The sequence below is a fragment of the Salvia miltiorrhiza genome, chromosome 3 (assembly GCF_028751815.1).
Source record: "Salvia miltiorrhiza cultivar Shanhuang (shh) chromosome 3, IMPLAD_Smil_shh, whole genome shotgun sequence".
NCBI lineage: Eukaryota > Viridiplantae > Streptophyta > Magnoliopsida > Lamiales > Lamiaceae > Salvia > Salvia miltiorrhiza.
In genome coordinates, this window is record NC_080389.1 from 7579788 (window position 1) to 7651876 (window position 72089).

The window sequence follows — 72089 nt, forward strand, 5'->3', positions numbered from 1 at the left end:
GGCTTCTTCTTCTTTGGCCGCCGTTGCTGTCATTCCGATGTAGGCAAGACCACGAGAGTTCGCCGCCTTTCTTCTTCGTTCCGGCAGTTGGGGTTCGACAGTTTCCTTGGGCAGCCGGCCCTTCCCTCCCTTAAAGCTAAGTTATACTCTCTCTCAATTCGATTCAAAGTTCTAGTTGGTAAGGATTGGGGAGGTTCTTATAACTTGCTATTCTAGAGTGCATCAGGTTGTGAAGCTCTTAATCTCCCTATAGTACGACATCTCTTGGTTATTCGATGTAGATGAACTGTGATTATGCTAAATATGGATGCGAACTGAATTGAATACTTGAGATAGCAAATTACCTTGAATGCTTTCAAACAATTGGGTTGTTGTTGGAATTGAACGTGTTGTGGAATATCTCTTGAAGTTTTTTTCTGGTAGTGAATGAGGGTTCCTTCACCCTTCTTCACTGTTGGATGTATCAACTGAACTGGAATGGCGGAAACGATTTAAAATTTGTTGTTCCTTCAATAATTGCAGGTGGAAGCATGGAGAAGATGGAGGATTTAGAGGCTGGATTTACCTTGAAGTCTTGGCAGAATATTCAAACTAAGTCCCCTTTGCTCTTTGCGTTCGCTGGTGCAAGATGGAGGAGAAGTGTGAAGCGTTGGGAGCAGAAATGTGAGACTAAAGGAGGGGGTTGTTGGCTGAGATGGAGGTGAATGGATAGGTGATCATTGAGCAGCCTAAGGGGAGGTACAACAGTAGAGTGGCTGATAGGAGCCCTTTGTGTACTAAGGCATGGCCTTGAAGGGATGGGGGTGTGGTTGTCGCTGCAGAGGTAGGGTGGCTGATTACTGTAGCAGAGATGGGGATGGGATGGCTGCTTTACATGGGAAGGAGGGGTGCAGCAGTGAGAGGAGTTGGGGCTGTTAGAGCATCCGCATTGGGACCTCCTTGATAGCCTCCTTGATAGCCTACTTGATAGTGTTTGTGTTATTGAGTAGGTAGTGCTGCATTGGGGTTCCTTGATAGCCTCCTTGATAATATTAGTTTTGATTTTATGTTTTTCATTTAAATTTTATTGCATAATTTAAATTGCATATTTAAATACTGGATTAAACATAAAATTTAAAAAACCTATTTAAAACATAAAAAAAAAATACATAAAAATTTAAAAAACCTATTTAAAACATAAAAAAAATACATAAAAATTTAAAAAACCTATTTAAAACATAAAAAAATACATAAAAATTTAAAAAACCTAAAACATCACATAATTAAAAGCCTAGGATAGACCACGACGCCTGAGCACGTCGGCGACCATGGACGCGTGCAATGCACGTTGTGCGTCCGTCATGTTTTTAAATTGGAATTCAAAAAATGTATATAAATTCGAATTTTCGAATTTTTCATAATATTTTTTTTTTTTTTAAATTGGGCGCGTGCATTGCACGCGCCATCACCATTTCCTATCGAGGATACTCGATAACTCGAGGAGGCCTCGAGGAGCTCCTCGCCGCATCGCCCTCCTCGAGTGGGATGGTCTCCTCGAGGACCTCCTCGAGTACCCGCGATGCGGGTGCTCTTACTGCAGCTGCTCCTTATCCCACGCCCCTTTCCCCCTTTTCCTTTTTTTTTATTACTGCAGTTTCTTTTCTTTGGTGTTGACTAGGTGGAAGGTAGAAGTAGGGATTTGATAACTATAGGTTGTGGAAGTAGAGCTTGTAATGTGATGATAGAAGAAATTAAATCTTGGTCTATGTAATTCTATATTCGTAATGAAAGATTCGAGTTTTGCTAATATACTGAATACACTAATAAATCTCGCATCTCGATATTAGTCTCCTTGCCTTACTAAAATCAACAAATTGTAACATACTAACTTAAATTAAATCCGTGGATTTAATCTGCTTCGCAGTCGGAAATAATTCCACGACTCTGGTTTCAACAAAGTATAACTATAGCTGCATCTTGATTAATAAATAACATGACTTCGCTAAGTCAGTTATAATCTTGAAATAAAGCAAAAGTAATAGCTCCGTCTCTTTTTTTTTTTTTTTTTTATCGGGCAAAGTCATGTTAGATGTTAGTAGTTAGTTCCCCATCCACTCCAAGAACCACCTTATCTCTCCATTCACCAAAGTCCACCTTATATCTCCAATCTCCAATTCGCTCCCAAGAGGGATCGAACCCAGGTCACTTCACTTAAGTGAGGACTCGGTGGCCAGTGGGCTAAGCCCCCTGGTTTAATAATAATTCAGGTTTATACGTTGAATTCATATAAAACTGACAACTGGGCTCCATTTATTGAAAGATGTGACATTAACTATCGCGCTACTGGATTTAAATAAAATAAAAGAGCGGGTCATTACAATTCTCGATTCTCGTGTTAGACATTGAAGTTTTTCCTTCCATTTTGCGAATAGAATTTATTCTACTTTGCTTATTGGAGATGAAAATATTTCACTTGAGAATGCTTTATATTTGCTCAATGTGAACAAAATATTCTCAATGTGTAAAATAAACTATCACAAGCAATGCGAATAGTCCGATTTAACTTTGGCATGTAGGCTTGGTCACTTAATGAGAAATGATTAGTAAGATCGAGAAAGTTAGACTATCTCACACTTTTGACGTAAAGTCTTAAAGTGCTTGTGAAATCACATCTTAAGGTTAAAATGACCAACGAGCCATTTTCTAGAAACGAAATACGAGCTAAAGAAGTACTTGAGTTGATTCACATAGTGGTGTGTGGATCGTTTCTAACTCAAGCACAAAGTGGATATTCGTACTTCACAACTTTCACAGATGTTTTCTTAAGGTATGGAAATGTGTATCTTATGAAACACAAATCAGAAACTTTGAAAAATCTATGGAGTTTAAGTTAGAAGTCAAGAAACAACTTGGAGAAGTATTTAATCTCTAAGATTATATGGAGAAAGGAGTACTTAAACCATGTGTCCGTCGATTGCTTGAAGTTATATGGAATCCATCCACAATGGACTCCTCTAGGGATACCTCATTTGAGTTTGACATCCAAAAGGAGAAATCGAACTTCATTAGATATGGTTCGATCCATAATGAGCTTCTCAAAATTTCTGGTGTATCTTTGGGACCATGCTTTGTTTATTATTGCTTATATTCTGAACTAAGTTCCACTTGAATTAGTTGAGTAAATATCATATGATTGTGGTATTGAAAGAAGCATAGTTTTACACATGTGTGAACCTTGGGTTACACTACATATGTAGAGAAAATGCTCACTGATTAGTTGGAATCAAAAGTGAGAAGTGTTACTTTGTGGGACATCCGAAGAAAACACGAGAATACTACTATTTTCTTGGAAAATATAGGTTCTCAGTTTAGGGTTGCAATGTTTCTTGAAAAGACTTGGTCTATAGAGAACAAGATCGTTATGACTTAGATCTTGATAAGATTTGAGAGCCACAAAGTCAACATGGAGGAAGAAAACTTGTTAGATGGTCTAAACAAGGATTTAGTGGGAGTTGTTCATGATCTCATTGGTATTGATGCACTACTTAGAGCGTCATCTACATCCAATAAGACCAGTATTGAGGATTTTGCAGAAATGCAAGATTCTTCAATACGGGGGGATATGACATTGGATGTCAAAGATTCTTCATCATGATATAGCGGATCAACTTCCTCAAGTTCAGAATAATGAAGAGCGTGCACAAATGCAAAACTCAGCGTCGTACATAAGTACTAGAGGATGTTAACCAGTCAAATGATTAATATATTGATCTAAGATCAATATAATAAAAGAATTTGAAATGGTTATGATCTTAGAACTTATGCGAAACTATGATAGTCATAGGTTCCATGATGATCATATATTCTTAGAAGTGACAAGAAGCCATAAAATTTGAAATGGATTGGTTAGACCTTAACTGAGTCAACATCTGGGGTAATATCCATTTGATGCTAATGACAATGTGCAAACCTGCAAGGCTAGGTTAGTGGCAAAAAATTATAGTCAGTGCGAGAGCATTGATTATGATATTTTCGTCAATTGCAAAAGTCAAGTTTATTGAGATTTTACTTGTTGTTATGAACTAAAACAAGCTTCTAGAATATGGAACACAAATGCTTTGACAAAGAAATCAAATCATTTGATTTTGGTCAAAAGCAAAGAAAGTATTGTGTTTATAGGAAACACAAGAATGAGAACACAATTTTCATCATCATTTATGTATGACATAGTGAAAATGAAAATTATTGTACTCATGATGCAATCCATGAAAGACTAGTTGTTAATTTCCTTCATGGTGAAGGATTTGAGTAAAGCCTATTATATCCTTGGGATCCAGATCCATTGAGTTTGAGCTAATAGATTGTTAGGCTATCAAAATCCACTCACATATGCAAGGTGTTAAGGCAATACTCCATGAATAAGTTCGAAAGGACATCTACCAATGGAATATGGCATCTATTTGTCAAGAAAGGATTGTCCTTCTAATGACAATGATATTTAACGCACAAAGGATTATCCTAACGCTAGGGCAATAGGATGGTCATGAATGTCATGATTTTCACTACACAAGGTGTAGTTTGTGTGCTTAGCATCATTGGCAGATTTTAAGAGATATTGGAAACAAGAGATTATGTTAGAGCAAGTTCCCACATAAGAGGACATAGCTAATCCTTTTACCCAGTTGTTATGCATTGTGAATCATAACAAGCACTTTGAGTGTTTGGGCATTGTGTATCTTCGAGACTGGCTTTAGTCAGTGGGAGTAAAAGTAATATGTCTAGAAATAATCTATAATGAGATGTATTACTTGATCACATTTATGACATTTGATGTCACTAATGGCATCATGCATTTATTTGGTTGAATACTTTGATTATTTATTTTCATTCAATTAAATGTTCCCATGAGTTAATATTGTTGCTAATTTAGTGGGAGGTTAACAATAGAGTATAACTCTTAAAGAGCCCCAACTAAGGATCATCAAGATTGGGATATTGATGATATGTTATAAGTTGGCATGTGATCTGTATCACATTCTTAGAGAATGTAGTTGTTCTCACGACTATGAGATATTAGATACTCGTGATAGATGCATGGATACTTTAGAGAGTATTGGCATACCCTACCAATATATCATTTATTTTGGTGTCTATGATTATTGGTGTGTGGAGATTGTGACAGTCATTTGACTTGAGGGCAATGCTTATCTTACTTATTGAATGGTATACTTTGACCAAGTACAATGCTTGCACTCCAACCAAAGGGGTAGATACGGCTTGTGTTGGGTATATCGGGATATAAGGGAAGGTGGTATTTGTGCCAAGATAGGATTCATTCCTCGATTAACATTTCGAGAAGAACACTCAGTTTCTCTATATTACTTGACCGTTAAGTCACCGGCCAGTGCAATTGATATGTTCGAACTTTAAAAGTTGGACATGATCGATGGAGGTCATTTAATAAAGACGAGATAAATTGATTGAGCTATTGGAAAGACACAATGGCAAATACTAGGCTCTATCGAGTGGTTCGTGAATGAAAGGATGTTACTATATCTTCGCATAAAGGTTTTGTTTACAGAATCCACGTAAACGTTCTTCATATGTCGAGTTCACTACACAACTCAGTAGTCTAGGAGTTTTGTGTAGACTTTAATTTGATTATCGACGATAATGGATGCCTATTGGGTCACACTTTATGTGTATTATTGATTCGCTCAAGGGTGCAAAGATAGTGCTTGATGTTTAATCTAATGCTAGTCCAAGTGGGAGATTGAAAGATATATGGACTAGATTAGGATATATATATATATATATATATATATATATATATATATATATTTGATATATTCTAATAAGCTTTAATTAATTAGTAAATAGTTTGACTATTGGATTAATTAATTGGAGACAAAAGAAAAGCCCGGCCTGTTTAACCTAGGGTTTACAGGTGTGTCTTATTCCTATAAGAATAGGAATATATTTCTTTTGTCTGAAAGATGAACACACGTGAGATACATGAAAACACAAGAGAGAAAACACTTAGAGCACTATAGAATTCAATCAGAGATTTCCTAGCTTTCGAAGATTGAATTGTGCATCGGGAATTGTTCCTGCATCGAATCTGCAATATACGTGGATACCATAGTAGTGAATTCAACTGCAAGAATTGCTAGAAGAATTGCTACAAGATTGTTTGCTACACAACAAGTAAGTTATTCTAATTGTTGTGTGTTTGTAATCTCTACACATGATTCAATTGTAAATCTAGATCTTTTTCTTGACTGTTATTTCCGTTGCGTATCATTAGATGATGTCAAGAATTCCAACAGATGGATGATAGCATGCATGGGAAAGTGTCGTTGATGTTGTTGTTCCCAACAATCATGAACTGCAACCCATCGCATCTTTCGATAGACTGGGATTTTCCCTTCTAAAGTATTACTGCTGAGATCCAAATATTCAAGGTTACAATCCATAGGATAATTATCTAGAATGCTAGCGCCATCTTCTTCCTTTAGAGAGAACAAAATAGACTCCAAAAATAACAGACGATCTGCTACTTAATTTCTTCCATGTGAAACAAAGTGCTGCTACCTTTTCCTTTTACACAACTAAAACACAACCTAGCTTTCTCTTCTCTCAATCAAGGCGTCTCCACTCCGTCTTCTGCGAGTGCACGCAATTCACGGATCGTTGTGTTAACCTTGGGAAGCGATCGACAACAAAACTTGACACCCGAGGGTCAGCCAAGATATCTTTTAAGGCAGCAGCGCGCCGTGGCACATTTTTCTCTTTTTCTTTTCGCTTTTCTACTCTGTTTTGTAGGTTCAGGGTTTTCATCGAGCAGTTGGCGTGCATCTCCAAATTCAGCCTACTGCTTCTTTTCTTTGCTGAGCATCTGACGTAGCTGTGTTCCAACAATTTAAAAGCTAATCTAATGGCTCTATCAAAACGTGTTCTGCCCGATTTGTCTTAAACAAGCTCCTATTCAGTGGTATGAAAAGTTTCATAAAACTATTTTTTCTAATGATTTTTCTGTTAATTGCTCTGAATCATGCTTATATTCTAAAACCCGTGGATCAGATTATGTGTTAATATGCTTATATGTGGATGACATGTTAATTTTTGGTACGTGTCTGGACATTGTGTTGGAGACAAAAGCTTATTTATCTTCTGTCTTTGATATGAAAGATATAGGTGAAGCTGATGTTATCCTCGGGATAAAATTGATTAAATCTGAGCATTGTTATTGAGTCAGTCTCATTATGTGGAACAAGTCTTCAAACGCTTTGATTGCAATGATTTAGTTCCTGTGAAAACTCCTTATGATTCTAGTTTACAATTGAAAAAGAATCTTGGTGAATCTGTTTCTCAAGAACGTTATGCTAGAATTTTAGAAAGTGTGATGTACTTGATGAATTGCACTAGGCCTGATATTGCATATGCTGTGAGCCGTTTGAGTCGATATACACATAATCCTAGTAACGATCATTGGTTTGCACTTTATCATTTTTTGAGATATCTTAAGGGAACTGTTGATTACTGTTAACATTACTCTAAATTTCCTAATGTGTTAGAAGGTTATTGTGATGCAAACTGGGTATCAGACAGTGATGATCCACAAGTGGATATGTATTCACTCTTGGAGGTGGTGCAATTTCTTGGAAATCTGGAAAACAAACTTGTATTGCAGGTTCTACGATGGAATATGAATTCATAGCATTGGAGCTGGGGAGTCATGAGGCGAAATGGTTGCGAGAACTGTTGGCAGATGTGTCGTTGGATAAGAGGTCTCAGACACCTATTTCTCTTCATTGTGACTCACAAGCTGCTATCTCTATTGCTAAAAATAGTGTCTACAATAGAAAGAGGAGACACATTCGGCTAAGACACACAATGGTGAGAATAATGGTTGGTGATGGAGTTATTTCTTTAGACTTTGTAAGGTCTGAGAAAAATCTGGTTGACTCGTTCACTAAAGCACTCATCAAGAGGCAAGTGCAAGAGCTTTCAGGCGGAATCGGGATGAAGTCATTGAATGGAGAAAGCTGACATGGTGGATACCTAAAGGTCAAACAAAACCAAGTGAGCTTTATATTATTTTATACTGCTTTTTATGTATTAAACTGTGTTCTACTGTGGAGAACATTGGCCATAGATGAATCATCACCTGTTGAAAGTAGTTCCACTGCGGTGGATTTTTTATTGTACTATGATTCTGAGGTTGAGCATTTGGCTCTTAATGATTCTTGCAGTCGTGTTTTGCGAAACACTTCTGATATATTATATGCGTATAATATATTTAGTGTTGTTGCGATTGCACTATCATATATTCACCTAAGTGTGTGTTAAGAGGTGGCTCTCTTCTACGGAATTATTTCCTGGAGCATACACGAGATCCAAGGTGTTGGTATAGCCAAATTTGTTTTATCGCGGAGACGTAATCTTTAAGGAATGATGTGTGTTGTGGGGAGCTAACATGTGATTTTATAGAGTTCAAGTAGAAATACACTTTATAAGATTCACATGTTTTCCTACTACACTAATATACAAATTCTAATCGCAAGATTGTTTGTATTTATGCATCAATATTCCTCTAGTTTCTTCTTTTATGTTGTATTCCATTTGTGGGGGTTTGTCGTAGGTATGAAATACAGCCCATTTTAACTGGAGTTGGGGCCTTATTTCTTGGCCCATTTCATAGCTCTTTTGTGCCCTTGACTTGGTCATTTGCTGTTGGAAAACAGAACCCACGTTTAGGGGAGTGGGGTGGTGGCTGAATCATATTTATTTTATCTTCTCCTCTCAATAAAATAGATGAACTGATACTGCTTTGGCACACAAAAACAGCAGCCATCTTCTTCCTTTAGAAAGAACAAAATAGACTCCAAAAATAACAGACGATATGCTACTTTCTTCCATGTGAAACAAAGTGCTGCTACCTTTTCCTTTTACACAACTAAAATACAACCTAGCTTTCTCTTCTCTCAATCAAGGCATCTCCACTCCGTCTTCTGCGAGTGTACGCAATTCACGGATCGCTGTGTTAACCTTGGGAAGCCATCGGCAACAAGACTTGACACCCGAGGGTCAGCCGAGATAGCTTTTAAGGCAGCGGCGCGCCGTGGCACAGTTCTCTCTTTTTCTTTTCGCTTTTCTACTCTGTTTTGTAGGTTCAGGGTTGTCATCGAGCAGTTGGCGTGCATCTCCAAATTCAGCCTGCTGCTTCTTTTCTTTGCTGAGCATCTGACGCAGCTTTGTTCCAACACAGATTACACACACCGAAGCAGACACACCCTCCACCGGCTCCCCTTTCTTCTCCGGCGGCCGCCCCTCACCACCACTGACACAACACAGACCGCACGCACACACACCAAAGGCAGATCTCTCTCTCTCTCTCTCAAGGCTCCGCCGCGCCGCCCCTCTTGTCTGCAAAATTCGCCACTGCGGCCGTCCCATCTCCCTCTACCTCTCGACCCGACTCTCACTCAACACAACCACAGCAGTAAACAACCAACACACCCAAGTACAGTTTGCTTGGTTAAATTCTAAATCAAAATTTCTTGTTTCATTTATATGCAGAGGTTGTATTTAGGTGTTGGTTTGTTTGTGTGAAATATCTAATCTTGTAGTGACTTATGTAACTGTGGAACAAAAAGAAACATGTAATAACAAGAGTTCAAAATGTAAAACCTATTATTCTGTTCAGTGATTTCTGTTTCTGCAACTGCAAGAAGATGGAGATGCTTGGTGATTTCTCTGCATATGAAAGAAATCTGTGATTTAAAAGTAAAGAATGTAAAGGCTGGAATTTGAATAGAGAAGAGAAGAGGGCTCTTTAGCGAAGGAGAAGAACATCTGCTGCTGGGGTAAAAGAAGATGAAGGCATGGGGTGAGCATGGAGAATAGGACTGAGTGAACAAGAGGCCATTTTGATTCACCCTTTTCATGTGGGCCAATTTTATTTATGTCGGCCAAGATACTAGATATTGCTGGGAAGCATAAATCAGTGGTAGCCGTTGTGGGAAAGTCCCATGTACCTGGAATTCGGAAGAACTGGAAACAACCTGTTGATGTAATAATTCTATGCCATTCATCGACTACTTTGTCCTTCAAAATTCTCTACTTGATGTCCACTTTCTACATAGATGAAATTAAGTTTTTTATAATAAATAGCAGTGTTCTAACTTGGTGTGTTAGATGGTTTAACGTCGTGATTCCAAATATATTTATCTGATAGAACTTTATGTTTTGTTGAATGTTTCACGTGGAGCAACTTCTTAGCATATATACCAACTAAAAAAAGAGACAGTATCAATGGGCAAGATACTTTCTATCGCAGGGGTTGCCATGGTTTATGGCATTTATCTCTCCATCAAACTGAGTTGAGTTGAGATGAACTGCATTCCAACAATATAATATTTGTAGGTTTTCTCATTGTTTATGTGCGTGGGGCAGTTTCTTGGAGATTCTGATATGGTTCCACAATATAAATTGTTCATCATCCAATCAAAGGCAATTGGACTATGATATCTCTCATATATAATTAACTGGCATTTGCACCTCGTGCAATACACGAAAACCTTTTCATATTTATATGTTTATATAAAATTCATATTAACTTAATTTATTATGATATTCATAAATATAATAAAAAAGTTATTTTAGACTGGAACGCCATCGCCTCCCTCTGGAATTTCCGGCAACCGCAACGGAAGCGCAACCGCCCTCCCTTCCCTCTCGACCTCTCAACTTTCTCTTCCCAAATTAGACCTTCGTCCCTCTCGACCGAGCGTGAATCATTAAAATTTCTAAGTTCAAAATTACTCTAAACATAACTTTGAGAAAACGGGGTATTACACCCCGGTAACTCTGTCTTTACCGAACACCTCTTTCCACTCATCAAGTAATGGCCAAGACTTGTGTCTCATAAGCCTTGCATTCGCATCGCACTACACAGGCCAAACAATAACAAAAAACAATTGTAAGTGCATATGATTTCACTATGTATCCACTGCCGAATTAAATCTGTTACCTTGACTATTTGTTCCCACTGCTCGTTCGTGCAGTCAATCATATGGTCGTCGTGCGTATTGAATCCCACCCTGCTCCGCGAAAGCGTCGCTGACAAGCTGTAATAATTCTTCTTCCAAGCACATATTTTGGAGTTGATGTGAGGTACACCCTTGAAATCCATTCCGGGGAAAGCTTTCTTCATCGCATCCTCAAGGTTGCTAAGATAACGGATTTCCACCCTTGCACAACTAGTGATTTCAGTGAGGACAGCAGCGTCGATTCTTCTTTGACTGTCCAGCTTCGACGCGATTTCTCAGCCTTGCTGGGGCGGAGGCGCCCCATTTCGTTATTTCCTGCTATAAACACCCACAAACGCTATAGCCAACTTAGCACGACAGAATTTCATTCAACGTCGCAGATTTCTTAGTACAAACTAAGAGCAGCGATACATATTCAAAAAATCCCCAACTTTTCAATAGCATAGTATAATCCATGGCCGAAACCAGAAACATATATGCAGGTGTACAAAGTGCCAAATAAAGTGTCAAAATAAACTCATAAAACATCTTATTGAATTGAGAATGTAAAGCATTCATCCAACCCTAGAAACAACGATATCAAGAATAACGATCGAGACATCATACCTTGTTGAGTAGAACTCATGGCTGCTACCTTGATTTTTTGAAGTCAATTTACAGGAAGAAGCCTACCGCTACATATCTCAAAGCTTGTGACGAAGAGCTCGATGATGGATTCTGCTCTGTCTTCCTCTAATACAAGGCGAAATATGCGTGGAAAATTATATATATCGGCTGATTAGGCGGGAATCGAAAAAAAAAAAAAAAGACAGGGCACCTTAAAATCGTTAAAACCTTATACCGAAGTTATATTTAAGCTGGGCTTCATAAAATCGTTAAAACCTGACCCAAAATTGAATAGAATTGAACGAGTCAAATTGAATAGGGAAAACCTTAGATCTAATCAAAGCAAGAATAGGAACACGTGTCTACACAACAAATTGAATAGAATGAGTCAAACCTTATATATTCTTTTTTTTTAATCGACAGAACTTATATATTCAGTATAAATAGCGACAAGTTTCTAACCTTCACTCCAAAATTTCGCCGACTTCTCGCTCTAAAATATCGCCAACGTCTCAGACCAAAATTTCGCCCAAATCGGAAGTAGCCAAAAGATGTACAGATTAAACCGTCTCAATTCCGCCAATCACCTCTCCGCCGCCGCCGCCGCCGTATATCCGAAACGGTTGCTCAGAACGAATATCAGTCACTTTTCTCCCGCAGCGACAGCCGGAATCAGTGATACCGGCAATACTTATGCGAGGAATAGGGGAAAAAAGCTGACGGAGCTCTCGAGGAGTGTGGTGATGCTCACTTGCGACTCATCTGCAGACGGCGGCATCTGCAATGTTTACTTGGTCGGAACCGGTCACGCTTTACCGGTAAATTACTGTTGTTTATTTGTTTAATATATATGCCAATTTTTAATGAATTACAATAGCTTAAGTTAATTGTTTATCATTTGCAGAAATCCTGGGAAGAAGTTAGGGCAGCAGTGCGATTCTTGAAACCAGAGGTGTTTTTCTTTTCAAATTAGAAGCCACATTGGCTACTACTCTTAATTTTATGTGATCATCATCATCATCATCTCTCTAATTAATATAGCAATTATATGCTTTCAGGTTGTTTTCCTAGAATTGTGCTCCAGTCGCGAACATTTACTTAGGCGTGAAAAAATCAAGGTTTGCTTGTATTTGTATTTGTTTTCAGTTTATGTAGAATTAAATCTGAAAGGGTGACATTATTTTGCAGGTTCCGACTATGGGAGAAATGGTGGAAATGTGGAAGAAAAATTATAAACTTTCTTGGATTCTTTACGATTGGTATACGACTAAGGTATGATTCTATTTATGCTAAGTTACCACATAATGAAGTTTGCAAAATGATACTCATCTGTCTTTTTCTAGCGTGGGAGTCGATTTGAAGTTGCAGATGATGGAGATTTTCTGGCAGCAAATGATGAAGCCAAGAAATATGGTGCCAAGGTTATACTTGGCGATCGACCCATTGATGTGAGCTACATTTCTTCTTGTGGTTTACTACTATAAATCCCTTTCCATATCAATCAATCACAAATAATATTTTAAGTTTCACAAATTCTCCTGTGCACCCTGGTCATTTAATGATAGTGTCATTTCGATAGAATGATAGTGTCATTTCAATATAGTGTTAGTGTCATTTCGCGACAGTGTTATTTATATAACATGATAGTGTAATTTGTAAAATAAAATAGTGTTAGTGTCATTTCAAGATAGTGTTAGTGTTAGTGTCATTTGCTCCCAGGTGCACGGTGCACCCAAGTGCACAGGAGACCACCTCTTTATGTTTTCATTGTTATTGTTTTTGAAGCTCTTTTGGTCGGATCTATTAAAAGTCTTCTACATGTGTTCTCAAGTTTCTACTTTTTTCTTTTTTGATAGATTACAGATCAGAGGTATATTGCCAAGACGTCTATTTGGCAATTTCTCACCGTTCAAATTAAAGGAATTCCCATGAATTTACCATATGAAATCCGGAAGAAGGTAATACTTATTTACCTTTTAATATACAGATAATATATGTGGGGTGATCAGTTTTAATGATGTTACTTGAGCATTAAAAGTTGATATTTCCTTTATGTAGCTAATCAAAGGAAAGTATGATGCTCATGCGGTCCATCGATATAATCAAGAGATATCCAAGAGCGATCCTGCTTGGGCAGAAATATATACCCATGAGCGTGATCTGTTCGTGTTCTGATCCGTCTCCAAATTTCGTTCTAATTCTTAATACTGGGCTTTATATCATTGTAAAATTGCATGATTGATTGCTTTCATTCTATATTTGTTGTAAAGATATATGTCGGCCAAGATACTTGATGTTGCCAGCAAGTATAAATCGGTGGTAGCTGTGGTGGGAAAGGCCCATGTACCAGGAATCCAGAAGAACTGGAAACAACCCATTGACGTAAAGATTTTATGCCATTCATTGACTACTTTGTCCTTCAAAATTCTTTACTTGATTATTCACTTTCTACATAGAATAAACCAAGTTTTTTGTATTATATGCCACTATTCTAACTTGATGTTTTTTGATGGTTTAACGTCGTGATTCCAAATATATCCATTTAATGGAACTTTATGCTGTTGAATGTTTCAGTTGGAGGAACTTCTTAGCATACCAATTGGAAAAAAGACAATATCGGTAGGCAAGATAATTAGTTTTATCGCAGGGGTTTCCATAGTTTACGGCATTTGTCTCTCCAACAAGAATTAGCCCTCTGCATTCCATGAGATCACCTAACTGGGCCAGGATGAAAGCTGCTGCAACAATGACGACTTAATGTCGTCTTCAAGTTACTTCGGAAATCAGAGTTGGCAGTTGGAACAAACAAGTCAGTGTTCACATATTCTATACTATGCTTTAGTGTTAAGAGTAACGTTGAGGAATGGATGCACATCTGATTACACTTAAAGAGATATCAATACATTGAAGTTCACTTGTCATTGGGATATATTGCTCTCAAGTTTCTAAGTTTTTCCTTTTTGGTAGATTACAGACTAGAGATATATTGCCAAAACGTCTATTTGGCAATGACAAGTGTTTAATTATTGTGACGTGATTATTCTGCACAATTAGACTATTTTAAATCAGCAGAACTCATATTGAAATTTGCATAGAGGAGTTCTTACCCTTTGAATATCAATCTAAACAAGTGCTGAAATTTTTCGAAGTAGTGCTGAGAAGTTAACTCATCTTGAAAAATGACTAGTGTAGAAATATATTTTATAAGAATGTATAAGTATTTTACACGTATTTTAAAAAGATTGGTTTTACCACATCAAACTGAAAATTTTACAGGTTGGTTGAGTGAGCAAAATACAATTTGGTTCGGTAATTGGATTTCAAATACTAACTAGTATTTACATCCCGTGCAATGCACGGAAAAATATTTTTTATTTTATATATTTATATAAAAATTAATACTAATTCAATTATCATACTCATAAATATAATAAAAATTAATTTTAATTAAATATATTTGAATTGAATATTAATAAAAAAAATAATGTACAATTATAAAATTTGATATTATGAAAGCAAAAAAAAAGTTTAAAAAAATACTAATAAAAAAGAATTTAAAATACATTTTTTTAAAAGATGAGAGAGGAGAGAAATTATAAAATTTTAATATTTAAACAAATTTAATTTGTACATTTTAACTCAAATATTTGTATAAAATATATCAAATTAAAGCTCTTATTGTGATCTTTAATTTGATATGCATATTAAATATTTTATAATTAATCAAATTTAACAATTTTGGAAATAAATAAAACAACAAATAAGAAGTTAAAGAAATGGAAAATAAAAAGAAAAATATAGTTTAAACATAAACATTCAATTTTATTATAATTATAAAATTGCCACTCAATTTTGAAATTGATTTGAAATTGATTTCAAATTGGAAACTGTTTTTTTAATATAGTATAGATTGGATTCGATTATTTTGGGTTCAATTATTTTGAGTTTGGTTCGATTTTAAATCGAACCGGTCGAATACTCACCCTTAATTCCACCTACAATAACGTCGTTTTCAAGAAATAATGAAATAAACTTGGATGATTCTATAATTCATAGCCCTCATTTTATTTATTATAGTCCCTAATTTAAACTAATTAGGGCGTGTTTGCTTTTTATCCCTCTAAATGGAGGTATAACAAAAATTTATGGCTTTAAATGTTTGCTATCTTATCCCACATTTCACACAAACACCATTTTTTCTTCATTATTTTCACTTCAAGGAGAGATAATATTATGGTGTGATAATATTATCTCTCATTTGAAGTGAAAATAAGGAAGGAAATTAAAATGGTGTGTGTGTGAAATATGGATAAGAAAGCAAACATTTAAAGCCATAAATTTTTGTTATACCTCCATTTAGAGGGATAAAAAGCAAACACACCCTAATGATAATAAGATATTATAAATTTGTAATTTTAACCTTTAATTAATAGTCTCCAAATTAATTAATTAATAAATAATTTTCCATCAATCACTTTTTTTTCCACTTAGGAAGGTCAAAAGAAGACTAATCCCCACACCTGAAAAACTCCTCTTCGTTGAAAGTAGAGAAAAAAGTAGAAGAAAACATAATAGCGAAGAGAGAATGTTGTAAATCTATAGGAGCATGATGATTAAATGCCTCTATTTATAGGTGATACAAAGTTAGAGATAGGATTTAGGGTTAGGTCATTAAATAGGGAAATATATATTATATATATTTACAACATTCTTTTATATATTATATAGATAGATTTTTATCAAAAGAAAAGATAGATAAATTATTCACATGATGTGTGTATTTTAATTGTTTATATTCTTGAATTATTTATGCTTTAATTGAATTTAATATACATAATTAGGTGATTTTTGGTGCAGGAATTGAAGAGTTTGCTGTCGAGAGAGTAGATTGAAAGAAATTATTAAAGAAGCAACGATGAAAGAAATTATAATTACTAATATATGTATGCCACGTTTTTACCTTAGAATAAATGGGCTTCGACTTATTTTGGCCCATTGATGATGTGGTGGTTAGAGAGGGGACGTGAGGTATTTCTAGGGAGTAGGGATTTTCTTTTATTTTGGGCAATCAACCAAGCTTGGGACGGAGCATTGACGGCTGGACACGAGTAGCAGATTATTAACGGCTCCAAGAGACTTTTTGAGACTTTTTTTTTTTTTTTGAAACTCAAGACGAACTCATGTACAACCTCCGTCCCAATATTGTTGGCCACATTTCCTTTTTAGTTTGTCCCACTATTGTTGGCCACTTTCCTAAAATGGAATTATTTATCACATTCTCTCTCCTACTTTATCATTCTCTCTCCTACTTTATCACATTCTCTCTCCTACTTTATCATTCTCTCTCCTACTTTATCACATTCTCTCTCATACTTTATCATTTTATACTATATTACCCACACACTTAAAATACTAATCTACAACTCCTTAATTCCCGTGCCGAAACCAAATGTGGCCAACAATATTGGGACGGAGGGAGTATTAAGGATAGTCCACCGATAGCAAATCATGGAGCCATCGGGGGAAAATCAGTAATCCAACAGACAGGTTGCTGATAAGAGCGCGCAAATTGCGCGAGACTATGAGCTACAGTATTCGGCTCCCTATACATATGATTAACACTAATAAGCATGGACGAACGAGCTAAGATATGATTAACACTAATAAGCATGGACGAACGAGCTAAAACAAGAATGTCTGTCATCCGACAAAAACCGACCCTCCTCCTCTAGGCAAGCCATCACCCTCGCCGCCATCATGGAGTCAGTTAACAACTCAATGGGATAGATATCATATTCAATACACCATGTAATACCAGCTACAACAGCCATGATTTCCATCATAAGGGCCGATGAACTCACCCGAGTAGCCTTCGCCGCTGCAAGCCATCATAAGGAGACTTTTTGAGACTTGATTGTTGCTTTTATTTGTGTTTCATGAGTTTAGAATTGTTTTGAGAGTTTCGAGGTTTTGATTGGAATTCCGGTGATACAATATTATTTATTTCAATTCTTTCGATTATTATTTATGTTTGTTTTTATTTATTTGATTGTTTCTAGTTTAATTATGAGTAGCTAAATTCTTAATTCGACGAGAATATTGAAATACTGATTTAATATCTATGATACCTAGTTGTTCATAAAATTGGTTCCTATTAATTTCGATTTATTCCTTGTGTTTAGAGTCAATTATGATTTAATTTAAGTCTGGCTAACTTAGGTTTAATAATTGGATTAAAGTCAATTGGTTCCTCCAATCTGTAATTGTTGGAATATGGCTGATTAATGATAAAGCTACCATGTTCGTAGTATGAATAAATTGGTAGACGAATTATTACTTGCGTTCTTGGATAATTTGTCTAAATCGGGTTTATTCAACTTAATGTTATTAGAATATTAAATCTAGGTCTGGCGTCTACAGCTATGTTATATTTTAATAAGGGAAATAGGCAGGTCTGGCGTCTACAGCTGTCTATCGACAAAGTAAGTAGGAATTGTGGTACATCTGTTGCGTTCACAGTATATCCTATAACTGGTTGGTTAATATGAATTAATTTATCTTTGCATCGATGATCAGAGTATTGAATTATTATGGATTTATTCGAGCCGAGTTACTTCTATTTGATTAATTTCTAGTAGCAATTTTCATCGATTTATTTGCTTTCTTAGTTGATTAATATTTTCTCTCAATTTAAGGCGTGGTGGCTACACCAAAACTTAATCTTTAGGAATTTGAGTGCTTTTACCCGTTATGTGTGGTTCGACCGTGCTTATTGCTATACTCATTTAATTCTTGGTAATATTGCAGGAATTATTTGATGGTAGACAACGTCCACCAGCAGGGGAGAGAGAGATAGAGAGATATACTCCAACGTGAAGTGAATAAGGTGAGAGAAAGAATATAAAAAAGAAAGAGAAGAGAGAAAAAAAATTACCTTAAAATTTTAAATTATAATAAATTATTTGTTTCAAATTCTTATTTAATAATTTGTACATCAAATTAAAGATCATACATACACATTGAATATATTTCCTTAAATCAAATTTGAAGATATTTAGAAAATCATAAAAGATGAAAAAGTGAATAGAAGAGAGAGAAATATTATATAGGAGTAGAATAGATAAAAGGGTTAAGTACCAAATTCACCCCTATCGATGGCGTCCCTATCGCGTACAGGACTTTATAGTCAAGATAAGCGTTGTTTACTACCTCAACGTGGCAAAATCGAACCAATTCCCCCCCCCCTCCCCGCCACTTAAGGGACGTTAACACCGTTAGGTTAAATAACTTTTTTTTTATTTTTAATTAAGGTGGACCCCTATCGATAGGGGGGAATTTGGTCTTGGGTGCGGTGGCTGGCCTCATGCGGCGCTTCCTTCTTCTTCTTCTTCTTCACCGGCGAGTGTAGTGGATAAAATTCGTAATAGTCCAATTAGCAAAAATTATAAGGCCCAACGGGCTAGCTCGATAAAATGATTCATATCACGCTCATAGCACAAGGCCCAAAGCCAAGCCTATATACGGGAGATACGCGAATCCGCAAGGGAAAACCCTAAACGCAATAGTCGCTTGGCGATCAAGTCAGACGAGAGTCGTGGGAGATCGTTTCCTAAGAAGTCGAAACTGCTAGGGTTACAACGGGTATTCCAGCAAAACCCTAACCCTAGCCGCCTCCCCGTAGGTCCGTCACCTATATATCCTAACTCACTAATGAAATCCAAAAAGGAGAATCACTCGTATCCACTCTAGCACCCGCACACAATCTCTCATTCTCGCTCTCTCCGCTCTTCCGTTCCGCCTCCACGCTCACATCACTCTAGAGTTCCGATCGCCCGACTAGCCCCGCTAGCCCGGACGTCTGTCGCCCCTCATTCCACCTCGTTCACTAACTCTAACTCCGACCACCAGGACATCCCGATCCTCCGGAGAACATTCTTTTTTCTATCTCTTTCCTATTATTTATTTGTTTTATTACGTTACTTACGTCTGTTATTTATATCAATTCACTGACTAGAGCGTCGGAGGCCCTTCCATCGACACCCCCACCGATGCTCATCGAAGGGCTCTAACGTTGCTTGTGGTTTCAGGTTGCTAGTGCCCGTCGATCCAGACGTGATTGACGTCACTTCCGTGTTCATCGGATTCACCCCATACAATTTGGCGCTCACCGTGGGGCCCTAGCAATCAAGCATTCCCGACGAACACTCATTGAGCTCTACCATGAGTACCCCAAACGACACACGTGACACGATCGATGTTCCCTCACAAACCGAGTTGTTGCCCCACGTGGAGATAGGCGCCAAGCTTAACGCCCTGATGGACCAAATGGCCCCGGAAAGGGAGAGTCGGTTGTTGTTGGAGAAATAAAACCAGGAGCTACTCGCCCGACTGAACGCTCTCACCCAGATTCAAATGCCTCCGTCAATTTAAACGCAACGCCCTGACCGATTTTGGGTTCCAATTGACCCCATAAGCTCCTCAACATACTGAGCATAAGTACCAGTCTGCTTGAGGTTCTTAAATTCCATGATAATCTTTCCTTCACTTATATCATCAAATCTAGCAGCCACAACCTCCAAGAACTGATCCCAACTAATCTCCAAAACATTCTCATAACCAAAGTTCTGAAACCATTGCAAAGTTTTTCCCTCAAAATTATGTATAGCCAACTGGACCATATGTTCATCACTCATAGCAGATGTGAGTTTAAAATAAGTATTGCACTTAATAATCCAAGATCTAGGATTAGATCCATCAAATTTAGGAAAATCTACCTTGTGAAAGGAATTTCCAAAGCTAGCGTGAGGATTATCAAACTTAAACTTGGAAGAATAAGCTGAAAATGAGGATGTAGAACCCTTTGCAAATTGAAAATGATGTGGTGACTTCCCCAGGATGGAATCCTCTTTCCCGCCCTTGTCTTTGCCCAAGTTTAGAAGCTGCAACTGGACATCCGCTAATAATTTTGTTAATCTTTCGCACTTATCATCGATGCCAGTCATTTTGTGATCCACCTTTTGATTAATAGCACTGATCTGCTCCTGGATTTTCTCTTCTGCAGCAGATCGCTTCATTTGTTCAGTTTGTAGTATTTGATCCATTCGTTTTTGTGCTTCTTGCAGCTCCTTGAGACGAGTGTTTTCCGCCATGATTGATGCCCAACATTTCTGCTCAAACTAGCAAAAACTAGCTCTGAGATACCAATTGTAGTGGCCCGATATATTTTTTTGGTGTAATTTTCTGTATTTGAAAGATAGATGAAGAACAAGATAGAATTTAGAGAGAAATAGAGAACAGAGGGAGAATTTGAGAGAAAAGTTGATAATTCATTTCCTTTTTTTTTCTTGAGCAGCAAGAGACCATATATACTAGTGGTCCCCAAACACTATTACAAGTAATTAAGAAATGAAAATAACAAAACAAATACTCCCTCCGTCCGCCAAGATTATGTAAAAATTACTATATTTGGCGTCCGCCAAGATTATGTCACTTTTCTTTTATGGCAATGGTCCCACCATCCTCTTTAATATTTTATCCTTACTAACACTCTTTATTTACAAAAAACCCACTCAAAATTCAATCTCAACCACACATCTCATAAAGTGGTGGGACCCTTTCTCCACTACATCAAAATCATCACCAATTTTATTAAATCTCGTGCCCAAGCAATTTTACATAATTTTGGCGGACGGAGGGAGTAATACCCAACTACAAATTCCCAAAATTAGCCACGCATGCCAAAGAAATTCCCTTTATTATCAAAGAAAAGGGGCAAAGCAGACACATTTCCCCTCTTTCTCTCATTTATTCCCAAAACACTATTGAGCACTAATTCTTTCCCCAAGCCTCCTGCCATTGAAGCCTCCAAACTCCCCAAATCCAAATCTGTGACAAGCGATTGATGAATTTTAAAATAAAATAAGAAAAGGTATCATGGTAATAGTGGTTATATTTAAGTGTTAATATATCTAAATAACCATTTTACTTAACAAAAAGTTAATTATGATCATACAAATAAAAATATATCAATTCTTATGTAAATATACTATTTTACCCCTTAATGAAATTGTAATAAAAAAGAAAAAAATAAATTAAAGAATATATAAATAAATAATCTGAAAGAAAATAAAAAACTTAAGAAATATTCGCAAACTACCCCCCCCCCCCCCTGCCCCCACCCTTTTCCCCTTCCCCACGAATCCCATTTTCCCCAAACTTCATCCTCTGTAAATTACAAGCCCCCCCGACTCGCATTTCCCCCAAACCTCATTCTCTGTAATTACACACACAACCTCCTCCCCACCCAGCTTTCCCCTTCCTCACGAATCTGATTTCCCCTAAATTTCATTATCTGTAATTACACCATAACATCTGCAGCTCATACATTTTTTCTTTCACATGCTTGAGTTCGAGTATAGAAATTGATGTTGCCGGCAGTTGGTGTCGACGACGGTGGTGATGGAAGCGGCGGTGAGCTCGCTGTAACAGAGGTAAGGGGGGATTGGGTTGGTGTTGAAAATACAAAGTCAGAGAAGGCAGCATACAAAGTCAGAGAAAGCAGTAGCCAACTTCAGTCAAAAATGAACAAAAATCCCTTAATCGTAGGGATCCTTGTATGACTATCATCTCATCTTTTGTAGTATAAAAATGGATGATTGTAATCAGAGCAAAAAAAAACATCAAGCAATACAAAACAATCATTTGCTTCTCTTTATCTTTCTCTATGCATTATGATAATACCATTTTTTAACATGGTATCAGAGCAGGTTCAATCCTAGGAACTCAGAAACAAATCATCATCGTTCATAATCCCAAACCAAAACCTTTCTTAGCCAATTCACCAAATCAAGGCAGCCTCTGTTCTTCATTTCCTGAAAAAAAAAATGCCAGGAGAGATTGAAACCATAAACCAAACAGATTCAAATAACCCAAATCCAAACAGAATCCACATAATGGGTCGAAGAGACCCAAATACAATCAACTGCAATGAAGAAGGGAAAATGGCGGACGGAAGTGGAGGAAATTCGGAACAGATCGGAGCAACACCGACTGGATCGGCGGTGGCCGAGAACCGATCGGCGTGGGCCGCAAGAGTGGCGGCCATGGCTGTCGACCGACTGGCAGCCTCTGGAACGTGGGGCACGAGGGAGATATCGGCGGCTGGAAATCAGTCGCCGCTGACCGTGGGGGCGGCGGCACCGGCCGTGGACCGAGCAGCTGTGGATCGTCCGGCAGAGGCTGCAGGACCAAAGATTGGAGGAGGCCAAGTTCTCCGGCATCGGCGCTTTCGGCGTCGGCCCCCTGGATCTGAGCGATCTGACAGCGGAGCAGCTGGGGCTCATCGACCAGCTGCAGCGGAGCACGGTGGCGGAAGAGCGGAGGATATCGGAGAAAGTGGCGAAGCAGCAGGAGAGTGTGGCGGGTATGGAGACGTCACGAAGCTCCAGACCGGAGCAGCGGCGGTGGCCGTGGACCGGTCGTCTCCGGCTGGGCAGAATGGAGGCAGCGGGCGTGAGGGGGAGGCGGCTGGTGTGGTTTGGGGAGAATTAAAAGCAGGTATAGGGTTTGGTGTTTTCACACCAAACCCTCCATCTTTTCCTTATTATCATAATGGACCCCATTTTATGCCAACTAACCCCCCAAGTTCCGAGATATTACAAAAGCCACCCCTTGATTCTAATGAATTGCAGAAATTACCCCATGTTATGCAAAAAGACCCACCTACTCTTATTAAATATCAGAATAGCCCCCATTTGCAGCCTAGTCCCTCGAAATTTAGGGATTTATATAGTATACCCCATTTTATGCAAAACCAACCCCAAAAAATGCATAATCATGATATTGACCCTAAAAGGCCTTCAAACTTTTCCGCTGTGTACCAGATGTCAGGTAATAATAGGGATAGAGATAAAGGGTGGATTTTTGATTGTGGAGCCACTGATACAATGACTTTTGATAAAACTGATATTATTAAGTCATCAACATCACATCGTACGCATGTTCAGACTGCAAATGGTGATTTGACTCGTGTTAAAGGAGCCGGAACTATAGAAATTTCCCCTATTTTACGTCTCTCAAATTGTCTTTATGTCCCGTCTCTTTCACACAAACTCTTATCTATTAGCCATGTTACAAAAGAATTCAATTGTACCATGATAATGCATCCCCACTTCTGTTTGCTTCAGGATATCAGGACGGGGGAGATTATTGGGCGTGGCACTGAGCGGGATGGATTGTACTATGTGGATGAGATAGCTCAACAAGGCAAGGTGATGCTGGCTCACGGAACTGCTGACCGGGAAGCCTGGCTTTGGCACCGTCGGTTAGGGCATCCATCCATGGGGTATCTTAAGCTTTTATTTCCTAAATTAATAAAAAATGATGAGAATTTATCTTGTGAAACTTGTGTTTTAGCTAAAAGCCACCGAAAATCTTTTAAGCCTAATGACACACAAGTAAACTCCATATTTTCTCTTGTTCATTCTGATGTTTGGGGTCCTTCACCCGTGGTAGGGGGACAAGGTTTTAATATTTTCTGTTATTTATTGATGATTGCACTAGGATGACATGGGTATATTTTTTAAAACACAAATCTGAAGTTTTTGAAAAATTTACTCATTTCCATACTATGGTTCAAACTCAGTTTCAGAAAAACATCCAAACCCTTAGAACTGATAATGGGGGGGAATTTGTTAATAATTCAATGAAAATATTTTGTCAAACAAAAGGGATTATTCATCAAACTACTTGCCCCCACACTCCTGAACAAAACGGAGTTGCCGAAAGAAAAAACCGAATTTTACTTGAAATGACTCGTTCTATGATGATTGAGTCTCATGTTCCCTCCTCTTTTTGGCCTGAGGCCGTGAAAACCTCGGCTTACCTTATTAACCGTCTCCCTACTAGGACTCTTAAACTTCAAACACCATTACAGAAATTGTCTACTCTGGCCTCCATACCTCTTGCCCTTACACTTCAACCACGGGTCTTTGGGTGCTCTGTTTTCGTTCACATTCCGAAACATGAACGCACCAAACTCTCTCCTTGTGCAGTCAAGTGTGTGTTTGTAGGTTATGGAGTTAATCAAAAAGGATATAGGTGTTACAATTCCAAAACCCGTCAAATCATCACCACCATGAACTGTGATTTCCTTGAAACTGAGTATTTCTACGATAACCACCTTACCAGTCAGGGGGAGAGTGAGAGTGAGATCGACTTGTTAAGTTGGTTACCAATGCCAGTCTCGGAAGCAGATCCAACAGAAAAAGTTAGCCTTGCCACCGAGCATGTTTCATCCACTCCAGAACAATCTAGTCCGCTGCATGAGCCTATATCTTCTCCGCCACTGATATCTGAGGTAAGATCTTCTGAACCTACTATTGTGGCTTCTGATTCTGCTGATAATATTTCTCAAGTCATTGAAGAAGAACAGGAGGATAATACAGTAGATGGAGATACTGGGAGATATGTGCTACCACCCAGGAGTAATCGGGGTGTACCTCCTAAACGGTATACCCCAGAGAAAATTGTGAGGAATTCGCGATACTCAATTGGGAATATCGCCAAGGGAAACTTGTCCAAAAATGCCACAGCCTATGAAGCGGCCTTATATGATGAGGAGATTCCACAAACAGCAGAGCAAGCCCTGAAGATCGAGCATTGGAGAAATGCTATGAAGAAAGAGATAGGAGCCCTAAACCGGAATCACACATGGGAGAAGTGTCGGTTGCCAAAAGGGAAGAAAACTGTGGGATGCAGATGGGTTTTCACAATCAAAAGAAGACCAGATGGATCTATTGAGCGTTACAAAGCTCGATTGGTCGCAAAAGGATACACACAGATGTATGGAATCGACTATGAGGAGACCTTCTCACCTGTGGCAAAGATGAACACTGTCAGGGTGCTCCTCTCAATTGCTGCTAATAAAGACTGGGATCTTCATCAGTTCGATGTTACAAATGCTTTCCTACATGGAGAGCTTGAAGAAGAGAGGGAAGTCTACATGGAGGTGCCTCAAGGTTTTTCAGGAGATTTTGGAGAGGGTGAAGTTTGCAAGTTGAAGAAAACCTTATATGGGCTCAAGCAGTCTCCCAGAGCTTGGTTTGGAAGATTCACCGCAGCCATGAAGAAGTTTGGGTACCAGCAAAGCAACTCAGATCACACCTTATTCTTAAAGAAACGAGGTGATATGATCTCTTGTTTAGTCATCTATGTTGATGACATGATCATAACAGGGGATGACACAGAGGAGATTCAGAAGTTGAAAGAAAGCTTGTTCAAAGAGTTCGAAATGAAGGACTTAGGGAAACTAAAATACTTCCTCGGAATTGAAGTTCTCAGATCAAAGAAGGGGATCTTCATCAACCAGAAGAAGTATACTCTAGATCTCCTAGCTGAAACTGGGATGCTAGATTGCAAGCCAGCAGAAACTCCTATTATCGTAAATCATGGGCTACAAATTGTGGAAGGAGCTCAGTTAGCCGATCGAGGAAAATATCAACGTTTGGTAGGGAAACTTATATATCTTTCCCATACTCGACCTGACATTGCTTATGCTGTTGGTGTTGTTAGTCAATTCATGCACCAACCACAGGATGATCACATGGAAGCTGCGCTCAGAATTGTGAGATATTTGAAGAAGACCTTTGACTATGGAGTGCTGTTCAAAAAGACTGGACACCTTGAGATACAAGCTTACACCGATGCTGACTGGGCAGGAAACCCGAATGACAGAAAATCAACAGCTGGATACTTTGCATCTGTGGGAGGAAATCTTGTCTCATGGAGAAGCAAGAAACAAAAGGTGGTTGCTCTCTCAAGTGCAGAATCAGAATTCAGAGGGATCAAAAGTGGGTTAACTGAAGTCCTTTGGCTAAGAAGATTGTTGATGGAATTAGGCCTTCACCCAACAAAGACATGCCAAATGTACTGCGACAACAAGGCTGCCATCAGCATATCTGAGAACCCAGTTCAACATGATAGAACTAAACATGTCGAAGTGGATAGGCACTTTATCAAGGAAAAGATTGAGGAAAAGATTGTGGAGCTCCCGTTTGTGAGGTCCGAAGATCAGCTCGCTGATATCCTAACCAAGGCTGTGGACTTCAAAAGTTTTTCAGAAGTTCTCTCCAAGTTGAGTATCGGAAATCCCGTCACTCAACTTGAGGGGGAGTGTTGAAAATACAAAGTCAGAGAAGGCAGCATACAAAGTCAGAGAAAGCAGTAGCCAACTTCAGTCAAAAATGAACAAAAATCCCTTAATCGTAGGGATCCTTGTATGACTATCATCTCATCTTTTGTAGTATAAAAATGGATGATTGTAATCAGAGCAAAAAAAAACATCAAGCAATACAAAACAATCATTTGCTTCTCTTTATCTTTCTCTATGCATTATGATAATACCATTTTTTAACAGTTGGTAGAGTCGGATGATTCGGTGGTGGGAAGGAGACGATATTTTTGTTGGTTTCAAAATTTTAAACTTTTGATAATTTTTAAAATAAAATAATAAAGGGTATTTTGGTAAGAGTGTTTATAATTAATATATTATTATTATTGTGGTTACAATTAACTTTTAGATAAGTAAAATGGTTATTTTAATATTTGCCTCTATATTTAAACTAATTTTGTGTTTGTAATTAAATTTTAATTAAGGAAAATGATTATTTTAATACTCCATTTGAATTCTGATCTGATCAAAGAAAGAGTCGGAATACGTGTCTACACAACAAATTGAATTGAACGAGTCAATTTATTTTTTTATTTTTTTATTTTTTTATCGACAAACCTTATATATTCAGTATAAATAGCGACAAGTGTCTAACCTTCACTCCATAATTTCGAGGACTTCTCGTTCTAAAATATCGCCAACGTCTCAGACCAAAATTTCGCCCAAAATCGGAAGTAGCCAAAAGATGTACAGATTAAACCGTCTCAATTCCCCCAATCACCTCGCCGCCGCCGCCGCCGTGCTCAGAACGAATATCAGTCACTTCTCTCCCGCATCGACAGCCGGAATCAGTGATACCGGCAATACTTATGCGAGGAATAGGGGAAAAAAGCTGACGGAGCTCTCGAGGAGTGTGGTGATGCTCACTTGCGACTCATCTGCAGACGGCGGCATCTGCAATGTTTACTTGGTCGGATCCAATCACGATTGTCCGGTAAATTAATGTTGTTTATTTGTTTAATGTTTATGTAAATTACAATAGCTTAAGTTAATCGTTCATCATTTGCAGAAATCCTGGGAAGAAGTTAGGGCAGCGGTCCGATTCTTGAAACCAGAGGTGTTTTTCTTTTCAAATTTTATGTTATCATCATCATCTCTCTAATTAATAAAGCACTTATATGCTTTCAGGTTGTTTTCCTAGAATTGTGCTCTAATCGCGAATATTTACTTAGGCGTGAAAGAATCAAGGTTTGCTTGTATTTGTATTTGTTTTCAGTTTATGTAGAATTAAATCTGAAAGGGTGACATTATTTTGCAGGTTCCGACTATGAGAGAAATGGTGGAAATGTGGAAGAAAAATTATAAACTTTCTTGGATTCTTTACCATTGGTATACGACTAAGGTATGATTCTATTTATGCTAAGTTACCACAGAATTAACTTTGCAATGATACTCATCTGTCTTTTTTTTCTAGCGTGGGAGTCGATTAGAAGTTGAAGATGATGGAGAATTTATGGCAGCAAATGATGAAGCCAAGAAATATGGTGCCAAGGTTATACTTGGGGATCGACTCATTGATGTGAGCTACATTTCTTCTCGTGGTTTACTACTATAAATAACATGAGACCGATTTAGGCATGTTTGCTACCTTCTTCCTCCATAGTCATACTACTACTTTTGCATTTTGAGTAATGCTAATGTTCTATCTCTAGCTATTGATTTCTTCGTTCAATGATATATTTTCCACTTAGTTAATCCCTTTCCATATCAATTGGTCACAAATAATAATTTAAGTTTTCATTGTTATTATTTTTGAAGCGCTTTTTGTCAGATCTATCTCAGTCTTTTGCATGTATTCTCAAATTACTATTTTTTTTTTCTTTTTTGGTAGATTACAAACCAGAGATATATTGCCAAGACGTCTATTTGGCAATTTCTCACCGTTCAATTTAATGAATGTTCATTACCAAATGATATTGTGGAGAAGGTAATACGTATTTACCTTATATAAGACTTACAGATAATATATATAGGGAGGTCGGTTTTAATGATGTTACTTGAGCGTTAAAAGTTGATATTTTCTTTATGTAGGCGAGCAACGGAAAGTTATTGAAGTGTGATGCATTTATCTAGAATATTCTAGGTGAGAATAAGCTATGTATATTCTAGAGAATTCACTACTAGCTAGATTAATCTAGAGTATTCTAAATAATACTAGGACGAGTATGAGTATTCTAGAGATTAGATATTTTTCATATAGTATCTAGAGAATTCCTTAAGTAGATGCTAGTAGAAAATTCTAGATACAAACTAATGTAGTGGGATCTAGAGAGATCTTCCCACACCTATAAATAGAGCTCTTGTGAGCCATTTGTAACAAAAATCTCACATAATCTAAAAACATCTTAAAAACATCACTCTATCTAATATTATCTAAGTTCTTTGGAGACAAGAGCTCCACTCTAAAATCATTCTCTCTATCTTCTACACACACTACACTCACAATATTCTCTACACCACTTCACTACAATCACTCACCACACTCAAACCACTATATAATCACCTCCATTTTCTAACAAGTGGCATCAGAGCTTGTTCGATCATAAGCGGGCGTTATGGCGTCGTCAAGTCTCTCCATCACGACTCCAATATTCAATGGAGAAAACTATGACTATTGGAGTGTTCGTATGAAGACTTGCCTTGAATCCCATGATCTTTGGGATGTCATTGAAGAAGGAATCACCATGCCGGGAGAAGATATCGACAAGACATCCTCATTCGAGGTACGTAAGAAATTAAAGCAACAAAATGCTAAAGCTCTTTATCTTCTCCAACAATCTGTTAGTGATTCTATCATGGCAAGAATTATTCGAGCCACTACTGCAAAAGAAGCTTGGGATATCCTTAAAGAGGAGTTCCAAGGAAATGTTAAAGTTCGAACCATTAAACTACAAAGTTTAAGGCGAGAACTAGAGAATCTTAAAATGAAAGATTCAGAAGCCGCAAAAGATTATTTCTCAAGAATAATGGAAATAATCAATCAAATGCGGTCATACGGAGATAACGTCTCCGATGAAAGGATCATACAGAAGATCTTAATCAGCCTTACCGAGAAGTATGATCCAGTAGTGGCGGCGATTGAAGAATCAAAAGATTTATCAAAAATGCCTGTCGCGGAGCTGATGGGTTCCTTGGAAGCACACGAGCAACGATTGAGTAGGCGACATGAAAGTTCACTTGAGAGTGCCTTTCAGTCCAAACTCAACGTTAGAGGCAATAAGTCTAGGAGCGGCGGAAATTTTAAAAGCAATCACAAGGAAGGAAGCTCAAGCAACAAGGAGAGCAAGGTAAACTTTCCACCATGTGGAATTTGCAAGAAGACAAATCACTTAGAGAATGACTGCTATCATCGAGGAAAGCCACAGTGCAAAAACTGCAAAAGGTTCGGGCATGTGGAAAAAGATTGCAGAGATAGAAGAAATCATCAAGCCAACTACTCAGAAAATCAAAATGAGAAGGAGAACATGTTCTATGCATGTCACTCGGCAACGGAAGCAGGAGAAGAAGAATGGTACATCGATAGCGGATGCAGCAACCACATGACATCCAACGAGACCATCTTCCGTGAGTTAGATACTTCAGTCAAGACGAAGGTGAAAATGGGCAATGGAGAACTGGTGGAGACGAAAGGGAAAGGTACAATTGCCATAGAAACTAATAAAGGTGCGCGATTTATTAGAAATGTTCTCCTAGTACCTCGTCTTGCACAAAGTCTATTAAGTGTTGGCCAAATGATGGAAAATGGATATGCCCTCCACTTTGAGAAAGATTCTTGTCGAATTTACGACAAGAAAAATAACCAAGATATTGCAGTAGTAAAAATGGGAAAAAATAGAAACTTTCCCATTCAATGGCAATATCCACAAAAGGCAATGGTGGCTCAACTCGACGATACGAGTCTATGGCACCGGAGATTTGGGCATTTCAACCTAAATGCCTTGAGGCTACTTCATCAGAAAAATATGATGAGAGATATGCCTCTTCTAAATGAAAGAGAAGGTGTATGCGAAGGATGTATGATCGGAAAGCAACACAGACAACCATTTCCAACGGAGAAAACATGGCGAGCCAAGGAGATACTAGAGCTTGTCCACACCGACGTTTGCGGTCCAATGCGCACACCTTCAGTAAACCAAAACAGGTACTTCATACTCTTTATTGATGACTACTCTAGAATGACTTGGGTATATTTCCTCCAAAAAAAATCAGAAGTCTTTAGAATCTTCAAGAGATTTAAGAACTTTGTAGAAACAAAGTGGTCGCAAAATAAAGAAACTGAGAAGCGATCGAGGTACTGAATACAACTCAAAAGAGTTCGACAAGTTCTGTGAAGATGAAGGTGTGGAGCATCAACTAACGGTGGCCTACACTCCACAACAAAACGGCGTGTCGGAAAGAAAGAATCGAACAGTCATGGAGATGGCGAGATCCATGCTGGCAGAGAAAGGATTGCCAAAGAAGTTTTGGGCGGAGGCAGTATATACATCGGTCTACCTACTCAACCGATGTCCAACAAAGGCCGTGCTAAACAAGACGCCGATCGAAGCTTGGTCAGGACAAAAGCCTTCAGCTAAACATTTGAGGGTCTTTGGAAGTATCTGCTACATCCACATTCCCTCAGTAAAAAGACACAAACTGGAGGACAAGACGGAGAAGGGAATCTTCCTCGGCTACAGCTCTAAATCCAAGGGTTATAGAATCTACAATCTCGAGACCAAGAAGCTGGTGACAAGTCGAGACGTGGAATTTGACGAACAAGCCTCTTGGAATTGGGAGACAGAAAGTGTTGAAAGGCGGACAACAACTACACTCCTAAAAGAAGTCACAGAACATGGAGAACAAGATCAACAAAGCCCACCAAGGTCCTCTTCAGAAGCCAATACCTCAAGTGGATCCGACTCAGACTCCTCACCAGACTTTCCACCTTTTCGGGTAAGAACACTAGCAGATTTATATGAATCCACTGATATATATGAGACATGCAACTTTTGTTCTTTGGAGCCAAATAACTATGCAGAAGCATCCAAAGAGAAAGTTTGGATTAAAGCAATGGAGGAGGAGATAAAAATGATAGAAAAGAATGATACTTGGGAGTTGGTGGATCTTCCAAGTGACAAGGAAGTCATTGGAGTCAAATGGGTGTTCAAGACAAAGCTGAATCCTGATGGTTCGATCCAGAAGCATAAGGCAAGACTTGTCGTAAAAGGATATGCTCAAATACCAGGAGTCGACTACACAGAAACGTTTGCTCCAGTAGCCCGGATGGACACAATTCGAGCACTCATAGCTCTAGCGGCTCAGAAGAAATGGAAAATTTATCAGCTTGATGTTAAGTCGGCATTTCTCAATGGAGATCTAATAGACAAGATATATGTGGAGCAGCCAGAAGGATTCACAAAGCAAGAAGGCAAAGTTCTTCGTCTCAAGAAAGCACTCTATGGGCTCAAACAAGCTCCACGAGCCTGGTACAACAAAATAGACGGATATTTCACCGGTCAAGGATTCAGGAGGAGCAAGAACGAAGCAACTCTATACATCAAAACTCAAGGTACGGACATCCTGATTGTCTCTCTTTATGTTGATGACTTAATTGTCACAGGAAATAACACAAAATTGATCGAGGATTTCAAGAGAGACATGATGAGCACCTTTGAGATGACGGACTTAGGATTAATGCACTATTTTCTCGGAATGGAGATAAGTCAAGAGGAAGAAGGTATCTTCCTATCACAAAAGAAGTATATTGAAGATATGCTCAAGAAGTTCAAGATGCAAGACTGCAAGCCAGTGGTTACACCTCTCATTCCAAATGAGAAGTTGAAGAAAGAAGATGGGTCAAAACCGACGGATTCTACAAACTATCGAAGTTTGATTGGGAGTCTACTATATTTGACGGCAACGAGGCCTGACATCAAGTATGCAACAAGCCTTCTATCCAGATTCATGGAAAGTCCGAAGGAGACCCACTATGGAGCAGCAAAGAGACTTCTCAGATACCTGCAAGGTACGCTCAACTATGGCATCTGGTACAAACCAAAGTCTGACTCACAGATAAGTGGATATAGCGATAGCGATTGGGCTGGATCTCAAGATGACATGAAAAGCACATCAGGCTATGCTTTCAAGCTTGGCTCAGGAATTTTTTCTTGGGGATCAAAGAAGCAAGACTCAGTTGCACTATCAACAGCAGAAGCTGAGTATGTTGCAGCAGCCGAAGCAGCATGTCAAGCTATATGGCTTAGAAGATTACTAGCGGATATGGGCGAACCGCAAGACTCATCGACAGAGATCTACTGCGATAACAAGTCAGCTATAGCAATGGCTAAGAATCCAGTTCAGCACAATCGCACCAAGCACATCGACATCAAGTATCACTTCTTGAGAGATGTTGAAGCAAAGAAACTTATCGAGATGAAGTATTGTCCAACAGAAGAACAGTTGGCGGACATCTTCACCAAAGCACTACCAAGGGACAGATTCCAATTTCTGCGAAGAATGCTTGGAGTAACCGATAAATGCATCAAGGAGGAGTATTGAAGTGTGATGCATTTATCTAGAATATTCTAGGTGAGAATAAGCTATGTATATTCTAGAGAATTCACTACTAGCTAGATTAATCTAGAGTATTCTAAATAATACTAGGACGAGTATGAGTATTCTAGAGATTAGATATTTTTCATATAGTATCTAGAGAATTCCTTAAGTAGATGCTAGTAGAAAATTCTAGATACAAACTAATGTAGTGGGATCTAGAGAGATCTTCCCACACCTATAAATAGAGCTCTTGTGAGCCATTTGTAACAAAAATCTCACATAATCTAAAAACATCTTAAAAACATCACTCTATCTAATATTATCTAAGTTCTTTGGAGACAAGAGCTCCACTCTAAAATCATTCTCTCTATCTTCTACACACACTACACTCACAATATTCTCTACACCACTTCACTACAATCACTCACCACACTCAAACCACTATATAATCACCTCCATTTTCTAACAAAAGTATAATGCTCATGCGGTCCATCGATTTAATCAAGAGTTGGCCAAAAGCTATCCTATTTGGGCGGAAATATATATCCATGAGCGTGACCTGTTTGTGTTCTGATCCGTCTCCAAATTTCATTCTAATTCTTAATACTGGGCATCATATCATTGTAAATTGCATGTTTGATTGTTTTAATTCTATATTTGTTGTAAAGATATATGTCGGCCAAGATATTAGATGTTGCCCGCAAGCATAAATCGGTGGTAGCTGTGGTGGGAAAGGCCCATGTACCAGGAATCCAGAAGAACTGGAAACAACCTGTTGACGTAAAGATTTTATGCCATTCATTGACTACTTTGTCCTTCAAAATTCTTTACTTGATGTTCACTTTCTACATAGAATAAATCAAAGTTTTCTGTAATATATGCCACTGTTCTAACTTGGTGTTTTTTGATGGTTTAACATCGTGATTCCAAATATATACATCTGATGGAACTTTATGTTGTTGAATGTTTCAGGTGGAGCAACTTCTTACCATCAGTGGGCAAGATAATTAGTTCTATCGCAGGGGTTGCCATAGTTTACGGCATTTATCTCTCCATCAAGAATTAGCCCTCTGCATTCCATGAGATCACCTAACTGGGCCAGGATGAAATTAAAGCTGCTGCAACAACGACAACTTAATGTCGTCTTCAAGTTACTTCGGAAATCAGAGTTGGCAGTTGGAACAAACAAGTCAGTGTTCACATATTCTATACTACGCGGCGCTTTAGTGTTAAGAGTAACGTTGAGGAATGGATGCACATCGGATTACACTTAAAGAGATATCAATACATTGAAGTTCACTTGTCATTGGGATATATTGCTCTCAAGTTTCTAAGTTTTTCCTTTTTGGTAGATTACAGATTACAGATATATTGCCAAAACGTCTATTTGGCAATTTATCATTGTTGACAATTTGGAATTTCCTATACATTACCAAATGATATAAAGGAGAAGGTAATACTTATTTACCTTATATATATATATATATATAGGGGAGAGATCTATGGAGAATTATATTTTTCGAAAGAATGGAGAATGATGAATAAATTTATAAATTTTACGAACAGATCAACATAACTAATGAACAAATGTGTTCAGTAAATACAGTAAATATAGTGAAAATCTCGCCCCTTTCAGGATTCGAACGCAGGCCAAAATCTTATTCATACGATACATTAATTTATTCATTGAAATGATAGACTTATTCGTTATTTTTTCACGCATTCTCCATTCTCAAAATATTTAGCATTCTCCATGCATCTTCTCCATATATATATATATATATATATATATATATATATATATATATATATATATAGGGGAGGGCTACAGTGAAAACACTTCTTAAACGTTTAATGTACGAATTTTATCCAACATGGTTACGAATTCATCCAACATGGTTACGAATTGTGAAAAATAAATTTTTGCTACCTTTGGGATTCGAACCCAGGACCACGAATTCATCCAACAGGGTTACGAATCAACCGTAGATCTTGATGATCTAAGGGCTAAAAATCATTTATATTTTATACACTTAAGAGTGTTTTTATTCTAGCCCTCCCCTATATATATATATATATATATATATATATATATATAGGGGACGCTCCAATGAGACCCTCTAATTTTAGTGAGATCTAGGGCACAATCTGGTGTGTTTATTTTATCAATCCTATGGCTGATATTGTATCTGGAGGGTGATTTTTTTTCGCAGGGTTCGAATCCTGGAGGGAGCAGAATATTTTAAATTTTGTTATTCATCAGTATATACTGCCATGTTCATCAGTATATATGTCTTATTCATTACGAATTTTTTAAATTTTATTTTTCATCAGTATACGCATCTTGTTCATTAGATATACGTTTTGTTCATTAGTATTATATGTTTTATTCATTGTACTCATGTTACACGAAAATTAGGGGGTCTCATTGGAGCGCGCCCCTATATATATATATATATATATATATATATATATATATGTTCGTGTGCATTCATTGATTAAACATATTTTAATTATGATTTTATAATTCATTTTAGGAACGTCGCGCGAGACTTACTTATTTAATTGCGAGTTTTATTCAAGAAAGATTAAGGTGGGGTTAATTATGCATTTAAATAATTTATTCTTATTATATGTTTTGCTCAATTATTTATGTGAGATGAAGATGAGAATAAGCTCATGACGAGTTATGTGATTTAGCCTACAGGCTACTATGAGAATACGGGTTATGTGATTTAGCTTATGGGCTATCTTGAGAGTAAGAGCATGGTCTACGGGCTATGTGATGGATGTTATAATCATGTATTTTATTGATGTATTTCATATAATTTGGATAAATGCGCCCCCACTGAGTTTATTATACTCACTCCAAAATAATATCATTTTTTCAGAAAACGTCTCGGGCGATGATAGGTTGGGCGAGTGATGATGGTCAAGGAATAAAGAAGAAGATGTTTTCATTTTAATTGAAACAAAGACTCAAATTTATTATATATGTTTTATTTAATGTCTTCCATTGCAATATAAATTTGAGTTATTTTAAATGTTTAAATCTTAATATTTTATTCAAAGTACATTTTATTATTTTAGAGAAAAATGAAGGCGTCACAGTGTGCGTTGTGTGTGTGCATGAGATGCAATATTTGCAAGTACTAATTAATATAGGTGAGTTAGTGTTTAGTATTTTTAAATTGAATTTAATATAATTTCTAATTAGGGTATCAATAAGAATTTACAAACCATAATTTGGTTAAAGACGGATGAACATGGCAGTTTGCCTCTTGGGCGAAAAGCCATAATTCGTCCCGTAAGAGAGTTGTATTACTTGGGGAATCCCCAATAACACAAATTTTAAGAAATGTTTGATAGATAATGTATTGAGTGAAAAAAAAAGTTCACTATCTTTTTAGAAAAAGTGATAATGTGTCTTACATAATGTGTGAGGTCCTGTTCACAAATAAAAATGATAAATTTTATAAGATGAATAAAAAAAATGATTATATTTATGGGACAGAGAGAGTATGTTTTTTTCAAAATAAACTTCAAAAAATATAGAAATTGAAAATGATTATATATAATTATAAATGAAGCTGTGGGATAATAAAAGGAGTATTAGAATAAATTGAAAATGAGTATTCCAAAGGAAACCACAATAGGAGAATCGTAAAGAGAATATTTAGAAGGCTCAGCGCACCCTATTCTAGCCAAGAGGATATAATAAAAGAAAATTTAATTGTGATGAAATAAAATTTTAATTATACAAGTAAAATTATGAAAATAGTAATATTTTTTACTAAAATGTTTTATAATGTATAATAATATACAATATATTGTTACACATATTTTTCGATTTACACAATTTTATAATATCGTGTAATAATTTATTTTAAATTGTTTGAGGGAGCCATTGTGAAAGCAGGTTTGTTTGTTTGTTTTATGAATTATTTAAAAAAGTTATTAAAGATTAATTAATATATTTTTGTTAAAAAATATTTCATCCGTCTATAATGGCGAAGCCAGGAATTAATTTGGGAGGGGGCTGACCTTGAACTTGTACGGGGGTTCGGGTGCGGTAACCCTCGAGAGTGTTCAGCGTGTTCAGCCCCGGGAATTTCACCGGCGACGATCCCGTCTCTGAGAAATTCCCGGCGGATCTGATGCCGCCGGAGAACACAAAGTCGTTCGGTGTGGCCAACTTGGGATTTTTGCAGGTGCCGTTTCATGATGGAATGCAGAAATCATGGAGTGGGTTTGGGTCTGAAGTTGATGTTTGTACACTCACAGACACAGACATAGCAGCACCTAACCTTGTTTTGGGTTATTGTTGTTTAAATACATCAACTTTCCTTCAGTTTTGAAATTTAACATGAACTTTTTTTTTTATTAAAATACATGAACTTTCATATTTTTCTATTTTTAACACTGATAACTATTCTGGTAAAATTGAATTGAATCTGATGTGGCATAAATTAACTGACGTGGATATCTGTTGTTATTTCATTTTTTTTTTGTGATACACGTATTTTACAACTTTAAAAGCTTTCACAATCTCATGAGCTGCAATTTACAGATTCTCAACCAGCCACTAATTTTACAACTTTAAAAACTTTTACAATCTCAGCCGCAATCTTACACTTTTAAATCTCACTAAAAAATGCAGGCAACACTACAGAAAAAAAAAAAAAGAAAAAAAAAGCTTTTAGTGGCAACAATACGAGACAATCGTATTTATGTCACTACAAATAGCTTTTCAGTGACAAAAAAATTCGTTGTCATAAATAATGTATCAGTGACAAATTTTATTATTGTCTATAATTATTGTCACTATATAATAATAATAATAATAATAATAATAATAATAATAATAATAATAATAATAATAATAATAATAATAATGAAGCTTTGAAAATTTTGTAGTAAATATTAATTGCACGAAAATTTTCGTTGGTTTTTCGCATTTAAAAAAGCATTATTTCAAATTATTTGCCGGCATCTCATTGCTTTTTATGCGTGTTTTTTGAAGATAGGAAAGCTTATGCATTAGTCGAAATTTTGATTAGGCTATTAAATGAACAACGAAGAAAATTACAAATTATATATGTAGCATTTATAAATTCAAACTACAAGTCAGCAGAGATCAAAATTAGGGCTATAATTTTGAAAATAAATGTATGTAAGATAAAGCGTGAAAAGGAGTACTTATTCCATTAGACTTACAGAATTTGAATCGGAGTTTTTGAACATACAGATTATACAATAGAGTTGCACTGGTTTTTTGAAGAAGGCCAAAGTCTAGTTATTTCCAACACACGGATGGTTAAAAAAATAATACCGTAATTGACGAAACCTTACATTTTGGGATTGCTGATTGTGAGTAAATTGTCTTGTATCTTTCGCCAGTATTTGATATAGCTGCACTTAGTAAGGATTATTTGAAACAAACTAAACATATGATTTTGAAAAATTAATTGTAAACAGATAAACATCAAATTTGATCACAATTGATTCGACAATATGCAGAGCAAAATTTCTAGTAAAAAACAAGTAGTGATCGAAGTAAGTCATACGAATTGCTCTACCTCTCTCTCTCTCCCCCTACAGAGCCTCTAGTGGTGAGACTAAACTTTCAACGTAGACATTGGCATTCGAATATTTCAACGGACTCAGATCCAAAATCCCTTTCCTGTCAAGAATCTTCAAATTCAACGTCTTGATCAACAGAAATCTAGCAATCCAAAACGGAGCCAAGGCCGGAGAAATATAGAGAGGACGATGTTGGAATAAATGGCTTTATTAGTCCATAATTACTTTGTAATTAATGGAATTAAATGGTATATTTGGAATCTACATTTTGAGTAGATTAATTTGGTATATTTACTTGTTCAAATCTATTAAGAATTGAATGAGTAATTAATGCCCAAAGATAGCCATTGAAGATGGAAATGTGGAGTGTCATCCCACATTGGAAAAATAAAGAAGTTGAAAGCTATTTATAAAGTGCTCTCCACCATAAAGGAACAATCAAGTGTGCTCCTCTATGGTGGACCTATGGTGCACCCAAGTGGGTTTTGACTTAGCCTTTTAAGGCTAAAGCTCAATTCCTACGAGGAAGGTGCGACGAGGCCGAGCACGTGCACGTCGCACTTGTCGCAATGGGCGCTTTGTAGGCGCACTTTGCACTTAGCTCGTTCGCGACGTCGTCGCGAGGAGCTTTGAGGAGCCTTTAGTTTTGACAACTGAAACGGTGGCTCGTGTGACGTGGCAGTGACATGGACCATGTGGCTCGGTGACGTGGCACCGCGTGGCAGATAAGGAATCCGGGTGGATGAGGTTGCTGACGTGGCAGCGGTTGGATCAGGCTGGTGAGGTGGGGGCGGTTTGGCTCGCACCCCTTTGACCGAACCAGTGCGATGGTTCGGACCATTGGCTGGTTCGAACAGCCACCTCCTGGCAGACACCTCTTCGTCGCACCCTTCCTTCTCCTATAAATACAGCCCTGCAGAATGAGATTAGACACACCAAAATTAATTCAGATAATTAATTTTACTCATTATCTCCCTTCTAGTTCATACTCAAGTCCCGAGTATTTAGTAGTTCGCCGGAAGTTCGAGTTCCTAGTACAAGGTCTCGTACTCATTCAAACCGTTGTATCTTGGGGACATTTGCCATCGAACCGTGTGTACTGTGCGGGGCAATTTTGTCTTACGGAGAAAGAGTCTAACTCTTGCCTCGGTTCTCACATTTACGTTGTTACTCTGTCCGCATTTCTACACCCGTCAATAACAATCGTAAGACAAAATTCGTGTAGAAGATGACGACACCACCAAACAACAATGTTCCACCGCCCAACAACAATGCTCCACCAGTTCCGACCAACGTTCCACATGCTCCAGCACCTGCTGCTGCCGAAAAGCCGGAAAAATTCGCAGGTTCTGAATTTAAACGTTGGCAGTCTAAGATGCTGTTTTATCTTACTACCTTGAATATGGCTCGTTTTGTGAATGAATCTCCTCCAACTGTGGGGGAAGACGAGACTGATTCGCAACTGCGGATAGCATATGATGCATGGCATCATAGCGACTTTCTGTGTCGCAACTATATTCTGAATGGGCTAGACAACACTCTCTATAATGTCTACTCTAGCGCCAAGACGTCCAAGGAACTATGGGACTCCTTGGAGACGAAGTACAAGGCAGAAGATGCCGGCTTGAAGAAGTTCATAGTCGGTCGTTTTCTAGACTTCAAAATGGTTGATAGCAAAACCGTTGTGGAGCAAGTGCAAGAATTTCAACTGATCCTGCACGACATTCTTGCCGAAGGTATGGAACTGTCTGAATCTTTTCAGGTGGCCGCGGTGATAGAGAAATTACCACCACATTGGAAGGACTTCAAGAACTATCTCAAGCACAAACGCAAGGAGATGGGACTTGAAGACTTGATCGTTCGCTTGAGAATCGAAGAGGACAATAGAATCTCCGAAAACAAGACGAACAAAACTTCCATGGAGGCAAAAGCAAATCTAGCCGAGTCTAGCAACAAGAAGAAACGCAAGTTCAAAGGCAAACATCCAGACTCAAAAGGTCAGAAGAGGATCAAAGGAGATTGCTTCAACTGCGGCAAACCCGGTCACATGGCAAAAGATTGTCGCAAACCGAAGAAAGACAAGCACAATGGTCACCATCAAGCCCACGTGACGGAGACAAAGTCTGTGCCCCTCGACTTAGGCGAACTTGACTTGTGTGCCGTCGTAGACGAGGTCAATATGGTCGGCAGTCCAAAAGGATGGTGGATCGACACCGGTGCTACCCGGCATATCTGCGCCGACAAAACAATGTTCTCCTCGTATGAAGCTCTCTCCGGCGATAGGAAACTGTATATGGGGAATTCTACCGCATCCTCTATCATCGGAGTTGGAACCATTGTGCTCAAGATGACGTCGGAACTCAAGATAACCCTACAGAAGGTGTTGCATGTTCCCGACATTCGCAAGAACTTGATCTCAGGATCCGCTTTGTGCAACGCCGGATTTAGACTAGTATTTGAAGCAGGCAAAGTTGTAATGACCAAGAATGGTCACTATATAGGAAAAGGCTACCTAGATAATGGCCTTTTCAAGCTTAATGCTATCCCTGTACTTGTACGTGATAATGCAATAAAGGAAAAAGTTACTTACTTGGTTGAGTCTCCTAATTTATGGCATGATAGATTAGGACATGCAAATCTAAACACACTACGTCGTTTAGTAAATTTAGACTTATTGCCAAAGATGTCTTTCAATCAACACCAAAAATGTGAAATTTGTGTTGAAGCAAAAATGGCAAAATCTCCTTTTCATTCAGTGGAAAGATCAACGAAACCTCTTGAATTGATTCACACCGATCTATGTGATTTAAAACTTGTGCAAACAAGAGGTGGAAAGAATTACTTTATAACGTTTATAGATGATTGCACAAGATTTTGCTATGTGTATCTTTTGAGAAGCAAAGACGAAGCATTCGAAGCTTTCAAAACATACAAGAATGAAGTTGAGAATCAACTTAACACCAAGATCAAAATGATTCGAAGTGATCGAGGTGGCGAGTACGTTGCACCTTTTGAGGAATTTTATCGTGAAAATGGCATAATTCATCAAACGACTGCACCTTATTCTCCACAATCAAATGGTGTTGCAGAACGTAAGAATAGAACATTGAAAGAAATGATGAATGCTATGTTGATAAGCTCAGGCCTATCACATAACATGTGGGGGGAAGCTATTCTTTCGGCTAATAAAATTTTGAATAAATTACCCCAAAAGAAACAAGAAAAAACTCCATATGAATTATGGAAAGGAAGGAAGCCGTCCTATAAATATACAAAAGTGTGGGGGTGCTTAGCAAAAGCTGAAGTACCAAAACCCAAACAAGTAAAAATAGGACCAAAAACTGTTGATTGCATCTTCATAGGATATGCAAACAATAGTAGTGCGTACCGATTCTTGGTACACAAATCGGAAGTACCCGATATGAATGAGGGAATGATTATAGAATCAAGAAATGCCATATTTTTTGAAGATATATTCCCCAAGAAAGAGAAGAATGATATAAGTTTGAAAAAGAGAACTTATGATGAAATTTCGCTTAAGGATAATGGACCAACACGTGAACCAACACCGCAACCAAGACGCGGAAAGCGAACAAAAACTGCGAAAACCTTTGGTCCGGATTTCGTAGTTTATACTTTAGAAGATGAACCAAAGACAATCAAGGAAGCATTGTCTGGTCCTGATGCCGATCTATGGCGTGAAGCTATCAATAGTGAAATCGAGTCAATCTTATCCAATCACACTTGGCTTATTGTTGATCTTCCTCCGGGAAATAAACCTTTGGGTTGCAAGTGGATTCTTAAGAAGAAATATAAAGCCGATGGATCTATTGATAAGTATAAAGCACGTTTGGTAGTTAAAGGCTACAAACAAAAGGAAGGGTATGATTACTTTGATACATACTCTCCAGTCACTAGAATTACATCCATTAGAATGCTACTTGCTATAGCAGCATTATATAATCTTGAGATACACCAAATGGATGTAAAAACAGCATTTCTAAATGGAGATTTAGAAGATGAGATATATATGGAACAACCCGAAGGGTTTGTGATTCCCGGTCAAGAAAAGAAAGTTTGTAAACTTGTAAAGTCTTTGTATGGACTCAAACAAGCTCCCAAACAGTGGCATGAGAAATTTGACCAAGCAATGATGGCAAACGGATTCAAAATCAATGAATGTGATAAATGTGTATACATTAAAGGAACATCCGACAATTTTGTCATTGTTTGTCTCTACGTTGATGATATGCTAATTATGGGTAGCAATAACAAAATCATCGTAGAAACCAAGGAGATGTTAAAGAGGAACTTTGACATGAAAGATATGGGATTAGCTGACGTGATTCTAGGAATTAAAATCCTTAGAACACCCGAGGGAATAGTCTTATCACAATCTCACTATGTTGAGAATGTACTTAAGAAATTCAAAGCTTTTGATCTACCTCCGGCTAAAACGCCTGTTGACCTAAGTATACACTTAGCCAAAAATCGAGGAGAACCCGTATCACAATCAGAATATGCTAGAGTTATTGGAAGCCTAATGTACTTGTCAAATTGTACAAGGCCAGATATAGCATATTCGATTAGTAAATTAAGTCGGTTTACAAGTAATCCTGGAAAGGATCATTGGACCGCATTGACAAGAGTGTTGAGATACTTAAAGCACACAATCTCTCATAGTATACACTATTCGAGATATCCCGCAGTTTTGGAAGGATATTGTGATGCCAATTGGATATCCGACACTAAAGACTCTAAATCCACAAGTGGGTTCGTATTTACCATTGGTGGAGGAGCAATATCTTGGAAATCTTCTAAGCAAACATGTATAGCCCGATCTACAATGGAATCAGAATTTATTGCTTTAGACAAAGCCGGTGAAGAAGCCGAATGGTTAAGAAACTTCTTAGAAGATATTCCATGTTGGGAAAAACCTTTGCCTCCTGTTATGATACATTGCGATAGCATGGCTGCCATAGGGAGAGCAAAGAATAGTTTGTATAACGGTAAATCTCGACACATTCGTCGAAGACATAATACCGTTAGACAATTGATCACTACAGGAATAATGTGCATTGACTATGTAAAGTCAAAAGACAATATTGCGGATCCGTTTACTAAAGGTATTAATCGTGATCAATTGTATAACGCAGTAAGGGGAATGGGATTAAAATCCACACGTTAAGAACATTCATAGTGGTAACTCAACCATGATGACTGGAGATCCCAAGAACATGGTTCAATGAGACAACTAAATTATGGAAATTCAAGTTGAGCACTTGAAACTTTCAAAATCCATTCTCATAGCTGCTCAAGTGCAAAGCCTGCAGCTTGTGGTAAAGGGTAAGCCATCAAAAGCTTTTAATGATTCCTATAGCCTTATTAGGTGGAGTATGGCAGGATACTCTTTATAGGAGATCACCTATACAAGTGAAGAAGTGGGGCCGCTTCAAATTATCAATAAACACTTGTGAATCCAAGAAATGGTCCAAGGCCGAAATGGACACAACGTGAGAACGAAAGATATTAGATCTATTATTGTGTGTATGTTGTTGACTAGGTTTACACCAAAGTTGACCGGTTCAAGACATCATGTTCACCGAGCAACGAGTAAATCCGATGGCATTACACTAAGGAAGGTTCAAAGCTAACAACTACCTATCCTAATGCAATAATGGATCGTCGGGACTTAGTTTTTTGCATTTGCATTAATCATCATTCATGTGGGGGATTGTTGGAATAAATGGCTTTATTAGTCCATAATTACTTTGTAATTAATGGAATTAAATGGTATATTTGGAATCTACATTTTGAGTAGATTAATTTGGTATATTTACTTGTTCAAATCTATTAAGAATTGAATGAGTAATTAATGCCCAAAGATAGCCATTGAAGATGGAAATGTGGAGTGTCATCCCACATTGGAAAAATAAAGAAGTTGAAAGCTATTTATAAAGTGCTCTCCACCATAAAGGAACAATCAAGTGTGCTCCTCTATGGTGGACCTATGGTGCACCCAAGTGGGTTTTGACTTAGCCTTTTAAGGCTAAAGCTCAATTCCTACGAGGAAGGTGCGAAGCACCTTCCGAGTCCGAGTCCGAGGCCGAGGCCGAGCACGTGCACGTCGCACTTGTCGCAATGGGCGCTTTGTAGGCGCACTTTGCACTTAGCTCGTTCGCGACGTCGTCGCGAGGAGCTTTGAGGAGCCTTTAGTTTTGACAACTGAAACGGTGGCTCGTGTGACGTGGCAGTGACATGGACCATGTGGCTCGGTGACGTGGCACCGCGTGGCAGATAAGGAATCCGGGTGGATGAGGTTGCTGACGTGGCAGCGGTTGGATCAGGCTGGTGAGGTGGGGGCGGTTTGGCTCGCACCCCTTTGACCGAACCAGTGCGATGGTTCGGACCATTGGCTGGTTCGAACAGCCACCTCCTGGCAGACACCTCTTCGTCGCACCCTTCCTTCTCCTATAAATACAGCCCTGCAGAATGAGATTAGACACACCAAAATTAATTCAGATAATTAATTTTACTCATTATCTCCCTTCTAGTTCATACTCAAGTCCCGAGTATTTAGTAGTTCGCCGGAAGTTCGAGTTCCTAGTACAAGGTCTCGTACTCATTCAAACCGTTGTATCTTGGGGACATTTGCCATCGAACCGTGTGTACTGTGCGGGGCAATTTTGTCTTACGGAGAAAGAGTCTAACTCTTGCCTCGGTTCTCACATTTACGTTGTTACTCTGTCCGCATTTCTACACCCGTCAATAACAGACGACTCATAAGATCAAGAATCACCACTTTCTCCCAAGATTCCTTCACCCCATATTCCTTCATCATCCAAATATCCACGCAACGCAGACTCCTACACCGCTCGTACACCGCAAGGCGTTCCCCAATCACCCCTATACACGGCTCGGGCAGCTCCACCACCTCGAACACCTCTCTCTTCAAGTCGAAACTAACCATCTCCCCTTCATTCCTGCTCTCCCAGTGAAGATTCCCACTCGCAAACTCCCCCATATGATTAGCACAGCTCTTCCACAAATCTCCATTCACTTCCTTCCATGAATCACTCTTCAAACTATATATCATGCACATGTTCCTGACGCCAGTTGCAAATACCTTGTGATCGTCACTCGATTCATCCCAACCGAACCCATAACCGGTGTAACATCTGTAACCTGTCTCACCGCCTACGTGAGGAGGCTGAGGGTGAGGCAGTTTCTTGGAGATTCTGGCGGATGGGTTCCACAACACAAACTGTTCATTCAGTAGAAGACAAACCAGCCCATTGCAGCAACCTACAATAGAGTTAAAACGGCCTCGGAATTCTAGTTCTAAAGATTTAGTATCTGAGCTACCGTACACAGATCGTTGCCACAGTTTTGCTCCACTGAAAAACAAAACCTTGTGGCGGGCTAAACTAGGGTTTCTCGACGAATTTTGAAGATGGGTTTTGATGAATCGTTTGCTGTCGATTAAAGAGTGCCATGGTTTCGAAACGCACCTGAATCTGAGGAGTGATTTCACCGGGAGTCTTGACAGTATTTCTTCGGTGATTTCTTGGGGGAGATGGTGAGATCGGAGATTGTTTTTGGTCTCCATTGCTGGCGTTTCGATCTCTCGAGGATTTGAGATTATATTATGTGAAGAGGCGGCGAGGGTTTTAGTTGGAATAAGATGAGATTGTTTAAACTAATCTATACATGAAATTTGCGTGATTTTTTTTATTTTTTTTTATTTGAAATATCCTTTATTTAATCACTTTTATAATTATTTTTACTTAGTTTTATATTTGAATAACAATTCTTTCTGGATATGAAATTTTGAACTCGAACATGAAATTTTTTCCTAAATAGAAGAATTTTCTTTTTCTCTTTTAATCTCTGTTTTTATTAATGATAAAACATTTAATGTACCTATCAAATTAAAGATAGTGACAAAAGTTTTAATTTGATACATGTAAAAAATATATCTAAAATAAGAAACTTATACAGGTTATAAATTTAAAAATAAAATATTTTTCTCTATTTTCTCTCTTATTGTATACAATATAGTTTTTGTTGCATTTAAAAATAATATATATATATATATATATATATATATATATATATATATTAGTGTATTGAGTTATGATTTTTTTTAGTTTACTATTCAAACCATAACAGTAGAGTACGTATTTTTTAGTTTAAGTTATTGTAGGAATTTTTATTTAAGAGTTGTATTTATTGAATTAGGTGCGTTGCGATTAACACCTTCATTCCGGATTTGATATATTAGTCTCGACTTTAAGGTGAGGAATTTTACGCTTATTTATATTGTTATATATATATATATATATATATATATATAGGGTTAGCTTATATTGAGATTTTAAATATTTTGAGATTTTGAGATAAATGAACATATCAATAAATTCTTTGAACATAACCAATATAACTGATGAACATATGAATCTATTTAATTTATTTAAAAAACACGCCACTTATAGGGATTGAACCCTAGACCAACGCGCGTTCATAAAAATTAATTGACAAGTTCATCAAAATGTACTTATATGTTCATTTATCTCAAAATCTCAAAATATATATAAATCTCAATTGAACCAATTCCTATATATATATATATATATATATATATATATATATATTTCTATGTTCATGTTTGATTACATGTTTCCGTGCATCTCTTTTTATGATTATGATTAAGTCATGAGGCTCAGGTCTCTACCTCATTGATTTAAGCTACGATTAAAATTTAATCATAGGGCTCTGCAGGTCTCTATCCCATTGATTCATGTTATAAGTTCACAATCGGTCATGGGGCTTAGGTCTCTACCCTATTGACTCAAGATACATTTACGTTTCGTCAAGGAGCTCAGATCTCTACCCCTTGGCGCATGTTTGCAAGTATTACATGTTATGATAACGTGATTTGATTGCATATGTGACTAGAGATTATGTACTTCCATAGAAATTTAAGTTGAACTTATACATTTTAGTTTATTATTTTATTCCATGTTATAACTTTAGTTTTGGCAAGATGATTTTTAAATTAGTTTAAACTTTTGGAAATTCAAAAAATTTTAATTTTTATATCTTTGTTCTCTAAATTTTTAAATAGTAAAGTTTATGAAAATGACGGTGTTACATTGTATGTCATTCTTATTAATTACGAAATTTTAGTTGTTATTAATTGTGATAGCAAATATAAATTATATTTATCATATCAATCTATGTATAAATGTTTATATGAATTTTTTTAATGAATAGAGTTTGAATAGAGATGGAGATTGATCAGAGATTTGAAAAAAAATAAGAATTAATGAGAACTGAGAAAAATTAGAATAGAATGATTATATATATATATATATATATATATATATATATGTGTGTGTGTGGTTGGTATCTAGTGAAAATTTAAGATTATGTGACACCTAAGAACAATCATAAACCATTGATCATTCTTAATCCAATGGTTCCCATTAATTGAGGATAATTAAAAATTATATTACAACCCAATATTTAAGTTGCCGATTTATATGAATAGGGGGTTAATTGGTAATTATGTTTGAGAATAAAAAAAGAAAGATCTTAGAGATCCCTTAATTAGTGCGTGGACTAGGGTGAGAATTCATTGGGTAAATTAATATTGTGCCTTTTCACCGCAATTTTACACTTTCACCTTCTTCTCTTTTAGTCGCCATTATCGAGGAAGAAGAAGCTGTTCATTCTATCATCCAGATCGGCCAAGCTCCGGCGATTGTTCATTTTAATATATGTGCAATTGAATAACATGCGGTATTTTTGTTTGATCATCTGAATAAGGGGTGTGCATACACTTTTTTGTTCACTTGAATCTTAAGCGTATGTTGTTCACGTGATTGTGGTTTGTTCACATGAATTTTGGCGCCTGGTTACGATGTTCATATGAATATATTTGTTCACATGAATATGGTTTGTTCAAATGAATTGGGGATTGTTCACATGAATTTTGGCAACTAAATATATAGTTCAGTAGTAAACACATTGTTCAAATACGGTTTTCGTGCGAATAAAAAGAATGCATGTTGGTATTGAATAAGTAAATGACTTCGAAATCTTTTGGCAAATCGGCGATTGATGAATAAAAGATAAGATCACAAAGATATGTAATCTCCAAAATCGTAAGTAAGTGGGGTAATCAAATATAAGTTTGGTCAAATCTAAAATACCATAATTAAGATATATTATTTTGCATGAGATAAGGAAAGTAACGGATGGTGATAATTGAATAAATACAACATTGCCCTTTAATTCTATCATCCAGAGGCTGATTGTGTATTGTTATGCCAGCCATAGATTACAAAAATGAATGGCTAGGATTAGTTCTTAGGTGTCACAATAAAATGTCATTCTCACAGGACTCTCTCTCTCTCTCTCTCTCTCTCTCTCTCTCTCTATATATATATATATATATATATATATATATATATGTATGTATGTATATATATATGGTTGCATTCAATGGAGACCACTCTCATAAATAAATAATAAAGACTAAATCAATGCCATTCATCTCATTCCAATCAACGGTTCATATAATTTCCTGATTTGATTTTTTATGTAATTAAATATTGGTTTATTACATTTATTTAATTCGAAAAGGGCAAATATGTCCACTCAAATCCACTGAAATCTAGGATCACGTTGAACAAATCCCGAAAATTTCTTTCTTACCATTCTGGGACCTGATCCGTCAATGAACATAACAGGTGAACATTGGTATGTTCATTTATTTTTCTACGAACATTAGTATGTTCATTTATTTTTCTACGAACATTAGTATGTTCATTAGTATTTTCTACGAACACTACATTGTCCATATGCATCTGCAGATCCGACGGCGGCGCAGCGGTCGCCACCACGAGCGTCTATGTGACCGCCCTGGTGAACGTGAACTCCCTCTTCACCATCGCCGTCTTCGTCGGCCGCTCCTTGGCGACGCCGGGGCAACACAGCCTCGAGAACCCCTCCGTCGCAGCGCCGCCGCCGGATCTGCAGATCTGCATATCGACAATGTAGTGTTCGTAGAAAATATTAATGAACATACTAATGTTCGTCAATATGTTCGTAGAGCCTTTGTACCACGGTGATGGACCCAATATTCAAATAAGTCAAAACCAAATTTAGCTTTATGGTAAGAAAAACGTCAGTCTTGTATGAAAAGTCTATTATAAAAGTTTAGATACTACAAGTCTACAATAATAATGTCAATTTAATCATTGACGTGGATGATACTATGCTCCTCTCTTTGAATCGGGTCTAATGAACAAAATTTACAAGAAAAGAAATTATAAAAAAAAAAATTAAGACTGATAGCATTCAATCAAAGACAAAATAATAAAAGAAAAAAAAATGAGTTTTCAACTCTATCAACCTAGACACTACAGTCATGTCAAGTGTAAACCTTGATGAATCAGCTCAATCAAATGTAAGAGCCCTAGGTTGAGCACCGGAAGGGCGTTTCGACCATAGAGCCTCCGACGCTCAATTGAATTGAATGAGTCAAATTTAAACCTTATATATGCAGTATAAATAGCGCCACGTGTCTAAACTTCACTCCAAAATTTCGCCCAAAATCAGAAGTAGCCAAAAGATGTACAGATTAAACCGTCTCAATTCGGCCAATCACATCTCTGCTCAGAACAAATATCAACTACTCATCTTTAGAAATGTTAAAGTGTCATTCGAAATCTTATAGTGTCATTTGAAATGTTAAAGTGTCATTTACATGTCGGAGTAGTGTCATTTAAAATGTCAAAAGTGTTATTTGAAATTTTATTGTATCATTTTTTTAGGGGGAAGATTATAATGTCAATACTGTTATTGTGTAAGAAAAATAATATTATTTAGATATATTAAAAATATCATTCAAATATAAATATAATATTATCATTTGTTAATGTAGATTGTATAATTTATTAAGAAAAATAGTGTCATTTTTAGATATATTAAAAGTGTCGTTTAATAAGAAAAATAATGTTATTTTTAGATATATTAAAAGTGTCATTTACTGAAAAGTAAAATGAAAAAAAAAAGAAAAAAAATGAAAAAACAAGAAGAAAAAAAACGTAAAAAAAAGAAGAAAAAAAAGGAAAGAAAGCAAGTGAAAAGAGAGGAAATGTGCTGGCAAGAGGCTTCGGCCTTCGAGCCCCCACCATTGCCACTTGCGCTAACTATTCATATTGTAAATGAGGCGCAAACTTAGCATATATATGATTTTGAACTGGGTCAGATTTGACCCGATTGCACCGTGCAATTAGTTGTACATAAGATTGCCTCTTTTTATGGACACCCTAAAAAAATTAGGACTATTTTTGGAGGACGAGTATAAAATATCTTTATGTGTTGAACGTGTCCAAACGAACAACAAGAAAAAGAGGAAGATAAAAAAAAATTAGAAAAAAATGTGTAATATGCGTATATGACTTGGAATATTTACTATAGTTAATATTCCCTGCGTCCCATTGGGCTTGTCCCATTGGGTTTCGCCACGGTTATTAAGGAGAATATTAATAGTGTTGATAAAGTAGGAGAGAAAATGTGATAAAGTAGAAAAGAGAAAGTGATAAAATGATAAAATAAGAATAGTATTTATAAAAATGAGACAAGATTAATGAAACAAATAAAAAAGAAATATGAGATAAGACCAATGGAAGGGAGGGAGTACGGCGGAAGAAATGGTCTTAGCTGCTATCTTACTTCCAGCTGTTCATACGGCTCGATGCTCGATCTGGACATATGCCTAACACTTTTTTTTTTTGAGGAAATATATATGCCTAACATTTAGATCTAAATGAAAGCGAAAAATAGGAGCACAACAAATTGAATGATTCAAAACGCATAAATAGTGAGACGGGTGTGAACTTCACTACGAACTTCACTTCGCATTCTAAAATATCGCCAAGTCTCATACCAAAATTTCGCCCAAATTCAGAAGTAGCCAAAAGATGTACGGATTAAGCCGTCTCAATTCCGCCAATCACATCTCCGCCGCCGCCGCCGTATATCCGAAACGGTTGCTCAGAACAAGTATCGGTCACTCCTCTCCAGCAGTGACAGCTGGAATTAGTGACAGCCGCAATACTTTTGCGAGGAAAAGGGGGGAAAAGCCGACGGAGCTCTCGAGGAGTGTGGTGATGCTCACTTGCGATTCATCTGCAGACGGAGGCGTTTGCAATGTTTATTTGGTCGGATCCAGTCACGATTGTCCGGTAATTTACTGTTTATGTCAATTTTACTGAATTACAATAGCTTAAGTTAATTATTCTTTATTTTCAGAGATCTTGGCAAGAAGTTAGGGCTGCGATGCAATTCTTGAAACCAGAGGTGGTTTTCTTTTCAAATTAGAAGCCACATTGGCTGTTACTCTTAGTTTTTGTGATCTGTTATTCTCGATTTAATGTAGCATTTATATGCTTTCAGATTGTTTTCCTAGAATTGTGCTCTATTCGCGCATCTATTCTCACGGAAAAAACGAAGGTTGGCTTGTATTTGTATTTGTTTTCAGATTATGTAGAATCAACTGAATTTAGTGGAAATGGTGGCCTTATTTTTGCAGGCTCCAACCATGAGAGAAATGGTGGAATTGTGGAAGAAAAATAAAAAACTTCTTTGGATCCTTAACTATTGGTATATTTGTAAGGTATGATTCTATTTATGCTAAACTTACTATAGAAACATCTTTTTGGCGTCTTCAACATATTCCAAATTAACTTCGCAAAATGATACTCATTTGACTTTTATCTAGTGTGATCTATTTAAAATTATACGTCTCTGTGGAGATTTCCGGGCAGCAAATGAGGAAGCCAAGAAATATGGTGCCAAGGTTATACTTGGTGATCGACCACAAGATGTGAGCTACTTTTCTTCTTGTTTTTAAGTAACATGAGACCAATTGGGGCATGTTTGCTAGCTTATTCCTTCATAGTCAGACTAATACTTTTGCATTTTTCGTTCAATAATATTTTAGTGATATTGTTTTTGAGCTCTTCTTGTTGGATCTATCTGGAGCCCTCCACATGTCTGTACACCCAAATCCTCAAGCTTACCAGTTCCTCTATTTTTTTCTTTTTTGGTAGATTACAGATCATAGGTATATTGCCAAGACATCTATTTGGCAATATCTCGCCACAGTTACTAAAGGACTTAAAATTTCATTACCAAAGGATATTTTCGACAAGGTAATTCTTATTTACCTTAACACTTGCAGATAATATATGTGGGGTGGTCAATTTTAATGATGTTACTTCCTTTATGTAGTTGAGCGAGCCAAAGTATGATGCTCATGCGATCCATCAACATAATCAAGAGATAGCCAACAACTATCCTATTTGGAATGAAATATATGTCCATGAGCGCGACCTGTTTGTGTTCTGATTTGTCTCCGAATTTCATTCTAATTCTTCATATGAGCTTCAGATCATTGTAATATTTCATATTTGATTGTTTTCTTTCTATGTTTGTTGCATATAGATATATGTCAGCCAAGATACTAGACGTTGCCCGCAAACATAAATCAGTGGTAGCTGTTGTGGGAATGGGCCATGTACCAGGAATCCAGAAGAACTGGAAACAACCTGTTGACGTAATGGTTTTCTGCCATTCATTGACTAGTTTGCCCTTCAAAATTCTATAATTGATGTTCACTTTCTACATAGAATAAATCACGCTTTCTTTAATATATGCCCCTGTTCTAACTCGGTGGGATTTGATCGTTTAACGTTGTGATTCCAAATATATCAATCTGATGAAACTTTATGATGTTGAATATTTCAGGTGGAACAACTTCTTACCATACCAAATGACAAAAAGACAATATCAGTGGGCAAGATGCTTAGTTTTGTCACAGGGGTTGCCATAGTTTATGGCATTTATCTCTCCATCAAGAACTAGCACTCTGCATTCCATGAAATCTCCTAACTTAGCTTGGATGAAAGCTGCTACAACAAGGACCATTTAACGTTGTTTCCGTCGTAAATCTCATTCTAAGAATTTCGCCCATTTGAGCTCGTCGAAATGTCATTTTTCTTTTTATTCTTTTTTAAAAAAAAAAAAAATCTATCCGCAGCTGCTATTGATTCTGCTCTTTGCGTATGTTTATTCTTGTTCATTTATTATGTATGCTTGTCAAATTTGAGTAAAGTTGAAATCGAGTAGTGTTTATCTTCCCACAATGACATATAACATATGGTGTAAATAATGAGTTATGTAAGCTATTTGGAACACTTAGATCTCTAAGTGTTGGTAGTCCTAAATAACCATTTTACTTACTAAAAAGTTAATGTTAGCCATCAAAGTAAAAATATATTAAATCTAATTATTTTTTATGCAAATAGACTACTTCTCCCTTAATGAAATTATGATTAAAAAAATTAAATTTAAAGAAAAAATATTAACAAAACTGAAAAGAAAAACATAACAATATTCCAACCCCCACTCCCCAATCCCCTCCAATTTCTTCTTCTGATTTTTTCTGTCGAAACTGCATATTCCGGCAACAATTGACGCCACATTCGTCACTTCCTCATATTTTTTACCACCATCGGCGGCTGGATCTCCTCAACCCCTTGTCCCCTTCCACCACTCCACACATTAATTTCTTCATCTTTGTTGAAGTTGCGGATTCTAGTAACCACCGCCACCGTCTTAGAATAGGTCCATGCATCATATACATTGTGAAAATTAATGATGTAGACGTTTGATTTCGGCGGTGGATAATCAAGTCGCCCCGGGCGAGAAGTCTGAGCAGGCGAAAAAAGAGGGATTGGGTTGGGGGAGGCGACAGTAGGGGAGTGGTGATGGTTTTTAATATTTTTTTTATTTGATTTTACTTTTCAGATTAAGTCACGAGATTTTTAAAGCGATTGATGAATTTTAAAATAAAATAAAAAAAGGTATCATGGTAGTAGTGGTTATATTTAATACTCCCTTCGTCCACCAAAGATATGTCACTTTACTTTCGGCACGTGTTTTAATAAAATGTGAGTGAAGTTGGTAGTGGAGTAAAGGTCCCACTTTAAATGTGAGTGGAATGATGTGAACCCTACTACTAAAATGGATGTGGCATATTTTTTGTGAACGGATGAAAAAGTGAGTGGAATGGTGTGAACCCTACTACTAAAATGGATGTGACATATTTTTTGTGAACGGATGAAAAAAGAAATTGTGGCATATCTTTGGTGGACGGAGGGAGTACTAATTTTGTGGTCGTAAATAAATTTTAATTAAGAAAAACGATTATTTTAATATTTGCCTTGATCTAATCAATGCAAGAATAGGAACACGTGTCTACGTTGCCGCAACAAATTGAATTAAACGAGTCAAACCTTTTTTTTTTATCGACAAACCTTATATAATCAGTGTAAATAGCGACAAGTGTCTAACTAACCTTCACTCCAAAATTTCGAGGACTTCTCGTTCTAAAATATCGCCAACGTCTCAGACCAAAATTTCGCCCAAAATCGGAAGTAGCCAAAAGATGTACATATTAAACCGTCTCAATTCGGCCAATCACCTCGCCGCCGCCGCCGCCGTGCTCAGAACGAATATCAGTCACTTCTCTCCCGCAGCGACAGCCGGAATCAGTGATACCCGCAATTCTTATGCGAGGAATAGGGGAAAAAAGCTGACGGAGCTCTCGAGGAGTGTGGTGATGCTGACTTGCGACTCATCTGCAGACGGCGGCATCTGCAATGTTTACTTGATCGGATCCAATCACGCTTGTCCGGTAAATTACTGTTGTTTATTTGTTTAATATTTATGTCAATTTTTAATGAATTACAAGTTAATTATTCATCGTTTGCAGAAATCCTGGGAAGAAATTAGGGCAGCGGTGCGATTCTTGAAACCAGAGGTGTTTTTCTGTTCAAATTAGAAGCCACATTGGCTACTGAGTATTTTTTTTATGTGATCATCTCTCTAATTAATATAGCAATTATATGCTTTTAGGTTGTTTTCCTAGAATTGTGCTCTAGTCGTGATTATCTTCTTGGGCGTGAAGAAATCAAGGTTTGCTTCTATTTGTATTTGTTTTCAGTTTATGTAGAATTAATTGAATTTAGTGCTAATCATTAAATCTGAAAGGGTGACATTATTTTGCAGGTTCCGACTATGAGAGAAATGGTGGAAAAGTGGAAGAAAAATCAAAAACTTTCTTGGATTCTTTTCGATTGGTATACGACTAAGGTATGATTCTATTTATGCTAATTTACCACAGAATTAACTTAATGATACTCATCTGTCTTTTTCTAGCGTTGGAGTCGATTAGAAGTTGAAGATGATGGAGATTTTCAGGCAGCAAATGATGAAGCCAAGAAATATGGTGCCAAAGTTATACTTGGCGATCGACCCATTGATGTGAGCTGCATTTCTTCTTGTGGTTTACTACTATAAATCCCTTTCCATATCAATCAATCACAAATAATATTTAAAATTTTCTTTGTTATTGTTTTTGAATCTCTTTTTGTCGGATCTATTTAAAGTCTTCTACATGTGTTCTCAAGTTCCTACTTTTTTCGTTTCTGACAGATTACAAATCAGAGATATATTGCCAAGACGTCTATTTGCCAATTCGTCACCTTTGGAATTGAAGGAATTCCCGTTAATTTACCAAATGAAATCTGGGAGAAGGTAGTATTTATTTACCTTATATATATAAAACTTACAGATCATATATGTGGGGAGATCAGTTTTAATGATGTTACTTGAGCGTTAAAAGTTGGTATTTCCTTTATGTAGCTAATCAACGGAAAGTATGATGCTCACGCGGTCCAACGATATAATCAAGAGAAGGCCAAGATCGATCCTGCTTGGGCAGAAATATATGTCCATGAGCGTGACCTGTTTGTGTTCTGATCTGTCTCCAAATTTCATTCTAATTCTTAATACTGGGCATCATATCATTGTAAAATTGCATGTTTGATTGTTTATGTTCTATATTTGTTGTAAAGATATATGTCGGCCAAGATACTAGATGTTGCCCGCAAACATAAATTGGTGGTAGCTGTGGTGGGAAAGGCCCATATACCAGGAATCCAGAAGAACTGGAAACAACCTGTTGACGTAAAGATTTTATGCCATTCATTGACTACTTTGTCCTTCAAAATTCTCTACTTAATGTTCTAACTTGGTGTTTTTTGATGGTTTAATGTCATGATTCCAAATATCTCCGTCGGATGGAACTTTATGTTGTTGAATGTTTCAGGTGGAGCAACTTCTTACCATACCAATTGAAAAAAGGACAATATCATTAATGGGCATGATAATTAGTTCTATCGCAGGGGTTGCCATAGTTTACGGCATTTATCTCTCCAACAAGAATTAGCCCTCTGCATTCCATGAGATCACCTAACTGGGCCAGGATGAAATTAAAGCTGCTGCAACAACGACAACTTAATGTCGTCTTCAAGTTACTTCGGAAATCAGAGTTGGCAGATGGAACAAACAAGTCAGTGTTGACATATTCTATACTACACTTTAGTGTTAAGAGTAACGTTGAGGAATGGATACACATCGGATTACACTTAAAGAAATATGAATACATTGAAGTTCACTTGTCAATGGGATTCTGTGAGATATATGAAGTTTCTCCGTTGATTCATCCAACTTGAAACTTGGGATTCAGCTTTCTTGCTTAATTGATGATTCTTGGTAAGACTAAAGTGAAATTGTATGAGTTTGGCCTTTTTGGCAATGACTGTGGCATGATTATTCTGCACAATTAGACTATTTTAAACTTAGTAGAGAGGAGTTCTAACCCTTTGAATATCAAAAAAAGCAAAAATATATCTAATGTTATATTTTGTGTAACTAGACTTCCTTATGTTCATAATTAATTGGGGCAAATAAGTCCCTCTGTCTAAAAGTTGTGAACAATGGAACTTGCTTTCCATAATTTCGTGAGCATTAGGGACCTATAATTTAGAATGTAAATGTTAGGGATGCGTGTTTTTGTGAAAACTAGAATGTCCATTCGTGCGATGCACGACAAATATCGAAATTAAATAACATGTTTAAATAAAAAAAATATTGAATAAAATTAAAATATAAATAAATAAAAAATATATTTTAATAATAAAATAAAATAATTCACATCAATTACTCAATAAAATCTTGAATTTGAAACGTATATTTTCAACTTTGTATAAAGTATAATGATAATTATAATTATTAAATAAATTTAAATTATTTGATAATGAAAATTGACATTACACATAATAATAATAATAATAGTAATAATAATAATAATAATAATAATAATAATAATTATTATTATTATTATTATTATAGAGTATTAACCGTCATAATAAATAAATCAATATTTTCATACACAAATATAAATAAAAAGTTGTAAAATGTCAATGAAGAGAGAAAAAATAAAATATTTTTAATTTCAATTTTTCATGATTTATTCATTTTTGATGATTTTTTATACCACATTAAAGATTTTTTTTCAAGAACTTAAATTTAAGATGTAGTATATTAAGTATTTTTTTTCATGAATTAAATTTGATGATGTTTAGAAAAAAATTAAAGAAAAAAAAAGAGAAAAATAGTGAGAAAAAAAATTAGTAAAAGAAGAGAGAGAAAATGGAGGGAAAGTTGAAGGGAAAAAACTCCTCTTTTATATATTATATAGATGAGAATAACGTATAAGTCAATATAAATCTACAAATAAATTACTTATAATGCAAAAATAACGTATTAACTCAATATAGTGAGTAATATTTCTTTCTCACGACAATTATTATTTTTACTCATGAGAACTTATACTTTTTGGGTTTTATGGTCAAGTAATTTTATTGTAAAAAAAAAAGTAACCAATGATATAAAGAAATGCAATATTTTTAAAAAGCGGACATAAATGAAAAAATAAAAGTAAAAAAATTCTTTCTCACGAAAAATTGTTATTTTTACTCATGAGAACTAGTACTTCTAGGTTTTATGGTCAAGTAATTTTGTTGTAAAAAAAAGTAACAAATGATATAAAGGAATGTAATACTTTTAAAGAAAGTAGAAAAAAATAATAAAAATAAAAATAAAAATGCTGAAAAGAAAAATATAAAGAAATGTAATATTTTTTAAAAAAGCAAAAATAAATGAAAAAACAAAAATAAAAAATGCTGAAAAGAAAAAATAGAATGCATTTAATGGATTTTAAACTAAGGGACGGAGCCAGGGGGTGCTGGGGGGGGGGGGGGCTCGCCTCAAGCGAAATATATATAGATATATGTCTTAACTTTGTTATACAAAAGTTGATTTGCTTGTTATATTCAACCGTATATACTTAACTTAAGGATAATCGTGTTATTCAAAACTATATAATCTATGAAAATTTTGTTTGTTATTATTACTACTAGTTGTGCCACCGCGCGCGATGCGCGGAGTTACATATTTATATGTACATATATACACACAATAAATTATTTTATATGTAAATTTAAATATAACTCTTTTTTATATATAATTTGATGTTTCTTATTTATATTTATACTTTGATGGTGGGTTAATGATAGGTTGATTTGATTTTCAAAATATTTAATTAATAAAAGTTACATTAATCACAACTTTGGACTCTAAGGCAGATGCAGAAATCACACCTTTGTTATGAACCTCTGTTTTCTCTTTTTAACTTTCAACTATATACAATGAGTTTTAACTTTTAACTATATACAATGAAACTAGTGTATAACCCGTCGAAATTCGACGGGACTTTAAATTATTTATATTATTTTTATATAATATAATTATTTTTAATTAATTTAATTTGATGTAATAAAGTTTACAATATATTAAATGTTAATAGGCAAAAATGTCTTATTCTTTATGTTGTACTCCCTCCGTCCCACTGTATGTGAGACATTTTTTTTTGACACGAAAATTAAGAAAAATATATTTTTTTTTGCAGGTGAAAAAGTGAAAATGTGTTTAAAGGGTAAAATCTTTATCAAAAAAAGGAAAGAGTCTCACTTACAATGGGACGCCTTAAATAGAAAGAGTCTCAGATACAGTGGGACGGAGGGAGTATATGAAAAATACCATACTTTATAAATTTAAGTATTTTATGCCCTAATTATGTGAAGTACCTATTTTACCATTTGATGTTGATGTGTTTGCTTGGTTTTTTGTGAAGTCTTACACATTTGACTGATTTGACAGCTATCAGTTATAAAAATCAACGATTTGACAACTATCAATCAAGATTACATATAACCGGTCGATGGCTAGATAATGGACACATGATCTAGCCACCGACCGGTCATATGTATTCTTGACTGATTTCTGTCAAATCGTTGACTTTTATGACAGATAGATGTCAAATCGATCAATAAATCGGTCAAATGTGTAAGAGATTCACAAAAAACTAAGCAAACCCGTCAAATCAAATGGTATTTAAAGAATAGAGCATAAAATGCTTATGTTTATACAAGATGGCATTTTTCAGATATAACTTAAGAAATATGGCATTTTAAATTTTCACTCATATATTAATCTCACTATATTCGTCAATTAAATGTTAATTGTTTTGCTAAAATAATAAAAATACCCTTTTATATAAATTTTGTACAATTTTTCTATGTTAACGGATAAAAGTTAATTTAAGATCTCATATGTCATATAAGCATCATCTCATTTCAACTCTATAAGACCAGAGGATCATCAAGAACTCGAAAGACAATATTTGACTTTTGAACGCCTAATTTTTTAGCATTATCTCGTCTGGACCCTTAAATACATCTGACTTTTATGCGTCAATCGTTTGAACATCACTATCTGATGCTTTAAATATCATAATTCACTTATAAACATTATTTTCATTAGGAGCTTGAAAGACCAGGACTGACTTGTGAGATTATACAATCTGAAGCTTATAAGATCATAACTGACTTCTAAACATCATCTTGTATGGAACTTGAAAAAAAATAACAAGCTTATGTGCATCATCTCATTTGAAACTTAAAATACCATAACTGAGTTTCAAGCATCATTTCGTTTGGAGTTTGAAAGAATAAAATTGGTTAATAAACATCATCTTGTTTGAAATTTGTAAGACCATAACTAAGTTATGAGAATCATCTCGTCTAAGGCTTAAAAAAATTGATATGAGATTCAAATTATATCATATCAATTTATATGAGAATACATAACTATTCTCTATCCTATGTGGCACTCTCACAATTTAGTATTTGCTTCACCATCAATTCTACACTATATGACATTTTTACATTTGTTTTCATCTATCCCACATTGAATTTAAACAAAACTTCATCAATTCATAACCTACATAAAAGGCTCAATCTCCATGAATATACTAACTCATCCATCTTTCCAACATTGATATTCTATTGAATTTAATCATGAAAAAATCTAGATTAAGAAAAACTTGTAATATGTATTTCAAATAAATAGTTTTCCAAATTTTTTTATAGTCGCAATAGTTTTTCACTGGTAAATTTATATTAAACTTCATAATTCAAAGTCTAAAAAAAAATTGTAATTAGATTTCAATATTTGCAAACCTAAATAAAAGTATAGATGTTTTTGAAATAAATAGGTTCGTCAACTAAATGTTAATTTTTTGCTAAAATAATAAAAATACCATTTTATATAAATTTTGTACAATATTTCTATATTGACAGATAAAAGTTAATTTAAGATCTCATATGTCATACAAGCATCATCTCATCTCAACTCTGTAAGACCAGAGGATCATCAAGAACTCGAAAGAAGAACGTTAAAGTTTTGAGCATTATCTCGTCTGGACCCTGAAACACTATATTTGACTTTTATGCGTCAATCATTTGAATATCACTATTTGATTCTTTAAATATCATAACTTTCTTGTAAACATTATTTTCATTAGGAGCTTGAAAGACCATGAATGACTTGTGAGATTATACAATCTGAAGCTCATAAGATCATAACTAATTCTAAACATCATCTTGTATGGAGCTTGGAAAAACATAACAGGCTTATGTAAATCATCTCATTTGAAGCTTAAAATATCATAACTGAGTTTCAAGCATCATTTCGTTTGAAATTTGAAAGAATAAAACTGGCTAATAAACATCATCTTGTTTGAAATTTGAAAGACCATAACTAAGTTTTGAGAATCATCTCGTCTAAGGCTTAAAAAATTGATATGAGATTCAAATTATATCATATCAATTTATTTAGTATTTCATTGGTAAATTTTCATAAAAAATCAATGTGTAATTCAACTTTTATATATATAAAAAAAAATTGTGCAAAATATCTTATTTTATGACCAAATTAAAATGAAAAAAATATTTATTTAATCACAATTATTTATTTTTAAAAATAAAATAAAATAATTTTTTATTTAACCAAATAAATTTGATCAACTTAAATTGACAAAGCAATTCAAATTGAATTAATCTCAATCATTCCACCAATTAAATATGAGTATTTGATTTGAAGAGTAAGATCATCCTTTTATTTTAAATTTAGAAAATTATGGGTTAAGTTCGGATTTGTTTATCACATATACAAACAAAACAAAGACTGTTAACGATCGAATCGATACCTCAATGTTGTAATTTTTTATCTATAATTCATTACATTAAAAAAAATCGTATCTTATGGTATAACATAGATTCAAAACATACAAATTAGAAAAGAACTAATCATAAAATAATGTCCCCAAGAGGACACCAAACAGTGCGAACTCCTGTTTTGCGAACAGTGAGGTCTAGGGTTCAATCCCCACTGCTCTCCCTTTTCCTCAAGTCCAAAAAAAAAAAAACTAATCATAAAATAATACAAACTCTAGCATGTCATCCAATAAAATAGGAGACTTGGTATAAAAAATAAATAAATAATTATAATTATTTCACAAATAACTTGATATGTTATTTACTTATTTATATAGTAGCATATATAATTAGTAAAATTATATTATAAAGACTTGTGATTTTTTTTTTTTTTTTTCATTTTCTAGCAGTTAACCAAACCGAATAAAAATTGTGGTCGGTTTATTTGTGTGACAAATCGAACCGTGCTCACCTCTATTTCACATTTTGAAATTCGGATTCCATTGTGTTTAGGTAATGGGAAAACAATACCCAAAAAAGAGGCCCCCAATTCCAATCACTGTGTTAGGCTTTTTACATGGGATTTTCCTCTGAAAGGATCAAGAATACTTTTACAGAACCAAAAAATGCAATCAATGATTTGAGAATCTCTCAGAAACTCTTCCTAATGTTCAAATGAAAAAAAAATATAGATATATATATTTTGAATAATTTAAGGTTACAACGTCGGAGTTGGAAGCTCCATGAACAACACTGAGATTTGCAGGATCTGTCTATTGCATGTGGAGCTAAGGAACAGCAAGTTGGCCAATGGCCAGGAAATGGAAAATCAAAAATCTTATCAAACCCCTCCATAAACACAATGCAGATTAAAAGTAAGAATTACAAATCTTAATTTAGATTGTGATGTTAAGAAGGCTAGGTAATGTAACACTACGAAAGATTTTCATACAATCATCTTCTTCAATGATTCTATTTCGGACAGTTGATAAGAATCAAATGTCATGGGATCCTTTGGCTATCCACATTTTCAAACAATTCTTATAAAGCTAACAGGAGTTGAGTCACATTGATTCGTACCTCTTTTTCCTCCTCTAAAATTTCTTGTTCCGCCTCTTCGTAGCAGTCTTCCTACCATTTCCATCAGTCGTAATATGAGCATAAATTTACAAAATATATGTTGAGATGAAGCAGATGAAAATATGTTCTAGTAACAGAAATCATCTAACATTCTTTACCCTACAAGAAACTAACATAATCTCAGCAGGGAGTCAGGGACATAATGTGGCAAAAATCAAATGTTTTATCTTCATCAGCACACCAAAACAAATCCAATGAAAAATGTAGCCAAGTAACTCAATCTGATATATATGTGATTTAACCGTCAATGGTAAAAGAAATAAAAGACACTAACTCACACCTAGGCAAAGATGAGTGCCACATTAGAGAAATATTCATGTTTGGATCATGTGTATAAACAATAAAATCAAGGAAATAGACCGGCTTCTGTTCGAAATCGAGATGCTTCTCTACTTGGGAATTCACTAAGAGCATCATTCAAGTCTAGAGCAATTTCACGAACCAGATTGAACTATCAGATGTCTCAACCAGAAAAATGGAAACAATTGCCAATACACAGAATCATATGGAGAAGAATGTGTACATGAAGCATTTTCCTGTGTATACACAAATACAGATAGGATGGAGGCAGGCAGGTTATATACCTTTTGCTTGCCTTTATATATTATAAGCAGAGCTTATGACACCTTGTATTTTCTTTCCAGCTTGCCTATATGGACAATACATAATGTTTGAGGATTAAACATCATAAAAAGCGAAACTTCATACAATTGCAACTTCACACAATATAAGAATATCACCCCTCCGCCTAATTAAACAATGCAATATTCCATCTCCAAATTTAACATCATAAAACGCAAAACTGACATCAATAAATTCAGAAAGAAAGCAAGAACCCAAATGATAATTAAATTGATGAATGATTCTCAGAAATCAAAGTAAGATTTTTGTCACTGACCTGCGGTTCTGGAACAAAACTTGCTTGAGCTTAATGTTGCAAAGAATGGGGCATTCCCTGGTGAGCTGCAGTCAACAGCGGCGGCGACTGGAGGAGACGGAGCCGGCGGCGATGACATAGGATTCTAGATTTGGGAGTGGGAGAGATGCGATGGGAGAGCGAGAAATGCGCATTTATATGGTAGGGCGTCAAAGAAGAGCTGGCATGCCTATGGAAAATTAATTCAAAGATTTTACAGACTTTTATCCTTACTTAATTTCAAATATGTCGAAATCTTTATAGGGGAGCAAACAACTCAGCCTGAGCACTTTTATAACTTAATGAAGAAGACTGTCTAATGTTTGGGATCAACTTTAAACTAAGAGCAAGGACGTTTTAAAAATTATATCTGAAAATTAGGTGATTGCTTTGACCCTATGAGCTAAAATGTTCTGCTAATCAAACACATGAAATACTGGAAAACAGTCGCGCGGTGGGGTGGGGAGGAAAAGCAAGTATATAACCTAGTCTTTCCGCCGCCGATATCTTTGTATTCCAGAAAGAGAAAATGTTGCAGCAAATAGTCCGACAATTATGAGAAACAATAGAAACATATAAACGTCAAATTGTTCAATCACGTACCTTAAAAAAAAAAAGTCTGGAATCAGGCGGGGAGATGGAGCACCAAATCCTGCCAATTTAGATGTATCAGCGGCGGGAGACCCGGTATATAGAGATTAGCTAGCATATCAATATCAATTGTTGTGATAGGGATTTGTAGACGGCGGGAGATGGGATTTGAGAACGATTTGCAGATGGATGGAGAGATTCAAGAATGATCGGAAGATGAGATTTGAGAACGGTGATTGCAGACGGATAGAGAGGGATTTGAGAATATTTGCAGATCAATTGCTAATCTAAGCTTTGTAACGGTGATTGAGCATGAAATTTGCAGAGGGATGGAGAGAAATTGAAGAAGTATTTGCAGATCTATTGCGCCTCTAATTTGTAACGGATGATTGAATATCAAAATTGATTTTCTAGCAGAGCTTGAGAATTGAGATGTAAAATGAGTAATACAGAATTAGATAAATCGAAATAGAGACTTTTGAGAGCACCACGTAGGACAGAGAGTGGCTGTGGGCCTCAAAAATGTATTCCATTATATAATTGATAGATGGTACATAATCTTTCACAGGCCTGATTGTTATCTCATAATATATAACTCTTTAAATAGCTATATCATCTATTAATACCTCCAGTACTTCTGAATGTCTTGTGTATCATAAACCCATCTATCTTATGCAGCCAATATGCCATGTACCATCATTAATCATGAACAAAAATAGCAACTTCTCCACCACCTAAAGGAAGAAAACTACTAAAAAAATATAATTAAAACAATAAACCTTTGAGAATACATTACAATTGATCCTCAGAATAAACCTCTAAAATTTTTTGTTCCTGTAAAAAAAAAGGCACAAAACTGTGAGCTTTATTGTTCCACAGGATTGTATTTAGACATCTTGTTCCCTTCTAATTATACGACTCATGTTTCTAGCGGGCAGAAGCTTACCAACAAAAATGGATTTTTGTGCAATTAACTGTTTCCTGCCAATTGGTGCTTAATTTATCCAGCAGCTTGTAGTTAGGAAAGAACTTTGCAACTTAATGATATCAATCGTAGCCATGGAAAGTAGAGCACCATTGACCATACATCCAATTTCTCTATCAAACCCAATGTAATTTAAATCGGGCAATCTGATAAATGATAAACATTGCAATAAAATTAATTAATTAATCAATTGAGATTGAAGATTCAGTAGCTTCTTGCAACTCGATGTGTATCAAGAACAACTTGCCTCACGCGGCTCCTCTTGTGTTGGATACCGAAGAGTAAAAATTTCTTTATGACAGAATGAGCATTATCATTAAAATTGAGTTTGGCATCGATAGCAACCAACTGCTTATCAGAAGTCTCGGCAATTAGAATTATCTATTACACATCTACTAAGCTAAAGAGCATTAGTAGCAATCTTTAGAGCTTTGCGCGTGAGGCAAATGATTAGCAAGAAACTACCGAAAAAAGAATCATGTATCATATAGAAAGTGAGGGCAGTTCATTACCGATGATTGGCATTTCACTTATTGCCCTTCTATCAATGATCTTAGCCTCGTGTGACCTCTCAATGCCTTCAATGCCCTCCTTGCTTGAAATGAAACAACGAATCAACACAAAATTATCCGAAATCAGTAGCAAGTTCATATATATAACAAATCTCCAAAGAATGTAAGCAGCCAATGAAAACTTTATTTTTTCAGACATTGCGAAAAGCTGCTTGAAATTAAGAAAGAGAGAGAGAGACATGAGAGGGATGAAGTCGCGGCGATGGAAGCAGTGGTCACGGTGGCGAGTCTTGCCGGAAATTGAAGAGGGAGGACAATTTTTTTGGAAAGGTTATGTAATTTTTTTAGAGAGAGAGAGAGAGACAAGATTTGATTATAAGAGAAAAGGTATAAGTATATGAGAGACGGGAAGAGGAAGATGGAATAGGGAACTTTTGAAATTGCATGCCTTTCTTGAGAAGGGCAAAGGACGCATTGAGATTGTGAAACAATAAATGGCTGCAGTATGCAAGCAATGAATGCATAGAAAAAAAAAATATTCTTTTAGATATGTTTGCATGAATTCACCTGCACTTTTGGCGGGAAAATTTTGGGATGCAACTCTACTTTAGTATAATATATAGATTATGCTCGTATTTTAGTAAAAAAAATGTCTTAAATATACGGAATGCCCAAAAAAAAATTCTCGTGGGCTACCGCCCCCAAACCCCTGTACAAGTTCACCCCCCCCCCCAAACTTAATTCCTGGCTCCGTCCCTGATTACGATCATATACTCCCTCCGTTCGTCAAAAGTAGACTACTTTGGTTGGGCACGAGATTTAATAAAATTGGTGATGATTTTGATGTAGTGGAGAAAGAGTCCTACCACTTTATGGGATGTGTGGTTGAGATTGAATTTGGGGTGGGTTTTATTGTAAATAAAGAGTGTTTGTAAGGATAAAAGATTAAAGTAGGTAGTGGGACCATTTCCATAAAAGGAAAGTGGTATACTCTTTGCGGACGCCCAATATAGTAAAAATGGTCTACTTTTGGCGGACGGAGGGAGTATAAGGTGAGAGTATCACTTATACATTGCATCATAGTCTCATTTTATACACTAATCTCACAGGAAATCAACTCTTTAATAGTGAAGGACGTTTTGAATTATGATTTTTTAGGCCAAAGATGTTGGATTCGAGTATTTGTAACGCGACCTTTAAATTTTTTTATTTAATACCGTTAATTTATCAAAAAAAAGTTAGATATAAAGAGAAATTAAAACAAAAGAATGGGCCGACAACCACAAGCCCACATCTCATTCTAAAATATCGCCCAAAATTTCACCCAAAATCGGAAGTAGCAAAAGATGAACGGAACCTCTCCGCCGCCACCGTATATCCGAAACGGTTGCTCAGAACAAGTATCGGTCACTCCTCTCCCTCAACGACAGCCGGAATTAGTGATACCCGCAATAGTTATGCGAGAAAAAGGGGAAAAAAGCTGAAGGAGCTCTCGAGGAGTGTGGTGATGCTCACTTGTGACTCATCTGCAGACGGAGGCGTCTGCAATGTTTATTTGGTCGAATCCAATCACCATTGTCCGGTAATTTACTGTTGTTTATTTGTTTAATATTTATGTCAATTTTTACTAAATCACAATAGCTTAAGTTAATTGTTCTTCATTTTCAGAAATATTGGGAAGAAGTTAGGGCTACGGTGCAATTCTTGAAACCAGAGGTGTTTTTCTTTTCAAATTACAAGCCACATTGGCTATTACTCTTATTTTTATGTGATTTATTATTATTATTATTATTATTATTATTATTATTATTATTATTATTATTATTATCATTTTTTTTCAATGTCTAATTAATATAACAATTATATGGGTCATCGCAATGCAAGAAGAACTCAATGAATTCAATCGGAATTTAGTTTGGAAGCTTGTGGATCGACTAGACGATGCAAAGGTGATTGGTTTGAAATGGATTTTCAAAAACAACAAAGACGAAGAAGGAAATATTGTGAGAAACAAAGCAAAGCTTGTAGCAAAAGGTTACAGTCAAGAAGAAGGAATTGACTACGATGAGACGTTTGCCCCAGTTGCCAGATTGGAAGCAATCAGACTCTTCCTAGCCTTCGCAGCTCACAAAGGATTCAATGTACACCAAATGGATGTGAAGTGTGCATTTCTCAACGGAGTGCTCACCGATGAAGTCTACATGGAACAACCTCCAGGGTTTGAGGTTGCAGGACCAGAAAAGGTGTACAAGCTAAAGAAAGCGCTCTATGGCTTGAAACAAGCTCCAAGAGCATGGTATTATACTCTTTCTGAGTATCTTGTTGAACAAAGTTTCAAGAAAGGATCAGTGGACAGAACGTTGTTCACTCTCAAAGAAGGAGAAGATCTCCTACTTGTTCAGATTTATGTCGACGACATAATCTTCGGATCCAAATCCGAACGCATGTGCAAAAAGTTCGCTGATATCATGACCAACAAGTTTCAGATGTCCATGATGGGATAAATGAATTTCTTTTTTGGATTACAAGTCAAGCAGACCAGCGAAGGAATACTGATCAATCAGTCAAAGTACGCCAAAGAACTGATCGCCAAGTTCGGTATTCAGCACATGAAATCAGTAAAGATCCCAATGAATACAAACTGGAAAGTTGATCCAGGATCAGAAGGAAAATCTGTGTCTTCAACCAAATACAGATAAATCATTGGATCATTGCTGTATTTGACTGCGAGCAGACCAGATATCGCATATGCAGTCGGGGTTTGTGCGAGATATCAGTCAGATCCAAAGGAAGCTCATATGGATGCTGCAAAACGAATTTTACAATATCTCAAAGGCATACCCAACTTAGGATTGTGGTACCTAGCTGACGAAGACTCCAAGCTCACCGGATATTCAGACTCAGATTTTGCAGGATGCAAAATTGATCGCAAATCGACTTCGGGAACTTGTCAATTCCTAGGCAACAAGCTCATCTCATGTTTTCCAAAGAAGCAGACTTCAGTCGCCACCTCCACAATTGAAGCTGAATATGTTGCTGCAGGAAGCTGCTGTTCACAACTCCTATGGTTAGTCCAACAGTTGAAGGACTATGGGATCGAAGAAAAGGAAGTCCCAATCTATTGCGACAGCTCCAATGCTACTGCAATCTCACAGAATCCAGTTCATCACACCAGAGTCAAGCATATTGCCATTCGACATCACTTCATTCGTGATCACGTCGAAAAGAAGGATATCTCTGTTGAATGGATTCCGACCGCAGTTCAGAGAGCAGACTTACTGACCAAAGCTCTTCCAGAAGAAAGGTTCAACGATCTGTGTGGAATGATCGGCCTCATCAACCCAGAAGATTGATGCTGTGTTTAAAGATCTCCTCAAACAGTCATGCTGACTGGTGGTCAACCAACTGTTGATCTACGACCGCTGACGTGGAAAGCAATGAAGACAAGTCTTCATCTGAAGGAAACTCATCCTGATAAGTCAACCAGGATCAGTGGTATCGACTGACTACAATGATCAGTCGATCAGTAAGTATTTTCAACTTACTATTTAAAAATCAGTTATTTCAGTTATGAGTCTTTTATCTGTATTCAAAAGTTTTCTCTAGCTGATCAGTTTGTTTCAAAATCTTTAACTGATTGTTAGAAAATGAAATATCCGAGAAGGACAAGTACTTTTTAAAAGGGAAAATTCATATCTGATTTAGCTTGTCCTGTTCTTTTCTAAAAATCTTTCCAACCTTCTGCCTCTATAATCAAATTTCTTGTGAATCTCATTGACATGACATAATGCAATGATATTTCTCACCTTTTGAAGCTTCCGTCCTCTGCAGTGACGGCGGACGTGAACTTTTACTTCAAAAACATTTTAGGCACAGTTTTCGAAAAACTCTTTCATCTTCCTCTTGGTAAAATTTGTGTATTTATAACTTGATGCCTTCACTTATTTTCTGCGTCAACTAACAACTCACCACAACCTTCATTGTGAGAAAAAGTTTCAATCTTTCCAAAGTTGCAGAAAAATTTTATTCCGACAAAAGAATAATTCAATGACTGCAAAGTCATGGAGTAGGAGAATGACGCTCAGATACTTGGTCTTCACTGGACCCTTCCACTGGATCTCAATGACTCTCCGACGTCAAAGCTTGCTCTATTCTCACTTGTATCCAGCGACGCGAGTGTCTTCCATCCTCATGCCTGGCGCCAAGAAGCTTCAAAGCTTCCGGAGTATATCAATTTTATTTCAGATATCTTGTACTCCTCCCTGGCATGCAACAACAACGAGCTTTCTCTCGTTGTCGGCCAGCATCTTCAGCCGCACAAGGTCTATTCTTCAAAGACCTCGTGCTGGCAAATCGACAGTGTTAGTCATCTCGGCTATCACTGATTCGATTTTCCCCTCTCACACCCTTCTTCCTTTCTCTCCCTCTTTCTCCATCTCCGTCCCCTCTCTCTTCTTCTTAAGTCTCTCTTTCTCCATTCAAGGCAGCCTTCTCCCTCTCTAAGGCAGCCTTCTTCTTTCTTCCATCTTCTTCATCCTCTCGCCTTCCTTCACTTCTCCGTGTCCCTCCTCACCTCACCTCCCCACTGGCGTCTTCCTCTTCTGCATCTCTAGACTCATCATCTTCTTGAATCCTCTCATGAGCTTCTGAGACTAGGAGTCGGGTACCATCCGATCATAGCTTCCATCATCAACTCTCTTTTTGATGTTGCCAAAAAGGGGGAAAGTAGGAAGTTAGAGAAAAACCTTCTCAAAGGTTTTTCCTGCATCTTCTCGAAAGGCTGAAGATGGTAAAGCAAAAGGATCACCAGAAGTTGTAAGGAGGACGTTCCAGTAAAGACCTCAAGTCAACGGAAAACAAGTGTGAATGGAACAAGCTTAGGAACATGAAGACTGAAGATGAAGATCAAGAAGTTCAAGGCGCAGCCATGCAGACTGCTGGAGTCCGTGGGTTTTCCATGTGTTTTTGTTTTGTTTTTTACTCCCTTGTAAGTCTTGCTCTGTACCTCGACTGATGTCTCATCAGTCTTACTTTTAAATGAAAAGAACTTCTTTTGATCTCAACCTGAAGACAATGACTCTTTGTCCAGACTCTGATTAATGTATCAGGAATCTAGAAGAATTGGAAACAACCTGTTGACGTAATGATTTTATGCCATTCATTGACTACTTTGTTCTTCAAAATTATCTACCTGATTGTCACTTTCTACATAGAATAAATCACACTTTGTTTAACATATGCCATTGTTCTAACTCGGTGTGTTTGATGGTTTGACATCGTGATTCCAAATATATCCATCTGATGGAACTTTCTGTTGTTGAATGTTTAGGTGGAGCAACTTCTTAGCATACCAACTCAAA

The 72089-nt window shown here is 36.4% G+C and overlaps 5 protein-coding genes and 1 long non-coding RNA gene across 10 annotated transcripts in view; 4 read left to right on the forward strand and 2 right to left on the reverse strand.

The window, feature by feature from the left end:
* The first annotated feature begins 12125 nt into the window (after positions 1-12125).
* Positions 12126-14561, forward strand: LOC131017308 (uncharacterized). The gene is made up of 8 exons (XM_057946016.1): positions 12126-12457; positions 12544-12591; positions 12698-12757; positions 12828-12911; positions 12983-13087; positions 13496-13597; positions 13698-13801; positions 13910-14561. The coding sequence occupies exons 1-8, from the start codon at positions 12191-12193 to the stop codon at positions 14163-14165; spliced, it is 1026 nt and encodes a 341-aa protein (XP_057801999.1). The 5' UTR covers positions 12126-12190; the 3' UTR covers positions 14166-14561.
* Positions 14562-21824: 7263 nt separating this feature from the next.
* On the forward strand, positions 21825-34716 carry LOC131017309 (uncharacterized). 2 transcript variants are annotated; one of them, XM_057946019.1, is made up of 11 exons: positions 21825-22129; positions 27518-27802; positions 27878-27904; positions 27997-28056; positions 28127-28210; positions 28283-28387; positions 28700-28795; positions 28900-28910; positions 33871-33963; positions 34071-34182; positions 34375-34716. In XM_057946019.1, the coding sequence occupies exons 1-11, from the start codon at positions 22064-22066 to the stop codon at positions 34411-34413; spliced, it is 978 nt and encodes a 325-aa protein (XP_057802002.1). In that variant the 5' UTR covers positions 21825-22063; the 3' UTR covers positions 34414-34716. The 2 variants fall into 2 exon arrangements, with proteins under 2 accessions (XP_057802002.1, XP_057802001.1); XM_057946018.1 differs by having other exon boundaries at positions 27878-27925; positions 34375-34712.
* An 11008-nt stretch (positions 34717-45724) lies between these two features.
* On the reverse strand, positions 45725-46954 carry LOC131018243 (F-box/kelch-repeat protein At3g23880-like). Its single transcript, XM_057946967.1, has one exon. It carries the CDS (start codon positions 46592-46594, stop codon positions 45725-45727), a length of 870 nt encoding a protein of 289 aa, XP_057802950.1. The 5' UTR covers positions 46595-46954.
* Positions 46955-51814: 4860 nt separating this feature from the next.
* LOC131017310 (uncharacterized) lies at positions 51815-54200 on the forward strand. Of its 2 annotated transcripts, XM_057946020.1 has the most exons (9): positions 51816-52244; positions 52312-52359; positions 52456-52512; positions 52592-52675; positions 52781-52885; positions 53112-53213; positions 53293-53396; positions 53506-53617; positions 53809-54200. In XM_057946020.1, the coding sequence occupies exons 1-9, from the start codon at positions 51981-51983 to the stop codon at positions 53923-53925; spliced, it is 993 nt and encodes a 330-aa protein (XP_057802003.1). In that variant the 5' UTR covers positions 51816-51980; the 3' UTR covers positions 53926-54200. The 2 variants fall into 2 exon arrangements, with proteins under 2 accessions (XP_057802004.1, XP_057802003.1); XM_057946021.1 differs by lacking the exon at positions 52312-52359 and having other exon boundaries at positions 51815-52244.
* Positions 54201-55444: 1244 nt separating this feature from the next.
* Positions 55445-72089, forward strand: part of LOC131017311 (uncharacterized) — a 17257-nt gene continuing 612 nt past the window's right edge. The window contains exons 1-9 of one of the 2 annotated variants that reach the window (XM_057946022.1): positions 55445-55759; positions 55838-55885; positions 55981-56040; positions 56134-56217; positions 56284-56388; positions 56560-56661; positions 56770-56873; positions 56982-57093; positions 57236-57748. In XM_057946022.1, coding sequence (XP_057802005.1) covers positions 55511-55759; positions 55838-55885; positions 55981-56040; positions 56134-56217; positions 56284-56388; positions 56560-56661; positions 56770-56873; positions 56982-57093; positions 57236-57355 — 984 coding nt within the window. In that variant the 5' untranslated portion in view covers positions 55445-55510 and the 3' untranslated portion in view covers positions 57356-57748. Of the gene's footprint in view, positions 55760-55837; positions 55886-55980; positions 56041-56133; positions 56218-56283; positions 56389-56559; positions 56662-56769; positions 56874-56981; positions 57094-57235; positions 57749-72058 lie in introns of those variants that run through there. The other variant, XM_057946023.1, reaches the window with a different exon arrangement.
* On the reverse strand, positions 63262-65713 carry LOC131017312 (uncharacterized). Of its 2 annotated transcripts, XR_009099547.1 has the most exons (4): positions 65245-65706; positions 64624-64831; positions 64310-64374; positions 63262-63716 (listed from the first exon to the last, which is right to left on the reverse strand). It is a non-coding gene; the product is annotated as an uncharacterized LOC131017312 (long non-coding RNA). The 2 variants fall into 2 exon arrangements; XR_009099546.1 differs by having other exon boundaries at positions 64624-65713.

Bases quoted from the DNA above. Each gene is read 5' to 3' on its own strand.
- LOC131017308 (XM_057946016.1), top strand. From the start codon at position 12,191: ATGTACAGATTAAACCGTCTCAATTCCGCCAATCACCTCTCCGCCGCC. The intron at 12,912-12,982 runs GTATGATTCTAT...GTCTTTTTCTAG, and splicing joins ACGATTGGTATACGACTAAG to CGTGGGAGTCGATTTGAAGT. The intron at 13,088-13,495 runs GTGAGCTACATT...CTTTTTTGATAG, and splicing joins TTGGCGATCGACCCATTGAT to ATTACAGATCAGAGGTATAT.
- LOC131017309 (XM_057946018.1), top strand. From the start codon at position 22,064: ATGTTGCCGGCAGTTGGTGTCGACGACGGTGGTGATGGAAGCGGCGGT. The intron at 22,130-27,517 runs GTAAGGGGGGAT...CCAACGTCTCAG, and splicing joins GTGAGCTCGCTGTAACAGAG to ACCAAAATTTCGCCCAAAAT. The intron at 28,057-28,126 runs GTTTGCTTGTAT...ATTATTTTGCAG, and splicing joins TTAGGCGTGAAAGAATCAAG to GTTCCGACTATGAGAGAAAT.
- LOC131018243 (XM_057946967.1), bottom strand. From the start codon at position 46,594: ATGGAGACCAAAAACAATCTCCGATCTCACCATCTCCCCCAAGAAATC.
- LOC131017310 (XM_057946020.1), top strand. From the start codon at position 51,981: ATGTACGGATTAAGCCGTCTCAATTCCGCCAATCACATCTCCGCCGCC. The intron at 52,245-52,311 runs GTAATTTACTGT...CTTTATTTTCAG, and splicing joins GATCCAGTCACGATTGTCCG to AGATCTTGGCAAGAAGTTAG. The intron at 53,618-53,808 runs GTAATGGTTTTC...TGAATATTTCAG, and splicing joins ACTGGAAACAACCTGTTGAC to GTGGAACAACTTCTTACCAT.